At 41.1% G+C, this 72,089-nt stretch overlaps 2 protein-coding genes and 4 pseudogenes across 3 annotated transcripts; all 6 read right to left on the reverse strand.

Moving 5' to 3' along the window:
• Nucleotides 1-3,972: 3,972 nt before the first annotated feature.
• LOC106577714 (uncharacterized) lies at nt 3,973-5,224 on the reverse strand (annotated as a pseudogene).
• A 7,293-nt stretch (nt 5,225-12,517) lies between these two features.
• LOC106577681 (uncharacterized) lies at nt 12,518-14,203 on the reverse strand. The gene is made up of 6 exons (XM_014155999.2): nt 14,152-14,203; nt 13,637-14,002; nt 13,135-13,479; nt 12,916-13,044; nt 12,764-12,813; nt 12,518-12,643 (listed from the first exon to the last, which is right to left on the reverse strand). Exons 1-6 carry the CDS (start codon nt 14,192-14,194, stop codon nt 12,518-12,520), a joined length of 1,059 nt encoding a protein of 352 aa, XP_014011474.2. The 5' UTR covers nt 14,195-14,203.
• A 1,211-nt stretch (nt 14,204-15,414) lies between these two features.
• On the reverse strand, nt 15,415-36,662 carry LOC106577715 (uncharacterized; annotated as a pseudogene).
• A 1,593-nt stretch (nt 36,663-38,255) lies between these two features.
• On the reverse strand, nt 38,256-46,745 carry LOC106577676 (uncharacterized; annotated as a pseudogene).
• Nucleotides 46,746-58,258: 11,513 nt separating this feature from the next.
• On the reverse strand, nt 58,259-60,570 carry LOC106577670 (uncharacterized). 2 transcript variants are annotated; one of them, XM_014155988.2, is made up of 6 exons: nt 60,486-60,570; nt 59,982-60,335; nt 59,529-59,879; nt 59,203-59,337; nt 58,945-59,006; nt 58,259-58,832 (listed from the first exon to the last, which is right to left on the reverse strand). In XM_014155988.2, exons 1-6 carry the CDS (start codon nt 60,529-60,531, stop codon nt 58,692-58,694), a joined length of 1,089 nt encoding a protein of 362 aa, XP_014011463.1. In that variant the 5' UTR covers nt 60,532-60,570; the 3' UTR covers nt 58,259-58,691. The 2 variants fall into 2 exon arrangements, with proteins under 2 accessions (XP_014011463.1, XP_045557355.1); XM_045701399.1 differs by lacking the exon at nt 60,486-60,570 and having other exon boundaries at nt 59,982-60,469.
• A 1,536-nt stretch (nt 60,571-62,106) lies between these two features.
• Nucleotides 62,107-63,288, reverse strand: LOC106577716 (tyrosine-protein phosphatase non-receptor type substrate 1-like; annotated as a pseudogene).
• Between the last annotated feature and the right edge of the window lie 8,801 nt (nt 63,289-72,089).

The following is a 72,089-nucleotide window of genomic DNA, read 5'->3' on the forward strand; positions in this document are numbered from 1 at the left end:
TTTTGGTGACGCCTGTCTTTGAATTGACAAAACATTATACACAGCTATTTTCAATGTACTCTCCTAACATAACCTAACTTTATGCTTTCGCTGTAAAGCCTCTTTGAAATCGGACAATGTGGTTGGATTTAGGAGATGTTTATCTTTCAAATGGTGAAAAATAGTTGATTGTTTGAGAAATTGAAATTATTAGATTCTTGCAGTTTTGAATTTCCCGCCATGGTATCTTGTCAATAAATCCCGTTACCGGGATCAGAGCGGGAAGGGGTCCTCTAGAGGTTAAAGGCACATTCAACTTAGTGTTTATAAACTTATGACCCACTAGAATTGGATACAGTGAATTATACGTGAAATAATCTGTCTGTAAACAATTGTTGGAAAAAATGACTTGTGTCATGTACAAAGTAGATGTCCGAACTAGCTTGTTAACCTCTATGGGCTAGGTGGGACGCTAGCGTGCCACCCGTGGTGCACTCCATCAACAGCAGGTGCATTTCAAGAGCGGCAAATTTGAATCCAAATAAATGTCAAAATTCAAATTTTTCAAACATACAACTATTTTACACCCTTTGAAAGATAAACATCTCCTTAATCTAACCACGTTTTACGATTTCAAAAAGGTTTTACGGCGAAAGCATAAATTTAGAGTATGTTAGGACAGTACATTTACAAGAGTTGTGTGTAATGTTTTGTCAAGTCAAAGACAGGGTCACCAAAACCATAAAACCAGCTAAAATGATGCACTAACCTTTTACAATCTCCATCAGATGACACTCCTAGGACATTATGTTAGACAATGCATGCATTTTTAGTTCTATCAAGTTCATATTTATATCCAAAAACAGCGTTTTACTATGGCATTGATGTTGAGGAAATCGTTTCCCTCCAATAACCGGCAGTCAAGTCAGCGTCACAAATTAAATAATTAAAATTAGAAAACATTGGTAAAATATTATATTGTCATTTAAAGAATTATAGATTTACATCTCTTGAACGCAATCAACTTGCCAGATTTAAAAATAACCTTACTGGGAAATCACACTTTGCAATAATCTGAGCACTGCGCCCAGAAAAATACGGCGTTGCGATACAGACTAGACGTCATGTTGGGGAGATCTAAAATCGAAAATACTATGTAAATAATCCATTACCTTTGATTCTCTTCATCAGATGTCACTTCCAGGTATCACAGGTCCATAACGAATGTAGTTTTGTTCAAAAAAGCTCATCATTTATGTCCAAAAATCTCCGTCTTGTTAGCACATGATCTAAGCCAGCCGGACTTCTCGTCATGAACGAGGGGAAAAAATATATTTACGTTCGTTCAAACATGTCAAACGTTGTATAGCATAAATCATTAGGGCCTTTTTAACCAGAACATGAATAATATTCAAGGTGGACGAATGCATACTCTTTTATAACGTATTGGAACGAGGGTACCCAACATGAACTCGCGCGCCAGGTGTCTAATGGGACATCATCGTTCCATGGCTCTTGTTCGGTCAGATCTCCCTCCAGAAGACTCAAAACACTTTGTAAAGGCTGGTGACATCTAGTGGAAGCAATAGGAAGTGCCAAAATATTCCTCAGCCCCTGTGTTTTTCAATGGGATAGGTTTAAAGGTAATACAACACATCAGGTATCCACTTCCTGTCAGAAAATGTCTCAGGGTTTTGCCTGCCAAATGAGTTCTGTTATACTCACAGACACCATTCAAACAGTTTTAGAAACTTTAGAGTGTTTTCTATCCATATATAATAAGTATATGCATATTCTAGTTACTGGGTAGGATTAGTAACCAGATTAAATCGGGTACATTTTATTTATCCAGACGTGCAAATGCTGCCCCCTAGCCCTAACAGGTTAACAAGACATTTGTGGAGTGGTTGAAAAACAAGTATTAATGACTCCAACCTAAGTGTATGTAAACTTCCGACTTCAACTGTATATCGACTATGAAACAAATAGGACATGGCCTGCTTATGAGTTGCCATGAAAAAAAAGCTAGATTAATTCAACTGAGAATGGCGAGAACAGGTATTCGTAGTTAAATTCTTTTAGTTCGCCTAAGAATAATAATTGCGTGATTTATCATTCTACGTTATGTAATATAGTAGAATGTTATGAACCGACACTGAATCGTAGGAGCTAACTACTAGCTATGTAAAAGTTGAACAGAAGAACGCCCAGTGCTGCTTACCTGAGATGCCATCATCACACAGTCCTTCTTCGTAGGTGTCCGCTATGACTTCCTTTGTGTCGGAAAAAAGTTGTTTTCAGAACAATTACTTTGATTGAAAGTAAAAAAGTTTTACTCTCGACAAAAAGACACAAATTTACCTCCATAGCAAAAACTATTTGCCTGTGAATAACCACACCTTCATACAAACTTCCTTCTGTATGCAGAATTCTTGACGCACAACCGAAGGTGCTGCCATATCCTGCCAGCACCTCCACTAGCGAGCCACTCTGGTGCAGAATAATGACGCGTGGAAGAGGTTGCAAGTCGGGGAGTGGGGTTAATAGCTGAACAGTAGACTATTCAACCTTTACTAAAGAATAGTCTAATAGCTGAGCTAGGTGTGAAACCCCCCCCTCCTACCACAGACCAGATTTGCCCTAACGATCAAGGGGTAGCTTGCTGCTCAATGTAATAAAGTAATGACTTTTCAAATAAATTACCTTACACGTTATGTTGGCTGACAATTTGTTAACTACGCTGTCCTTACGAACCACATAGCATATCATTACAGCAGTATGTACCGGTATGTTAGCTAGCTACCTAACGTTAATAATAGTTGTACATCAAACTTGCCAGTATGTTAACTAAAGGCTATCTAACTACGGAACATTTATTGATTTGATTATTCCCATCATGTTTACCTTAGCTAAATGGTATAGTCATTGTGCGTTCTCAATGGTCATTCGGATGCTTTCGTAAATTCGCTCTGGCTATCTACACCGATTTCAGAACACTCTCGTCTGAGTGTACCAGAGTGAAGAATAATGAATTTAGTGTACCAGAGCACAGAATAATGAATTTACGAGCTCTCAACACCCGTTGAATATGGCCGGTGTCAGTAAACGTTGGCAAAAAAGCGTCATTAAATTGTTTCCAGCAGAATAGTTACAGTCACCAACAATCTGGCTAACACGAAAACTGCCTAACCAGCTCTGCTTGGGCGAGTAAAATGGTCAGAGGGGTCTTATTTGTGTCTGGAAGTAGCTAGCAAGCTAACCAACTTTAGCTTGGGTGCTTGACTTTAGTTGCAAGGCCGTTGCAATTTATGAGCGTCCCGTTGTACAGCGCCATATTTTCTGTTCCATTCAAACGGAAACCCAGAAGGAAACCCAGAACTAGATAACAGGGACTAGAGAGAAAAGAAGTATGGGAAAAAACACGCTGGTAGGCTTGATGAGATAAGACGAACTGGCAACAGACAAACAGAAAACACAGGTATAAATGCAGATGGGAAAATGGGGAAAATGGGTGACACCTGGAGGGGGGTGGACACAAGCACAAGACAGGTGAAACAGATCAGGGTGTGACAAGCATCTTCTATGAATAAGTCACTTACCTCGAACAGCAGACATGCTCTCTTGTGTCACATCCTGAACCTTGTAAGAGTTAATTTTCTATAGTAGATGGGTCAGGGCGTGACAGGGGGTGTTTGGCTGGTTTTCTTGTTTTCTATTTCTATGTTTTGTGTTCTAGGTTTTCTATTTCTATGTTGTTGTTTTTTTGGGTTGATCTCCAATTGGAGGCAGCTGGTTCTCGTTGCCTCTGATTGGAGATCATATTTAAGTAGGGCGTTTTTCCTTTTGGGTTTGTGGGTTGTTAATTTTGAGTAGTGTGTTATCCTCTCTGCGTCACGGTTTGTTGTTTTTTGTATTTCTAGTATTTGGTGTATTGCAACGTTTCACTATAAATAAAAAGATGTGGAACTACAACCATCCTGTGCGTTGGTCCGATCATTCTGACAGCCGTGACATTTTGTTCATATTGTAAATGACGCAAGTCAGGACAATGATCAGGATGAGAGAAAGCCAATGCTACTCCCAGGCAGTAGACCAAGAAAAGAGGGTCTGCTCCATTGTCTGTGAAAATAAATATGGGGATATAAGTATAGTACTGTATGGATAATTTTCTTATGTGATCTAAATAACTAGTACTGTGTACAGTTTTACACAGCAGAGTATCCAATAGATATAAACAAAAATGTAAGATATATCACCTACCCTTGATGTCCAGTATCTCCCCACATGAGGCCACAGCACAGTAATAAGTCTTGACAACAGAGAGGCTGAGGTTCCTCTTGGGGAGGTTGTAGACACAGCTCTGTGTAGGAGTCCCAGCCTCAGGGCTCTTCTCACACTGATCATTCCTGTCTGGGTGTAAATAATTCCTGAATGGGATTCTCCTGAGCCATGTCTGAACCAATAGACACTGTGTTCTCCTGCACAGGTCTCAGTGTGTATTGTACAGTTCAGAGTCATAGAGTCTCCTGGCTGGACTGAATCAGACACAAGCTGCTGGAGCACAGACATGCAGTTGGACCCAGAATCTGAAGAGCGTGAATAAGATCATGGTTTGTACATTCTATTTTCCTGCTAGATTAATTAATTTAGCATTATATGAATGCACTTCAGAACCAACATTTTTAAAAACAACTTAAGTTACCTTTGACAATTACAACAGCTCCTTCCCCAAATGTGGCTTCCCTCGCTAACATACTAACACAGTAGTATGTAGCTGAGTCCCCTGACTCTGTCTTGGAGATGGTTAGCTGTCAAATCCTCTCTCACATTCAAATGTTTAGTCTCGGTAAAGTCCTCGGTAAAGTTGTTGAAATAAATACTATTTTCAGTCCAATAATATGATGATGCCATGAGAAGAGGCTTCTGTCCAATAGTTTGCTTGTACTAAGAGACTCTGAACAATTGAGATCGACAAAAGCAAGTGAGAGATACACTTTGTCCCAGTTGTGTAACTATCACAGGGTCTGGTTGGATTACATCCGTATTAAGTGCACAACCTGTGAAGCAAACAAACTAAATAAATCAGACGAAGGTATAGTACAGAATTTAAAATTATTATTGTTATTCAGACTACATAGTCATTCAAATGGATGAGAAAAGACTGACAAAAAAGTAAAAGTATCCGTATTAAGTCTTACTTACCCAAATTGGCACAAAACAAAAAGATTGTCCAATATATAATCATCATTTCCTTTCTGAACTGTATAGTGTGTGGGTCTGACAACGGGGCAGCTTTTACATGATGACACTAATCGGGTAATCATTATGATGTAGGAGGAAACTCTGAACTAAGTGGTATTATTGGCTGTCTGAACAGGCATAAAGCATGTGATAAAAACTACAATCTAACATGTGTCCTGTGGCATTCCATAGTTAGAGCAGCCCTTCAAATGATGTAAAGTCAGAGTTACTGGTTTGTATTTTTTCATCATTTGGGTCAGTGTCTGAGACTACTGGTACATATGTCCTTTTTTACATACACAGGGGGTTTACATTGTTTTTCTCACTTCATGTCTGTAGAAGGCAGTTCAAGCTTCAGGAGGAAGTGAACTCTGGTGAGGTTGGCACCTTTTTTTACAAAATTAAGATGTGATCCTTTGATACCTGGTGCAAATAAGTGGTAAGAATTGGGCAAGTCATTAAACTAGGAAATAAAAATAAGTTTATTGAAATATCACACAACCATAAAGGCAGGTTGCAGAGTACCATATTACAACTATTATCATAAAAAGGAAGAATTCAAACATTTGCAAAATCATTATATACATTTTGTTGTACACTTTTACAAAAACAAATGTATGCTGTCAGTCAACCTCAGCCACTAGTGCTAAAGTTTTGAGTCTTCTGAAACCATCCCGTTATCAGCTCTCACACTTGCTGTACAATTATGCTCTGCACCTGAGAGTTTTTAGATTTATATTAGGCGAAGCTTGGCCCCTGCAATAGCATCCAACAATAAATGAGAAATGTATATAATAGACAGTTCACGCTGGCTCAGTCACGATCTGTAACAGCGCCTCTCGTAGGAGGGGGGTGTGTAGGAAATCAGGAGCAGGAGAGCAGATAAGTTCCAGTGTAATTCAACGTTTATTCAGGCAGTCCCGAAAGCACAACACAAACACAATGGGAATAAGCGCACTAACGTCGTCGCCACCCACAGGGAAGGAATTTCGCACACGGAGGAGAAACCTCGACTCCTCAAACTAAAGCACAAAATGCACACGGTAAACATATACCGTAAGAAACAAATTAAATCCTGTGGTGCAGGCACACACCCCTTACAAGCACAATACAAAGCAATAATCCCGCACACAGCCTAGCCTGCAGCGGGGTGTAATAAACCGACCGAAATCAACTTAATTAAACACAGGTGTGAAAAACAGACAGAACTAATCGAAAAGGAAAATGGGATCGGTGGCAGCTAGTAGGCCGGCGACGACGATCGCCGAGCACCGCCCGAACAGGGAGAGGAGCCACCTTCGGTGGAAGTTGTGACGGGATCAAAGTGGAGTTCAGAGGAGGGGTGGGGCTTAACTTAGAATGATGCTGATTGAATGACCCTCATATGTCACATCCTGTCTTGATTACTCACACCAGAGTAGATGGTTTCTTCTTCTCTCTGTTCTCTCCTCTGTCTCCTGGGCTTGGTACTCTTCTTGTCACTGAACAGCAGGGCAGTATAGTTCAGAGCATCATAATCACCGTTTAGCTATGGGGATGAAACAAGGACTCAGTAAATTCAGAGTATGGGTCAAGTCTAATGCTTTAGTCTTTTACTTTAATACTCTTTCCCTGTCTCATCCTGCTAACCTTTTGTTCTGACGTGTTGGCATGAGGGTTTCCATACTGGTGTCATGACTGTCCTGATCAGGTCAGGGTACAGAAGACCACCACCCTACAGATTATCTCCCAAAACCCCAACAGAGGAGGAGAGATTTAGGGGTCTGAAGATGTGGGGGTTTTATGACCCCTCACGCCATAATAAACCTTAAGCCACAGAGAAATTCCTTTGTCCTCACAATGGAATTCTGGCCTCAGAACATTAAACATGCAATAAAGGGACTTTGGAACAATGGTTTCCGTCAGCCACAACGGTGGTCATGACGAGAGGTGGAATATGAAAAGGTATGTAACTTTTGAATTGTTATTAAAGGTTAAGAGATGACGTTATTATGAAAACATTGTACCTTTAAGAGTTTTCCCAGTATATGCCTGATGTTTATACATTGTACGTTGTGTGGAAAATATCCAAATCAAAGAGAATGTTTTGGTAAAGATGAGATGTGAAGGTAGTGTCTAAAATAGGATTTTAGTCAAATCTAGGCCTTGCCCCTTAACTTGGTCCGCCCAGAGAATTGCCCTAAAGGCGGTTACCCCCACTTCTGACCCAAGGGTATAAGACAGGAGAGTGAAGAATTAACATAGGAGACTAATTGACCCCAAGCTGCAGCGAAGGTCTAACAAAGTCAACGAACCCCAAAACGAAACACAAGGTTGAAGACAAAGAAATCTTTTTCTACACGAGCTATGGACGAGTAGCTGTGTCTAAGCAGGTGAATTCAAGCCTAACCACACTCTCCATTGAATCGTGGTATATACACCGTTCGAGTCCGAAGCTGTGAGCTCTGAGCTACAGAGCTGTCTGTCCTCAGAAGACCCCTTTCAGATCAAGGGCGAGGGATCAGACCACTTAGCCAAGAAGGACACTGACATCGTGAGGACAACCAGAGAGTTGCGCCGGAGAAGTGCATCATTGAGAAGCCTAAACGACACACACGGAGCTTCCCACCTGAGACCTCCAACACGTAATTACATCATTATATTCTGACCCATAAGAGCGGCAGTTCGGGGCAAGGCTAGGTTTAAATAAGCATGGCTGACAAATGAACCCAAATGTATATTTCTCTCGTGTACTTTCTTGATTTCTCTCTCTTTTAAATCCTAATCAATAACTAGACTGTGTTTTGTGTATGTGTATTTTTATCATCATTTTAGCTTGCTAGTAAATAAATAATCAACTAAGATTGGTGTGGTAAACTCATTGGTGAAGCCCGGGTCCGTGCAGATTCCCGGATTATGCGACGTTCAGAATGAGACTGTAGAGGAAATTGATTAATTTAGCGACTGTTGTAAAATCGATATTCTGATATCCTTTGAGTTAATTTGGGAAATAGAAACTCAATCAAAATACTGTTCCCATGGTGCCCCAGGTTGATGAGTTAATAATTGCTTGATTCATTGCTTAATTCATGTAATCACGCAATTATAAACCGTTAATCATTCGATGAGCAACAGTCGTCACATTAACTAATACAACGTCACGACACTGGCTTTGCTGAGAAGGGGTCCCCGCTAAAAGAAAAATGACACAACATTTAAAACACTTGAAACCTCTTCTTGTCTACATGTCAAACACTTGAAACCTCTTCTTGTTTACTAATTAAATGGCATACTACCATGTCTTGTGTTCTTCTTAATTAAGAAATGACATCAGAGTACCTGTAAATAGGTTGCTGTGTGTTTGAGCGGGTGTTAGTGGCATGAGAAGAGAAAAATACTGTTCATCACTGGAACATAAAAATGCCTGAGTATGGCCTAAATGAATACCCTCCCTTTGTCATGTCTACTCCCGCTCCTCACCTCCATTGTTCGACGTCGCCAGTTTGGTAACCACCAGTCCTGGCATTCAACATTAGGCACACCTGGACTCCATCACTTCACTGATTACCTCCCCTATATCTGTCACTCCCCTAGTTCCCGTCCCCAGGCAGTACTTAACTGACTTGCCTCGTTAAATAAAGGTTAAATAAAATAAAGGTTTTGACTAAGTGTTTCATGTCTATACGTTACTTGTGTTTGTTATATTGTTCTATGTTCCGTTTATTATTAAACTCACCAGCTGCACTTGTTTTCCAACTCCCAGCATATACATTACAGAATACTGCCTCAACAAATGGAAGCAGCAGGTAATCAGAACATCTCCCAGATGGTTGAAGAACAGGGATACCTACTTCATCAACACAACAACCAGATGGTGGAACTGGGAAAGGCTATGGAAGAGGTTCTTTGCAGTCTTCAACGTCTGGAACATTCCCAAGTAGCGTTGCCTTCATCTAGCAGAGGATACTCTGCCAACAGTCGACCCAGTGAGACAGCACACCATTCCACTCAGCAGTCCACCCATGTTAGCGATGACCGTCTGTCCTTCCCGGATAAATGTGATGGAACCCCATCTAAGTGCCGTGGCTTCCTACTCCAGTGCTCCCTCTATTTTGTGCACCAGATGGGAGCTCCCAGCACTGAGAGGTCCAAGGCTGCCACAGTTATTTCTCTGCTGACTGGGCAAGCATTGAAGTGGGCTACGGCCATTTGGGAGAGAGGAGAGGAGGAGATGGATTCTATTCAGAGGTATCTTCGATCAAATCAAAGTTTATTTGTCACGTGCGCCGAATACAACAGGTGTAGACCTTACAGTGAAATGCTTACTTACAGGCTCAAACCAATAGTGTGAAAAAGGTATGTGTGTGTGTGTGTGTGTGTGTGTGTGTGTGTGTGTGTGTGTGTGTGTGTGTGTGTGTGTGTGTGTGTGTGTGTGAGTGTGTGTGTGTGTGTGTGTGTGTGTGTGTGGGTAAGTAAAGAAATAAAATAACAGTGAAAAGACATTTGAAAGTAAGAGCAGCAAGGCTATATATAGACACTGGTTAGTCAGGCTTATTGAGGTAGTATGTACATGTAGGTATGGTTATTAAACTAAGTCCCCCCGGCACGCTCCAGCAGGGAAGCTCCTTCCCCTTCCCGTGCCTCAGCATACCTGGTCTCATCTGTCCATTGACTTTGTTACTTTGGTGGTTGTGGACAGATTTTCAAAATCATGCCGGTTTATTCCTCTCTCTGGTCTCCCCACAGCGCTCCAGGTTGCTGAGGCACTGTTCCAGCAGGTCTTCCGGCACTATAGCCTTACGGAAGATATCATTTGTGACCGTGGCCCCCAATTCACTTCACGGGTATGGAGGGCATAAATGGAGAAACTACGGGTCACGGTCAGCCTCTCTTCCGGGTACCGGCCTCAGTCCAATGGGCAGGTGGAGAGGATGAACCAGGAGCTGGGGAGGTTCCTGAGGAGTCATTGCCAGGACCAACAGGGGGAGTGGGCTAGATTTCTTCCCTGGGCTTAGTCCCTTCCAATGTGTCCTGTGTTTTCAGCCGGCCCTGGCTCTGTGGACTCCGAGCCAGACCGAGATCCCTGTGGTGGACAACTGGTTCCGGTGCGCAGAGGATGTTTGGAGTGATGCTCATGTGAGGCTCCAGCATGCCATCCGTCGCCAGAAGGAGCAGGCGGATCGCCACCGCAGTAAGGTGCTCGTGTTCCATCCTGGTGATCGCGTCTGGGTCACCACCAGGACCCTCCCACTCCACATGCCCTGCAAGATGCGGAACCCACGGTTTGTGGGGCCGTTCAAGGATCTCCGGAAAGTCAACGAGGTGACGTATAGGTTACAGCTTCCCAGTGACTACCGTGTCTCAGCTCATTTCATGTCTTCCTTTTCAGGCCGGTGTTTCCTGGTCCCTTGGCTGATGCTGTCCCCCACGACACCCCTCCGTCAAAAACTGGTGTTTGAGATGCACCTGAAAAAAAACACAACATTTACTGCATTTATTACATTTACCAAATGCCTATAGTAAGCACTTTAAATCTATAAAGAACATGTATAACGTTAGTCAATTGAGCTAGATGTTACTGACATGCTTTCCAGATCAAAGAAAGGTGAGGAGTTTATTCATCCTGGTTGCTCCTTCACTGGACGAGACTGACCTGTGTAAAATGCAGTCTCTCTTCAGAAAAGAATGGAAACTTGCATTTACGTTCATTGGTTCATCTCAGGTACCGTCTGATTTTGATGGTCAAATTTGATTGACTGAACACTCGATAGGCCGCCCAGTAGACCATGAATAGAACAAACACTGTCCTTTCATGTTGTTGTACAGCTTGATTCTGTAATGCACAACTTTATCACGTAGCAAGTTTGAATATGTCGATGTTCAGTTTTATAATTGTTTGTTAATGTCACTACCGTGGATTTATCCTTTGTTAGGCCTAACTATGCTCACACTGTCTACAATACTATGTACTGCAGCTGGCCAACAGAGGGCTTGTCCACCCAAAGAGACACAACAGCAAGAGTCAATGGATCCTTTACTTAATGTTTGTCATGCCATTGTGGTCCATGGGAGTCATACAGTAGTTGGGACCTGGTTGGCCACATGTTATGACTCTGTCATCCTCTAGGGCCTCTATGACTTCCACACAGTCACTTCATAACACAGAGAAACAGAAAACATGACAATAGTCTTTGCTTAACCAACAATATCTCATATACTATTTATTCTTTAACGTATTGACAGATTAAATCCCTCCCATGATATAATTAGGAGGCTCTTTCTTCCTGGCCCAGATGATGATACTCTACATCCCACTTCAAACAATGCTTTGTGTTTAACTAAGGACTTCAGATCTCTAGGTCAAATGACCTAATAAATAGTTAATTGTGTTTTTACACAGATTTCAGTCGACTATATATAGATAACTAGATGCCTCATAAAAATAGTGTTCTGTTGTTGATAAAAAGGGCAACATGAAGAGCAAAAGAGTATGTGATACAACTGAATGACACCGCTGAGACATCCTGCTGAAACCACATAGAGAGAGACAGAGAGAGAAAGATAGAGAGAAAGAGACATGGAGGGTCCTGTGCAGAAGGCCAACTGGCCTTAACAAAGTGTAGATAGCTACAGCCTTGTGTATTTTTCATAGCAGACTGCAGAAAACCTGTAAATATGTTGCTGTGTATGTGAGGGGGTGTGTGGTATGCAATCTGTAGGCCTATGTCTTAATGAGAAAACAAAGAAGACCTCCCATACTATAACTGGCCTGTCCTCCTTTTGTGGAGGTGGCTGTTGTGCCACTTTCACTATGAGTACTTATGTTGAAAGGGGCCTATGTTATTTACTGTAACATGATGCAAGGGACTACCTGACTTCACATAAATGAGAAGACATTGACCTTTACATTGTAAGCACTGTGTTTAGAGAACATTGTTGCACTAAGGGGTGTGAACAGTACGGTGGCCCTGAGAGGAAAAGTAGAGTGCAGTGTGTTGCTGCAGGTCAGTCTTCCTGTGTTAAAGGTGACCACAGAGGTGTGTGAACAAAATACATTGAGTTCAACTTATTCAAATGAATTAGTTTTAACCGTCGGAAATGCTTTCTTTTTCTTGACAAATGCAAATCAAACGTAAAATAAGCTTGACAGAGAAGCAATGCATGAAATTATGTATACATTGTATTACATTTAAAAAAGCTTTAACAACTGCTTTCATCCCATTTTTTCTGCATATCCATTCATAGAAATAGCTAATGAAGCTAGAGCTAGTTAAAGAGCTATCTAGTATGAAGGGGAAAGTATTTCATTCATCCAGTTCTACTGTCTAATTCCAGAGTACATGACCACTGTCTCTTCCTCCATGTTTCCTCTCTGTCTTCTAGACCTGTTCGTCTTGTTGCTCAGATTCAGAGCTACATAATGGAGACTGTCTGCATCTTGGCTCTGTGAAGAACAAAATAGTTTTGTTGCCATTAAAATGTATTACTTCTTGCACAATTTGGTTTTGCAAGCCAAGTCTGAAAGTTTGTATAAGACATGCAATATAAAAGTATTTCTGCTTACACTTGCATCTGACCGGGAAACTGTAGGACCTCTTGTCTGAGAGACCAGTTCTGAGAACAAAGACAGAAAACGCTATAGATACTGCCACGTCTTCCAGTTTATCTACTTATAGAGATGGTGACATCAAAGAATAGCAACTTTCAATCACTTACCACTGCACTGCAGACATGTTATCTTCTTCATCTTGTAAATGATGCAAGCAAGGAGAATGATCAAGATGAACGCAAAGGCCAATGCTACGGCCAGGCAGTATACAAAGAGAAGAGGGTCTATACTCTCGTCTGCTGAAATTTGAGCAATAATAGAAGAAACTCAGAATAGCAAGCATATGTATAGTAGATATAAACAACAATGAAAGCTATTTAACCTACCCTCAATGTTCAGCTTGGTCCCGTTCCCGAACAGTATCTCCCCACATGAGGCCACAGCACAGTAGTAAGTCCCAGCATCAGAGAGGCTGAGGTTCCTCTTGGGGAGGTTGTAGACACAGCTCTGTGTAGGAGACCCAGCCTCAGGGCTCTTCTCACACTGATCACTCCTGTCTCCATGGGTGTAAATGATTCCTGGGTGGGATTCTCCTGAGCCATGTCTGAACCAATATACACTGTGGTCTCCTGCACAGGTCTCAGTGTGTATTGTACAGTTCAGAGTCACAGACTCTCCTGGCTGGACTGACTCAGACACAAGCTGATGTATAACAGGCATATTTCTGGACCCTGAAAATAAACCAATTTCATCTCTCTAGAATATCACTGTAGCAAGTTTTGTAAATCAAAATTTATTAAATCAAGATTTTGTTTGATTAAGAAAATACATCATATCTGTATATTCAGATTTACAAAAAATAAATCATAATAATAACTTTCTCTTTACCTTTTATGATGAGAACGACTCCTTGTCCAAACTCCACATTGATTCCATAAGCACTTCCACAGTAGTATGTGCCTGAATCAGAGAGTTCCACATCTGCGATCATTAGGTGATTTTTTCCTTGTCCACCTTCCACTGAGAAGCGAGGGTTGTCCTTAAACTCATGGTAAAATGTTGCATTCCTGTCATACTTATAAATGGTTGAGATGAGCTGAGGAATATTTCCAAAACTTTGCTTGTACCAGGAGAACATTATTCCCATGTCGCCTGAATTGAAGCAATGCAAAACTACTGTGTCTCCAACGTTGGCTGACATGAGACCAATCTTCTGACGCATGGATGAGGATTCAGTCCCAGCTAGCACATGAACTAGAGAACATGAAAATATATTAGCTGTTACATATCTCAATTACAACTTTGGATTGTCAAAGTGTCTGTAAAACGATAATGGGATACCTTGTGTCTTCAAATCAAGATTGGACATCACATAAGCAGAGAAATATAAAAGATTGACTTACCCATCTCTACAAGAAGTGGAAATATCAGACACAGTGCGGTCATCTTCAAAGTTGTCAGCTCTTCACAACTCGGTCTTGAGTGGAAAGAGTCCACCTATGTAGACAACACTTCAGCAATGGAGTTACAGGTGATTGGTCGAACTACACAACATCATTTTTGTTGACACCTCATTCAGGCACAACTGTGGTCTTTACGTGTATCTTGTACAGTTTCGAATCACAGAATTGTCGTAAAGGTAGTATCTCATAGTTTGGATTTATACAAATGTTTTATGTACGGTTTCCCTTATTCTTTATCACTGCAGCTGATGTTGTCTAAGAGACTCAAATGTGCGACCTTTTTGGAACATGCATGCTATGACACTGTCATCCACGAGGGCTTCTATCACCACACAGTCACTTCACCTCACTAAAACCATCTATGGAGAAAACACAGCAAACACAATACCGTAGTCTTCTTTTAGTGATCTCTCATTCAGAATTTACACTCAGTACAATAGATGGATAGAATGCCCTCCCATGATATAGTTACTGAGTAGGTCCATGGTTCTAGAGGCCTAACATCACACTGATTGAGAATACCCTACTGGTCTCTACATCAAATACATAATACGTAGCTCACAGATTTCAGTTGACTTGGTATAGATAAACTGTCTCATCAAAATAGATGGTTTATTGTTGCAAAAATTGTACATTTCAATAGGAAGTAGTATAACCTACAGTATGAGAGAACTAAGAGTTCTGAGACATCTGGCTGAAAACCACAGAAATAGAGAAACAGAGAGAGAGAGAGAGAGAGAGAGAGAGAGACATAGAGACATAGAGAGACACATAGAGAGACACATAGAGAGAAAGAGAGTGGGAGAGAGAGAGAGTGAAAGGAGCAGAGAGACAACGGTCTTGTGTGCCTGAGGCCAGCAGGCCCTAACAATGCGTAGAGACATCCTTATCTTGTGTTCATCACAGACCACAGAGTAACTGTCAATCAGTTGCTTTGTGTGTGAGGGGGTATAAGTGGCATGAGAAGAGAAAACTATTTTCAACACTACAACTTCAAGATGCCTGAGTATGTCCCAAATAAATAAATTAAACTTCCTTTGTCCTGATTATTGTTGAATGCTTTATTCATCTTATCACAAGCAAGTCAATATGAAATGGTGGTGAAGCAATGCATTTCATTTATTAGTAGCTACAATTACAATAACAAAGCTAATACAGTTAACTAAGAGCTCATGAATTTTAATTGACGTCTGATTTATTGTTCTACTGTCTGATCTCAGAATACACTGTCTCTTCCTCCATGTTGCTTCTCTGTCTTCTAGACCTGTTCTTCTTGTTGCTCAGATTCAGAGCTACATAATGGAGACTGTCTGCATCTTGGGCCTGTGAAGAACAATTATATAATGGAGGAGAATATTACTAACTATACGTTTTATTAACTGGAACAATTTTTAAGGATTTCTACCTACCCGTGTATCCAAAAACGAGACTGGCTGGACCTCTTGTTTGAGAGCCGGGTCCTGAAAAGAAACACAGAAAAGATATTGATAGAACCCCTCACTACTGATACATCTGTAGATGGTGATATCAAAGAAGAGCAACTTCTTAGAATAAGTCACTTACCTCTGCGCTGCAGACATGTTCTCTTGTTCATCTTGTAAAGGATGCAAGTCAGGAGAAGAAACAGGATTAGAGAGAGAGCAACTGCTACTCCCAGGCAGTACACAAAGAGAAGAGAGTCTGCTCCATTGTCAGTGAAAATAAATATGGGAATAGAAGTATAATAACTATATGAATGATTGCACATATTCCCATGTGATCTAAACAACTTGTACTGTGTACAGTTTTACACAGTAGAGTATCCAATAGATATAAACAAAAATGTAAGATGTGCCACCCGTTTCAATGTCCAGCTTGGTCCCGTTTTCAAACAGTATCTCCCCACATGAGACCACAGCACAGTAGTAAATCCCAGGATCAGCGAGGCTGAGGTTCATCTTGGGGAGGTTGTAGACACAACTCTGTGTAGGAGACCCAGCCTCAGGGCTCTTCTTACACTGATCACAATGATTGGTGTAATTGATTCCTGGAAGGGATTCTCCTGAGTCATGTGTGACCCAATAGCCACTGACAAGAGAATGAGTAAGATCATGGAGAACATTCTCTTTTCCTGCTAGATTAATTCATTAAATTATTTAATTTATTAACAATCCGAAATGAAAGAAGCAATTTAAGTTACCTTTGACAGCTAAAATAGTTCCTTCTCCAAATTCAATGTCGTTCAAGAACAAAGCACATCACAATAGTATGTAGCTCATTCTCCTTCCTCTGTCTGGGACATGGTCAGGTTAAAGCTGTCAACTCCTCTCTTCACAATCAGATGTTTAGTTTCCACTGAAATCCTTGATAAAGTTGTTGTATAATAACTATCTTGATTGGTGTGAAGTGGTGATGTCATGAGTAAAGGCATTTGTCCAACAGCCTGCTTGAACCAAGCAACATAGGTCATCAAACTAGATGGACAAAAGCAAGTGAGTCACAATACCTCCCAGATGAGTTACTATCACCAGGTCTGGTTGGACTATGTCCATAGTAAATGCACAAACTGTAAAATAAAAAAATAGAAAATAGATCAGAGATATAGATTCAAAAAACATTTATATAGATGCCTCAAAGTGTCTGTGAATAATACTAAAATACCTTGTATTTTTTAGGAAGCAAATAAACAGAAATATGATTGGTTCAACTGGTAGGCATAGGGTTTCTCAATATGCATACTAGAGTGATCCACACTCTCATGCTCAGAGTGCATTCTCTGACGATGTTCTCTTGAGTATGTTCTTGTGAGGAAGAGAGTGTGGAGGGTGCATAAAACATTACATTTGAGAAGCACTTACATTACATTACACCTAGCAAACATTTTACTTCATAACTATCAGTTAGCTATACGTACATCATAATAATGTAGCTAACCAGATAGTTTAACAGGCAAAAATGACATAAAATGAATATTATGCAAGATAAATGTAATTTATATGTGGGTAGCTATCTATCAGTTCCTCATGGCTATCTGGTAAGCTAACAGTAGTAGCTAGCCAGTTTGCCCTATTGACTTACTATGGGCTTGCGATCTACGGTACGTACATTTACATTTAACATTTAAGTCATTTAGCAGACGCTCTTATCCAGAGCGACTTACAAATTGGTGCATTCACCTTATGATATCCAGTGGAACAACCACTTTACAATATTGCATCTAAATCTTTTAAGGGGGGTGGGGTTAGAAGGATTACTTTATCCTATCCTAGGTATTCCTTAACCTGTTAGGGCTAGGGGGCAGTATTGACACGGCTGGATAAAAAACGTACCCGATTTAATCTGGTTACTACTCCTGCCCAGTAACTAGAATATGCATATAATTATTGGCTTTGGATAGAAAACACTCCAAAGTTTCTAAAACTGTTTGAATGGTGTCTGTGACTATAACAGAACTCAAATGGCAGGTCAAAACCTGAGAAGATTCTGTACAGGAAGTACCCTGTCTGACCATTTCTTGGCCTTCTTTGCCATCTCTATCCATTACAAAGGATCTCTGCTGTTACGTGACACTTCCTACGGCTCCCATGGGCTCTCAGAAGGCGGCAAAAAGCTGAATCGTGGCTTTGCAGGCTCTGGCTGAAAAAAAGTAGCGCGTTTGGGTAGTGGCTGGTTACAGTACTGTGAGACTCAGGCGCGTGCCCGCGTCGACTGAATGCTTTGTTTTCTTTCCTCTGTTTACCTTAACGGAGATTCCCGGTTGGAATATTATCGCTTTTTTACGAGAAAAATGGCATAAAAATGGATTTTAAACAGCGGTTGACATGCTTCGAAGTACGGTAATGGAATATTTAGACATTTTTTGTCACGAATTGCGCCATGCTCGTGACCCTGATTTACCATTTCGGATAGTGTCTGGAACGCACAAACAAAACGCCGCTATTTGGATATAACGATGGATTATTTTGGACCAAACCAACATTTGTTATTGAAGTAGCAGTCCTGGGAGTGCATTCTGACAAGACAACAAAGGTAATCAAACTTTTGTAATAGTAAATCTGACTTTGGTCAGGGCTAAACTTGGTGGGTGTCTAAATGGCTAGCCGTGATGGCTGGGCTATCTACTGAGAATATTGCAAAATGTGCTTTCACCGAAAGCTATTTTAAAATCGGACACCTCGATTGCACAAAGGAGTTCTGTATCTATAATTCTTAAAATAATTGTTATGTTTTTTGTGAACGTTTATCGTGAGTAATTTAGTAAATTGTTAGTAAATTCCCCAGAAGTTTGCGGGGGGTATGCTAGTTCTGAACGTCACATGCTAATGTAAAAAGCTGGTTTTTGATATAAATATGAACTTGATTGAACAAAACATGCATGTATTGTATAACATAATGTCCTAGGTGTGTCATCTGATGAAGATCATCAAAGGTTAGTGCTGCATTTAGCTGTCTTCTGGGTTTTTGTGACATTATATGCTAGTTTGAAAAATGGGTGTCTGATTATTTCTGGCTGGGTACTCTGCTGACATAATCTAATGTTTTGCTTTCGTTGTAAAGCCTTTTTGAAATCGGACAGTGTGGTTAGATTAACGAGAGTCTTGTCTTTAAAATGCTGTAAAATAGTCATATGTTTGAGAAATTGAAGTAATAGCATTTCTAAGGTATTTGAAAATCGCGCCACGGTATTCAACTGGCTGTTGCGTAGGTGGGACGAATTCGTCCCGACTAGCCCAGAGAGGTTAAAGAGGTGGGGTTTCAGGTGTCTCCGGAAGGTGGTGATTGACTCCGCTGTCCTGGCGTCGTGAGGGAGCTTGTTCCACCATTGGGGTGCCAGAGCAGCGAACAGTTTTGACTGGGCTGAGCGGGAACTGTGCTTCCTCAGAGGTAGGGAGGCGAGCAGGCCAGAGGTGGATGAACGCAGTGCCCTTGTTTGGGTGTAGGGCCTGATCAGAGCCTGAAGGTACGTACTCTGCGTATGTTGTAGAGCATGAACCTACAGGATCAGGTCACCGCCTTGATGTTAGTGGAGAACGACAGGGTGTTGTCCAGGGTCACGCCAAGGTTCTTAGCACTCTGGGAGGAGGACACAATGGAGTTGTCAACCGTGATGGCGAGATCATGGAACGGGCAGCCCTTCCCCGGGAGGAAGAGCAGCTCCGTCTTGCCGAGGTTCAGCTTGAGGTGGTGATCCGTCATCCACACTGATATGTCTGCCAGACATGCAGAGATGCGATTCGCCACCTGGTTATCAGAAGGGGGAAAGGAGAAGATTAATTGTGTGTCGTCTGCATAGCAATGATAGGAGAGTTCATGTGAGGATATGACAGAGCCAAGTGACTTGGTGTATAGCAAGAATAGGAGAGGGCCTAGAACAGAGCCCTGGGGGACACCAGTGGTGAGAGCACGTGGTGCGGAGACAGATTCTCGCCACGCCACCTGGTAGGAGCGACCTGTCAGGTAGGACGCAATCCAAGCCTGGGCCGCGCCGAAGATGCCCAACTCGGAGAGGGTGGAGAGGAGGATCTGATGGTTCACAGAATCAAAGGCAGCAGATAGGTCTAGAAGGATGAGAGCAGAGGAGAGAGAGTTAGCTTTAGCAGTGCGGAGAGCCTCCGTGACACAGAGAAGAGCAGTCTCAGTTGAATGACCAGTCTTGAAACCTGACTGATTTGGATCAAGAAGGTCATTCTGAGAGAGATAGCAGGAGAGCTGGCCAAGGACGGCACGTTCAAGAGTTTTGGAGAGAAAGGAAAGAAGGGATACTGGTCTGTAGTTGTTGACATCGGAGGGATCGAGTGTAGGTTTTTTCAGAAGGGGTGCAACTCTCGCTCTCTTGAAGACGGAAGGGACGTAGCAAGCGGTCAAGGATGAGATGATGAGCAAGGTGAGGTAAGGGAGAAGGTCTCCGGAAATGGTCTGGAGAAGAGAGGAGGGGATAGGGTCAAGCGGGCAGGTTGTTGGGCGGCCGGCCGTCACAAGACGTGAGATTTCATCTGGAGAGAGAGGGGAGAAAGAGGTCAAAGCACAGGGTAGGGCAGTGTGAGCAGGACCAGCGGTGTCGTTTGACTTAACCTGTTAGGGCTAGGGGGCAGTATTGACACGGCTGGATAAAAAACATACCCGATTTAATCTGGTTACCACTCCTACCCAGTAACTAGAATATGCATATACTTATTACATATGGATAGAAAACACCCTAAATTTTCTAAAACTGTTTGAATGGTGTCTGTGAGTATAACAGAACTCAAATGGCAGGTCAAAACCTGAGAGATTCCTTTACAGGAAGTGGCCTGTCTGACCATTTCTTGAACTTCTTTTCCATCTCTATCATTTACTAAGGATCTCTGCTCTAACGTGACACTTCCCACGTCGTCCATAGGCGCTCAGAGCCCGGGAAAAAACAGAATGTCGTCATTCCAGCCCCAGGCTGAAACACATTATCGCCTTTCTCAAGTGGCCGATCAAGGGACACTGAGCTTATGCGCGTGACCCCGACCGCCCCCGCCTTTGGGATTTTTTCCTCTGTTTGCCGAAAAGGAGATTCCCTGTCGGAATATTATCGCTTTTCTACGAGAAAAGTGTCGTAAAAATTGATTTTAAACAGCGGTTGACATGCTTCGAAGAACGGTAATGGAATATTTAGAATTTTATTGTCACGAATTGCGCCATGCGCGCGACACTTCTTTACTATTTCGGATAGTGTCTGGAACGCATCGAACAAAAACGCCGCTATTCGGATATAACGATGGATTATTTTGGACCAAACCAACATTTGTTATTGAAGTAGCTGTCCTGGGTGTGCATTCTGACGAAGACAACAAAAGGTAATCAAACTTTTATAATAGTAAATATGATTATGGTGAGTGCTAAACTTGCCGGGTGTCTAAATAGCGAGCCCGTGATGCCTGGGCTATGTACTTAGAATATTGCAAAATGTGCTTTCACCAAAAAGCTATTTTAAAATCGGACATATCGAGTGCATAGAGGAGGTCTGTATCTATAATTCTTAAAATAATTGTTATGCTTTTTGTGAACGTTTATCGTGAGTAATTTAGTAAAATGTTAGCGAATTCCCCGTAAGTTTGCGGGGGGTATGCTAGTTCTGAACGTCACATGCTAATGTAAAAAGCTGGTTTTTGATATAAATATGAACTTGATTGAACAAAACATGCATGTATTGTATAACATAATGTCCTAGGGTTGTCATCTGATGAAGATCATCAAAGGTGAGTGCTGCATTTAGCTGTCTTCTGGGTTTTGGTGACATTATATGCTGGCTTGAAAAATGGGTGTCTGATTATTTCTGGCTTGGTACTCTGCTGACATAATCTAATGTTTTGCTTTCGTTGTAAAGCCTTTTTGAAATCGGACAGTGTGGTTAGATTAACGAGAGTCTTGTCTTTAAATGGCTGTAAAATAGTCATATGTTTGAGAAATTGAAGTAATAGGATTTTTAAGGTTTTGAAAATCGCGCCACAGGCTGACGCAAGCGTCCCACCTAGCCCATAGAGGTTAACAAACGAGGATCGGATGTTGTCGACCTTCTTTTCAAAATGGTTGACGAAGTCATCCGCAGAGAGGGAGGAGGGGGGGGGGAGGAGGATTCAGGAGGGAGGAGAAGGTGGCGAAGAGCTTCCTAGGGTTAGAGGCAGATGCTTGGAATTTAGAGCGGTAGAAAGTGGCTTTAGCAGCAGAGACAGAAGAGGAAAATGTAGAGAGGAGGGAGTGAAAGGATGCCAGGTCCGCAAGGAGGCGAGTTTTCCTCCATTTCCGCTCGGCTGCCCGGAGCCCTGTTCTGTGAGCTCGCAATGAGTCGTCGAGCCACGGAGCAGGAGGGGAGGACCGAGCTGGCCTGGAGGATAGGGGACATAGAGAGTCGAAGGATGCAGAAAGGGAGGAGAGGAGGGTTGAGGAGGCAGAATCAGGAGATAGGTTGGAGAAGGTTTGAGCAGAGGGAAGAGATGATAGGATGGAAGAGGAGAGAGTAGCGGGAGAGAGAGAGCGAAGGTTGGGATGGCGCAATACCATCCGAGTAGGGGCAGAGTGAGAAGTGTTGGATGAGAGCGAGAGGGAAAAAGATACAAGGAAGTGGTCGGAGACTTGGAGGGGAGTTGCAATGAGATTAGTGGAAGAACAGCATCTAGTAAAGATGAGGTCAAGCGTATTGCCTGCCTTGTGAGTAGGGGGGAAGGTGAGAGGGTGAGGTTAAAAGAGGAGAGGAGTGGAAAGAAGGAGGCAGAGAGGAATGAGTCAAAGGTAGACGTGGGGAGGTTAAAGTCACCCAGAACTGTGAGAGGTGAGCCATCCTCAGGAAAGGAACTTATCAAGGCGTCAAGCTCATTGATGAACTCTCCAAGGGAACCTGGAGGACGATAAATGATAAGGATGTTAAGCTTGAAAGGGCTGGTAACTGTGACAGCATGGAATTCAAAGGAGGCGATAGACAGATGGGTCAGGGGAGAAAGAGAGAATGTTCACTTGGGAGAGATGAGGATTCCAGTGCCACCACCCCGCTGGCCAGATGCTCTCGGGTTATGCGAGAACACGTGGGCAGACGAGGAGAGAGCAGTAGGAATAGCAGTGTTATCTGTGGTAATCCATGTTTCCGTCAGCGCCAAGAAGTCGAGGGACGGGAGGGTAGCATAGGCTGAGATGAACTCTGCCTTGTTGGCCGCAGACCGGCAGTTCCAGAGGCTGCCGGAGACCTGGAACTCCACGTGGGTCGTGCGTGCTGGGACCACCAGGTTAGAGTGGCAGCGGCCACGCGGTGTGAAGCGTTTGTATGGCCTGTGCAGAGGGGAGAGAACAGGGATAGACAGACACATAGTTGACAGGCTACAGAAGAGGCTACGCTAATGCAAAGGAGATTGGAATCCACTTTGGACTACACGTATCGAATGTTCAGAAAGTTAAGCTTACGTTGCAAAAATCTTATTGACTAAAATGATTAAAATGATACAGTACTGCTGGCTGGTGAAGTAGGCTAGCTAGCAGTGGCTGCATTGTTGACTTTGTTTGAAAGTGTAGCTGGCTAGGTAACCTCGATAGTTTCAGCACTACACCTTATCATGATACAAAGGCAACTATGTAGCTAGCTAACATAACACTAATCAAGACGTTCTTTTGTAATGTATTTAGTTTCTACAATGCTGCTCGTCGGTAATAGTTGGCTAGGTTTGGAAATGGCGTCGCAGGGGACGAAAATAGCTGGCCAGCTAACCTTGATAATTACTCTAAACTACACAATTATCAAACTATGACAAAGACAACTTATTGACTAAAATGACTAAAATGATACAGTACTGCTGGCTGGTGAAGTAGGCTAGCTAGCAGTTGCTGCGTTGTTGACTTTGTTTGAAAGTGTAGCTGGCTAGGTAACCTCGATAGTTTCAGTGCTACACCTTATCATGATACAAAGGCAACTATATAGCTAGCTAACACTAGCTAACCTGGCTAGCTAACCTCGATAATTACTCTAAACTACACAATTATCTTAGATACAAAGACAGCAAAGACAACGATGTAGCTAGCTAACACTACACTAATCAAATCGTTCCGTTGTAATGTATTAGTTTCTACAGTGCTGCTAGTCGGTAGAAGTTGGCTAGCTAGCTAGCAGTGTTGACTAAGTAGGAGAACGGTGGCGCGGCGCGGCGGACAAAAATAGCTGGCTAGCTAACCTCGATAATTACTCTAAACTACACAATTATCTTAGATACAAAGACAGCAAAGACAACTATGTAGCTAGCTAACACTACACTAATCAAATCGTTCCGTTGTAATGTATTAGTTTCTACAGTGCTGCTAGTCGGTAGAAGTTGGCTAGCTAGCTAGCAGTTGTTGACTAAGTAGGAGAACGGTGGCGCGGCACGGCGGACGAAAATAGCTGGCTAGCTAACCTCGATAATTACTCTAAACTACACAATTATCTTTGATACAAAGACAGCTAAGTAGCTAGCAAAAAAATTGCTCAGATCAAACAAATCAAACCATTGTAATGTAATGAGATGTAATATTACCTGCGGAGGGAAGCGGAACGAAGTGCAGCACAACTAATCATGCCAAAATTAACAATGCATGTATTTATTATCGTATCAAGATAAAATATTGTACTCAGGCACCATATGAGATGTCAATAGGCAACATTTCTTTCCAAAGTCGGAGTGTATTTTGTCTCGCTTTAGCTCAAATAATGGCTGCCATTCATTTCAAGAAATGTAGAATAATTTTTATGTGGTTGCATCATGTTTCTTTGTATACTTTCTGATGAAGCCTGCATCGATGCATGCTTCAGAATATGTACAAGCAGAGTACGCATTCGACAAGTGCCCTCTGTATTGCATTTCGCATACTTTGATTTTGATACTCCAACACTCCCGTGTTCCAATTTGCATGCTCGGAGCACGGTAGTATGCATTTTGAGAAATACCCATAGGTTTTGTTGACGCCTCATTCAGCCGAAACAGTTTGGAATAGTTTGTGCATATATTATGTCAACATTTTGTGATGTTTTAGTTCATTTTGGTCTTCGACAAGGGTTTTCCGGTTGTTCGTGCACACAAAAGAAAATTCTTGAGGCAAACCGAAGTCAGCAGCAAATGTCGCTACCTAAAGCCGGTAGCCGAAGTCTAAGCCCTTTCATCCGTGATTGGTCAACAGGAGGGATTCTTCAATAAAGTGTTTGATGACATTCAACAGAAGTCCTGCACTGAACATCTAAGTTAGATGTAAAATTGTGCGACTAAGATCTCAACGGCAAAAAACTTCAAAATGAATTTCTTGAGTTATCTTGAGGGAGTATATTCTAGCTACAGTGTCTCAAAATGGAGAAACAGTACCATTTATGTTTTTTTCTAGTTTTTCAAGCAAAGGTATTTTAACGGCATTGTAAGATGTTCTGTTAGTCTACATGGCATGCAGTATATCAGTGGAGCTGTGTTTCCAATTGTCAAGGGCTTCAACATCGGAGAATGAAGGAACAGACTGAGGCCACAACACAGTATAAAGTCCCAGCATCAGAGAGGCTGAGGTTCCTGTTGGTGAGATTGTATACACAGCTCTGTTTAGGAGAACCAGCCTCAGGGCTTAAATCTAGACGTTCCGCTAGCGGAACGCCTCACCAATATCCAATGGTATAGCGTGGCGCGAATTACAAATACCTCAAAAATGCAAAAACTTTAATTTTTCAAACATATGACTATTTTACACCATTTTAAAGTCAGTTACATAGCTTTCTTCATTGTTCCATTCTAATTTAGACCTGGAACCCCAGGTGCGTGCAATTAATGATCAGGTAGAACAGGAAACCATCAGGCTCCGGATCTCGTAGGGTAAAGTTGAATTCAACTGAACCAGAACATTCCTGCCTCACGTATATACCTCAAACTACCACCATTTAAGTGTTGTGTGTTGATTTTTTCAAATTGTCTCAAAATGTGAATAACGTTGAAATGTCCTTGCCTTTTTGTTTTCTCACACTTACTTTAGGTGCACTGGATTTATCTCTCCTCCATTACGCCGGTCAAGGTAAGCCAACTGTATTACATTATTTGAAAGAAAACAAATAATATTTTCAGCAGATACAGTTGTTAAAAACTATTTGACTTGAGCCCGTTTTAATCTGATTATAATTGTATAATAATCTTAGCAGTAGTAATTATCGTGTTATGGGTCAGTTGTAATGATCTATGTGCATTATATTTGAGCATAGGTAAAGAACGAAGGCTGATTGCAAGAATGATTTCATAGGGGTTGAACAAGAGCCATGTGTCTGGGGTGGCTGCTCATAGATCCTAATTTCTGTTCTATAACATTGTCTTATATCTACTGTTTTATATCATTATATTATCCTTGTATGAATATGCAGTTTTATATTCTTACAGATTGAAAGTAGTGTTAGGTTTAAGCTCTTTGTGTATGAGAAGTGTAATTATCTAGTGGACTGCAGTAGACTGTAGGAACGTGTACTCCCAATAACTCAAGGCCTCTCATGACTGATAAGAAGACATGTGAAAGGCACTGGGAAGTACGAAGGTTCTGGAATCGACAGGCTGGAACACAGTAACATGAATAGGATGAACAGACTCAGTTCCTGCCAAGCAACAGAGACTGATTCATGCTAGACATAGAAAGGGGACCAAGTCGGGAGGTATAAATATACATGCTTGTTTTACCTGTAGGCGTGCTTTTGCAGCTGCAATACCTAGTTTGGTGAATACATTTAGCTTGAATCCGTCTGGTTTATTGTACCAGAAATTAGAACCTAACACAGTACTCCTGATGTTCCATAGGTCTGTTGTGCATTTAACATATGTTGACATGTAGGGGTAGAGCAATGTCAGTGTATGTGGGGGAAAAATCTACAGAGTGAAACATTTCAATTTCAGTCTCATTCCCTGTGTATCATTTACAGAAACATCCACTAACTGAAGTGTAACACATGAGAGTTCCATGACTGATTGGACACACCGGCCTAACTAATACATATGATATGCTTTATCTTTCACTCTCTTCTTAGTGTTGTTCTCATAGGAAGTAATCCTCTTCTATTGGTTTCATTCTGACAGAGGAACCTGCAGTAGTTTTTGTGCTGTACATGTCTGATTGAGAATGTACTGAAAGTTCTCCCATGACATCATCATACATTGTCCCCTCCCCCTGAGCCCATTGATCTAGAATAGAGGGTGCTGTATCACACATGAGACGCTTAACTGAGAGAGTTCAAATAGGGTTCATCAGTAGTTCTTTGTGGTTTGTAACTGATTTCAGATAACAAAATATATGTTATAGTCAGTTTAATAAATAACTGTTTTGCTGTGGCTGTAAGCTGTCAGGGGCAACATGAACAACAAGTAAAGATAGTGATAACAGTGACACCACATAGACATCCTGCTGAAAACCACATAGAGACACAGAGACACAGAGAGCAGGTAGCAGGGTCCTGTGGGTACAAAGTCAGCGGGCCCATCTGACCAAAGTATAGATACAGCCTCGTCTTGGGCTTACAGAAGACTGCAGAGTACCTGGGAACTTGTTCACTGTATCAAATCAAATGTATTTATATAGCCCTTCTTACATCAGCTGATATCACAAAGTGCTGTACAGAAACCCAGCCTAAAACCCCAAACAGCAAGCAATGCAGGTGTAGAAGCACGGTGGCTAGGAAAAACTCCCTAGAAAGGCCAAAACCTAGGAAGAAACCTAGAGAGGAACCAGGCTATGAGGGGTGGCCAGTCCTCTTCTGGCTGTGCCGGGTGGAGATTATAACAGCACATGGCCTAGATGTTCAAATGTTCATAAATGACCAGCATTGTCAAATAATAATAATCATAGTAGTTGTCGAGGGTGCAACAAGTCAGTAACACAAGAGTAAGTATCAGTTGGCTTTTTCATAGCCGATCTTTGAGAGTAACTCTACCGCTCCTGCTGTCTCTAGAGAGTTGAAAACAGCAGGTCTGGGACAGGTAGCACGTCCGGTGAATAGGTCAGGGTTCCAGCAGGTCTGGGACAACAGGTCTGGGACAGGTAGCACGTCCGGTGAACAGGTCAGGGTTCCATAGCTGCAGGCAGAACAGTTGGAACTGGAGCAGTAGCACGGCCAGGTGAACTGGGGACAGCAAGGAGTCATCAAGCCAGGTAGTCCTGAGGCATGGTCCTAGGGCTCAGGTCCTCCGAGAGAGAGAAAGAAAGAAAGAAAGAAAGAGAAAGAGAAAGAGAATTAGAGAGAGCATATTTAACCTGTTTGGGCTAGGGGGCAGTATTGAGAATTTTGGAAAAAATATGTGCCCATTTTTAACTGCCTCCTACACCAACTCAGAAGCTAGAATATGCATATTATTGTTCAGGTTTGGATAGAAAACACTCTAAAGTTTCTAAAACTGTTTGAATGGTGTCTGTGAGTATAACAGAACTCCTATGGCAGGCAAAAACTTGACAAGGTTTCATGCAGGAAGTGGCCTGTTTGACAAGGAGTCGTGCGTCTTGCATCTGTTTATTGAAGAGTAAGGATCTTAGCTGTAACGTGACAATTCCCAGGGCTCCAATAGGCTCTCAGGACCCGGGAAAATCATGAAGGTTGACGAGGCAGCCTCAGGCTGAAACAGATTATCACCTTATCCAAGTGTCCCATTAGGTGACAATGGAATGAGGCGCGTGCGCGATTAGCCCCCGTGGAGTATTTTAATTCGGCTGTTTAGTTTATTGCAGATTCCCGGTCGGAATATTATCGCTTTTCTACGAGATAAATGGCATAAAAATTGGTTTTAAACAGCGGTTGACATGCTTCGAAGTACGGTAATGGAATATTTAGACATTTTTTGTCACGCCATGCGCCATGTGCACGACCGTGGATTACCATTCGTATAGTGTCTAGAACGCACTAACAAAACGACGCTATTTGGATATAACTATGGATTATTTGGGACCAAACCTACATTTGTTATTGAAGTAGAAGTCCTGGGCGTGCATTCTGACGAAGAACAGGAAAGGTAAGAACATTTTTCTTATAGGAAATGTTATTATGGTGAAGGCTAATCTTGCCGGGTGTCTAAATAGCTAGCCGTGATGGCTGGGCTATGTACTTAGAATATTGCAAAATGTGCTTCATCCGAAAAGCTATTTTAAAATCGGACATATCGAGTGCATAGAGGAGTAATGTATCTATAATTCTTAAAATAATTGTTATGCTTTTTGTGAACGTTTATCGTGAGTAATTTAGCAAACTGTTAGTAAATTCCCCGGAAGTTTGCGGGGGGTATGCTTTTTCTGAACGTCACATGCTAATGTAAAAAGCTGTTTTTTTATATAAATATGAACTTGATTGAACAGACATGCATGTATTGTATAACATAATGTCCTAGGTGTGTCATCTGATGAAGATCATAAAAGGTTAGTGCTGCATTTAGCTGTGGTTTGGGTTTTGGTGACATTATATGCTAGCTTGAAAAATGGGTGTCTGATTATTTCTGGCTGGGCACTCTCCTGACATCATCTAATGTTTTGCTTTCGTTGTAAAGCCTTTTTGAAATCGGACAGTGTGGTTAGATAAACGAGAGTCTTGTCTTTAAATAGCTGTAAAATAGTCATATGTTTGAGAAATTGAAGTAATAGTATTTCAAACGATTCAAAAATCGCGCCACTGGATTAGACTGGCTGTTACGTAGGTGGGACGAATTCGTCCCGCCTAGCCCATAGAGGTTAAATTCACACAGGACACCGGAAAAGACAAGAGAAATACTCCAGATGTGACAGACTGACCCTAGCCCCCCGACACAAACTACTGCAGCATAAATACTGGAGGCTGAGCCAGGAGGGGTCAGGAGACACTGTGGCCCCATCCGATGAAACCCCCCGGACAGGGCCAAACAGGTAGGATATAACCCCACCCACTTTGCCAAAGCACAGCCTCCACACCACTGGAGGGATATCTCCAACCAGCAACATACCATCCTGGGACAAGGCCGAGTATAGCCCACAAAGATCTCCGCCACGGCACAGCCCAAGGGGGGGGGGGGGGGCGCCAACCCAGACAGGAAGACCACATCAGTGACTCAACCCACTCAAGTGACGCACCCCTCCCAGGGACAGCATGGAAGAACACCAGTAAGCCAGTGACTCAGCCCCCGTAATAGGGGTAGAGGCAGAGAATCCCAGTGGAAAGAGGGGAAACCGGCCAGGCAGAGACAGCAAGGGTGGTTCGTTGCTTCAGCCTTTCCGTTCACCTTCACATCCCTGGGCCAGACTACACTTAATCATAGGACCTACTAAAGAGATAAGTCTTCAGTTAAGACTTAAAGGTTGAGACTGAGTCTGCGTCTCTCACATGGGTAGGCAGACTATTCCATAAAATTGAGCTCTATAGGAGAAAGCCCTGCCTCCAGCTGTTTGCTTAGAAATTCTAGGAACAATTAGGAGGCCCGCGTCTTGTGACCGTAGCGTACGTGTAGGTATGTACGGCAGGACCAAATCGGAAAGATAGGTAGGAGCAAGCCCATGTAATGCTTTGTAGGTTAGCAGTAAAACCTTGAAATCAGCCCTTGCCTTAACAGGAAGCCAGTGTAGGGAGGCTAGCACTGGAGTAATATGATCAAATATAGGGGTGGGTGTGGCATGCTATCAACACAACTACATGAAAACAACTCATTACAGAGGAACAATTACTTGAATAAAAAGGTTGTGTGCCTTACTAGTATCTGGAACTCAATACAAAAAACCGACTACTTGTGTTCTGCAAAAAAAGTCAAAATTAATACATTTTAATAATGAAGGAATTTTGACAGGCCCAATGAGCTTAAAATGAACCAGCCCATCTAGCATTTGATGGCCAGTCTGCCCCTGTCGCTTATCACAAAATGAAAAAAAAACGTGTAAATATTCTTACAGAGAGTGTATAAATACACATTTTAATACATTTGATGGTGCTAAACAAGCTTTACATTGTGCATGGTGTTCTTAGGCTTGTGTGCAGCTGCTCGGCCATGGAAACCCTTTTCATGAATCTCCCATCAAACAGTTCTTCTGCTGAAATTGCTTCCAGAGGTTGTTTGGAACTTGGTAGTGAGTGTTGCAACCGAGGACAGATGATTTTTACACGCTCATCACTCTGAGGTCCCGTTCTGTGAGTTTGTGTGGCCTACCACTTTGTGGCTGAGCCGTTGTTGCTCCTAGATGTTTCCACTTGACAATAACAGCACTGACAGTTGACTGGGGCATTTCTAGAAGGGCTAACATTTTATGAACTGACTTGTTGGAAAAGTGGCATCCTATGACAGTGCCATGTTTAAAGTCACTGAGTTCTTCAGTAAGGCCATTCTACTGCCAATGTTTGTCTATGTTGATTGCATGGCTGTGTGCTCGATTTTATACACCTGTCAGCAATGAGTGTGGCTGAAATTGCCGAAACCACTATTTGAAGTGGTGTCCACATACCCTACATATACAAAAGTATTTTAATAAGTTTGAAGGTGAAAAATCTATGTCACCTCCTCTTTTAAGATGCCTGAGTATGGCCTAAATAAATACATTCAACTTCCTTTCTCTTCATTGTTGTTAAATGCTTTGTTCATCTTACCACAAGCCAGTCCATGTCAGTGAGAAGCAATTTAGTTTATTCATTAGTAGCTACAGTTACAGTAATACAGCTAATAAAGCTAGAGTCAATAAAGAGCTAATTCATGTTAATGGCCATCTGTTGTATTGTTTTACTGTCTGATCCCAGAGTACACTGTCTCTTCCTCCATGTTGCTTCTCTGTCTTCCAGACCTGTTATTCTTGGTGCTCTGATCCAAGATTCAAAGCTACATAATGGAGACTGTCTGCATCTTAGGCGTGTAAAGAACAATTATAAAATGGAAGGAGAATACTACTACACATTATTAAATATATTTAAAAAAATGTACACGTTTTTATAGTAATACAAAATACAAGAATTCTGCTGACCTTTGTAACCAACGATGAGACAGGCTGGACCTTCTGTTTGAGATAAAGATACAACACCTCACTACTGATACATCTGTAGGTGGTGATATCAAAGAAGAGCATCTTCTAAGAATAAGTCAGTTACCTTGTAATGGGTGTGTGTTGGTGGCAGGGAAGTCAGGCGCAGGAGAACGAACTTGGTATAAACGGAGTCGTTTAATAAGTGCTCATAATAACTCCAAAAACCAAAATATACAAAAATAATAAAAGTGGGTACAAAACCCGTCACGCACCAACACATAACTAGCACAAACATACAATCAACCAATCACCGACAAGGACATGATTGGAAACAGAGGGTTAAAACCTGTTAGGGCTAGGGGGCAGCATTTGCACGTCTGGATAAAAAAATGTACCCGATTTAATCTGGTTACTAATCCTACCCAGTAACTAGAATATGCATATACTTATTATATATGGATAGAAAACACTCTAAAGTTTCTAAAACTGTTTGAATGGTGTCTGTGAGTATAACAGAACTCATTTGGCAGGCAAAACCCTGAGACATTTTCTGACAGGAAGTGGATACCTGATGTGTTGTATTACCTTTAAACCTATCCCATTGAAAAACACAGGGGTTGAGGAATATTTTGGCACTTCCTATTGCTTCCACTAGATGTCACCAGCCTTTACAAAGTGTTTTGAGTCTTCTGGAGGGAGATCTGACCGAACAAGAGCCATGGAACGATGATGTCCCATTAGACACCTGGCGCGCGAGTTCATGTTGGGTACCCTCGTTCCAATACGTTATAAAAGAGTATGCATTCGTCCACCTTGAATATTATTCATGTTCTGGTTAAAAAGGCCCTAATGATTTATGCTATACAACGTTTGACATGTTTGAACGAACGTAAATATATTTTTTCCCCTCGTTCATGACGAGAAGTCCGGCTGGCTTAGATCATGTGCTAACAAGACGGAGATTTTTGGACATAAATGATGAGCTTTTTTGAACAAAACTACATTCGTTATGGACCTGTGATACCTGGAAGTGACATCTGATGAAGAGAATCAAAGGTAATGGATTATTTACATAGTATTTTCGATTTTAGATCTCCCCAACATGACGTCTAGTCTGTATCGCAACGCGTATTTTTTCTGGGCGCAGTGCTCAGATTATTGCAAAGTGTGATTTCCCAGTAAGGTTATTTTTAAATCTGGCAAGTTGATTGCGTTCAAGAGATGTAAATCTATAATTCTTTAAATGACAATATAATATTTTACCAATGTTTTCTAATTTTAATTATTTAATTTGTGACGCTGACTTGACTGCCGGTTATTGGAGGGAAACGATTTCCTCAACATCAATGCCATAGTAAAACGCTGTTTTTGGATATAAATATGAACTTGATAGAACTAAAAATGCATGCATTGTCTAACATAATGTCCTAGGAGTGTCATCTGATGGAGATTGTAAAAGGTTAGTGCATCATTTTAGCTGGTTTTATGGTTTTGGTGACCCTGTCTTTGACTTGACAAAACATTACACACAACTCTTGTAAATGTACTGTCCTAACATACTCTAAATTTATGCTTTCGCCGTAAAACCTTTTTGAAATCGTAAAACGTGGTTAGATTAAGGAGATGTTTATCTTTCAAAGGGTGTAAAATAGTTGTATGTTTGAAAAATTTTGAAGAATTTTGAAGAATTTTGACATTTATTTGGATTCAAATTTGCCGCTCTTGAAATGCACCTGCTGTTGATGGAGTGCACCACGGGTGGCACGCTAGCGTCCCACCTAGCCCATAGAGGTTAAACATTGATTCAGGAGTATGAAATATTAGAATCATTGGTTTACAAATAGCATTTTAAGTTGTTAAACTGGAATGATAACCAGGACTAGACACAATGTAAGGTTCTGGGTGTAGCTGGTGCATAGGAGTCAGGCGCAGGACAGCAGAGATGAGTAACAAAAGGAACTTTACTCAAAAATTAAAAATACATAACGTAACACCAAGCCCACAAATATCGGACCGAACTTACAATAAACAAACACGCACAAAAACCATGGGGAAAACAGAGGATTAAATAATGAACATGTAATTGGGGAATTGAAACCAGGTGTGTAAAACAAAGACAAAACAAATGGAAAATGAAAAGTGGATCGCGATGGCTAGAAGGCCGGTGACGTCGACCGCCGAACGCCGCCCAAACAAGGAGAGGGACCGACTTCAGCGGAAGTCGTGACACAACCTGAACATCTTTCAACTTCTTCTCTCTGGTCTGGTGTAACAGTACAACTGAGATGAGGGTCAAGAGACAATGTGAAGTGACAGCATCAGCAGAAATGTGAATCTACATGCACCACAGGAGGCACAACTTTTAGATTGTATCCAGTGGTTGTTTGAAGAGGAAGTGAGGTCGAAATAATGTCCCACCTTAGATACAGAATGTATTCATAGATGAATCTACGATGTGTCTCTCTAAAAATGCATACGCTATCAAGAAGGTGTGCTATTTATCTTCAAATGGTATAAAGTCAGAGTTACTGGTTTGTATTTCATAATTTGGGTCAGTTTCTGAGACTAGCAGCATGTACAGTGCCTACAGAAAGTCAACACCAACATTGGATTTCTTCATATTTTATTGTGACAAAGTGGGATTCAAATGGATTTAATTGTCATTTTTTGTCAACGATGTACACAAAACACTCATGTCAAATTGGAAGAAAATCAAAGACAAGTTAGGTGGTAAGAATTAAACATAGGTAATAAAAACATGTTTATTGAACTATCACACGCATATAGGCAGGTGACAGAGTTCCATGTTACAACTAATGTCATCAAAGGGAAGAGTTTAGACATTTGTAAATCATTATATACATTTTGTTGTACACTTCTACAAAAACAAATGTATCCAGTCAGTCAACCTCAGCAACTATTGGTCAAGATTTGAGACTTCTGAAACCATCCTAGTATCAGCTTTCACACTTGCTGAACAATTATGCTCTGCATTTGAGTGATTCTATGTCGTTATTAGGAGAATATGCCAATGCAGTGACAGTCTCTTCAGCTAGGCCCGACTATTTCATTTTACAGCAAATAAGGAATGTACAAAACAGCCAAGTCACACAGACACAGTCAAGCTCAAAGTGGAGGTCAGTGGGCTCAACTTAAAATTATGCTGATTGGAGGACTGTCACATCCTGTCTTGATGACTCACATCAGAGTAGATGGTTTCTTACTCTCTCTGTTCTCTCCTCTGTCTTCAGGGCTTGGAACACTTCTTGACAGTGAACTTCAGGGCAGTATAGTTCAGGGCATCATTGTCACCATGGACCTATGGGGATGAAACACAGACTCACTCAGTTCAGACTCTGGGTCAAATCTAATGCTGTACTCTTTTGCTTATCCAGACGCACTCTTGATACAGTAGAACTGATCCTGCTAACCTGTTGGTCTGAAGTGTTGGCATGAGGATTCCCATAGTGGCCTTGTTGAAAAGGGGTCCCTGCTAAAAGACAAATGTCAAAACGTTCATTATATTGGAAACCTTTTCTTGTTAACTAATACAAAGGCTTACTCCTGTGAATGTCATATTATCCACTTCAAAATGAAGTAGGTTTGTGAAATTAAAACAATGTCCAGAGAGGGAAGTGATAAGAGGAGGGCTAGCCTTCACTCTTCTTTATGATCTATAGCTATTATTACTATTGCTATTAGTATGAAGACTTTTACTGTACCTGCACAGTGTTCACATCGTGACCTCTTCATTCTCTCACAGAGGATAATGTTGACAATCACACTCAGAATCACAGCAGTTGTCAGGCAAGATATAATGATGAGGAAAAGAAGATTACTCTGATCACCCAACAGGTCTGAAACTTAAAAAACAAGGCTTGATTACTTTCTATTATTCTTTATTGATTTATTGCTCTATAAAATATTTATAATTTTAAATCTACTATGAATTAAATGTGATAGGAAATATCAAAATGTAAATCTACCATTTGAGAGAAAAGTAGTGCTGTATTTTTGTTATGCACTACCTACCTTCAACATCCAGCTTGGTCCCGTTCCCAAATAGTATCTCCCCACATGAGGCCAAAGCACAGTAGTAAGTCCCAGCATCAGAGAGGCTGAGGTTCCTCTTGGGGAGGTTGTAGACACAGCTCCGTGTAGGTGGACAAGCCTCGGTATTCTTCTCACACTGATCACTCCTGTCTCTAAGGGTGTAAATGATTCTTGGATGGGATTCTCCTGAGCCATGTCTGAACCAATAGACATAGGGTTCACCTGCACAGGTCTCAGTGTGAATTGTACAGTTCAGAGTTACAGAGTCCCCTGGCTGGACTGACTCAGAAACAGGCTGCTGGAGAACAGACATGCTGTTGGACCCCGAATCTGAGGAGAGTGAATAAGATCATGGTTTGTACATTCTATTTTCCTGCTAGATTCATGAAATTAGCGTTATATGAACACTAGGTTAGGAAGCGACTGAAGTTACCTTTGACAATTAAAAAAGTTCCTTCTCCAAATTTGACTTCGCTCATGTCCATAGCACCACAGTAGTATGTAGCTGAGTCCCATGACTCTGTCTTGGAGATGGTCAGGTTAAAGCTGTCAACTCCTCTCTTCACACTCAAATGTTTCGTCTCAGTAAAGTCCTTGGTAAAATTGTTGGGGAAAAAAATATTTTGAGAGAGATAATATGATGATGCCATGAGAAGAGGCTTCTGTCCAACAGATTGCTTGAACCAAGAGACAATGAACATCGAATTAGATCGACAAAAGCAAGTTAGAGATACACTTTGTCCCTTGTGTGCAACCATCACAGAGTCTGGTTGGATTACATCCTTGTTAAGTGCACAACCTGTGAAGCAAACAAACTAAATAAATCAGACAAAGGTATAGTACAGATTTATACATTATTATCATTATTCAGACTACATAGTAATTCAAATGGATTAAAAAAGACTATGACATAATTAAAAGGATCCACATTAATATTTCTTACTTACCAAAATTGGCGTAAATCAAAAAGATTGGCCAATATATAATCACCATTGTAATGTCCATTCCGCACTGTATAGTGTGTGGGTCTGACAACGGGGCACCTTTTATATGATGACACTCATTGGGTAATCATTATGAAGTAGGAGGAAACTCTGAACTAAGTGGTATTATTGGCTGTCTGAACAGGCATAAAACATGTAATAAAAACTACAAGCTAACATGTGTCCTGTGGCATTCCATAGTTAGAGCAGCCCTTCAAATGATGTAAAGTCAGAGTTACTGGTTTGTATTTTTTCATGATTTGGGTCGGTGGCTGAGACTACTGGTACATATGTCCTCTTTGACATACACAGGGGGTTTATATTGTATTTCTCATTTCATGTCTGTAGAAGGCAGTTCAAGCTTTCAGGAGGAAGTGAACTCTGGTGAGGTTGGCACCTTTTTGACAAAATAAAGATGTGATCCTTTGATACCTGGTGCAAATAATTGGTAAGAATTGGGCAAGTCATTAAACTTCATAATAAAAACATGTTTATTGAAGAATCCCACAAGTATAAGGGCAGGTTACAGAGTTCCATGATACAACCAATATCATGAAAATGATGACTTCAGACATTTGCAAAATCATGATATACATTTTGTTAAACGCTTCTACAAAAACAAATGTATCCAGTCAGTCTACCTCTTTTGCTGAGGATTTGAGACTCATGAAACCATCCTAGTATCAGCTATCACACTTGCTGGACAATTATGCCCTGCATCAGAGTTATTTTACAGTTATAGAGTAGGCAAAGCTAAGCCTCTGCAATGGAATCTTATAGCAAATGAGAAATGTATATAACAGCCAGTTCAAACTGGAACAGTCAAGATCAAAGTGTAGTTCAGAGGAGGGGTGGGGCTTAACTTAGAATGATGCTGATTGGATGACCTTTACATGTCACATCCTGTCTTGATGACTCACACCAGAGTAGATGGTTTCTTCCTCTCTCTGTTCTCTCCTCTGTCTCCTGGGCTTGGTACGCTTCTTGTCGGTGAACTTCAGGGCAGTGCAGTTCAAGGCATCATCGTCAACGTGGAGCTATGGGGATGAAACACAGACTCCCTCAATTCAAACGCTATGTCAAAGCTAATGCTGTAATATTTAGCTTTAATACTTTTATCCAGTCTCACTTTTGATACAGCAATTCTGCTAACCTGTAGGTTTGAGGTGTTGGCATGAGGATTCCCATACTGGCTTTGCTGAGAAGGGGTCCCCACTAAAAGACAAATGACAAAACCTGTAAAACACTTGAAACCTGTTACTGTTTACTTATTAAAAGGCTTACTACCATGTCTTATGTTCTTCTTAATTAAGAAATTACATCAGAGTACCTGTAAATAGGTTGCTGTGTGTGTGATGGGGTCCTAGTGGCTTGACAAGAGAAAAAGCTGTTCATCACTGCAACATAAGGATGCCTGAATATGGCCTAAATAAATACATTCAACTTCCTTTGTCTTGATTGTTGTTAAATGCTTTATTCATCTTATCACAAGTAAGTCATTGTCAAATGAGAGTGGCAAAGAAGCAATGCACCTAATTCATTACAGTTACAGCTAATAAAGTTAACAATTAAGGCTGTGTCATTCATCCATTTCTACTGTCTGATCCCAGAGTACACCATCTCTTCCTCCGTGTTGCTTCTGTGTCTTCTAGACCTGTTCTTCTTGTTGCTCAGATTCAGAGCTACATAATGGAGACTGTCTGCATCTTGGGCCTGTGAAGAACAATAATAAAATGGAGGAGAATATTACTATATGTTTTTATTGTAACCCCTTTCACTCTTCTTTATATGGTAATTCAACATAAGGAATTCTATTTACCGCTGCATCTGAATAAGAGACTGCTGGACCTCTTGTCTGAGAGACGGGTCCTGAAAAGAAAGAGAGAAAAGATAAAGGTACAACTCCTTCTTCAAATACAGACACATCTGGTGATGTGAAAGAAGAGCAACTTCTATGGACTTTACCTGCTACATACATCATTCATTTATTTGTTATGGACTTCACTTACCTCTACACTGCAGACACTTTCTCTTGTTCATCTTGTAGATGATGCTACCAAGGACAATGATCAGGATGAACGAGAGACCCAATGCTGCACTCAGGCAGTACACCAAGAGAAGAGGGTCTGCGCCATTGTCTGGGAAAATAAATATGATGATTGAAGTATAGTAACTATATGGATGATTGCACGTTTTCTTATGTGATCTAAATAACTAGTACTGGATACAGTTTGATTACGCAATAGTTATGAACAAAACTGGACGATGTATCACGTACCCTTAGTCTCCAGCCTAGTCGAGTTCCAGAACAGTATCTCCCCACATGAGGCCACTGCACAGAAGTAAGTCCCAGCATCAGAGAGGCTGAGGTTCCTCATGGGGAGGTTGTAGACACAGCTCTGCGTAGGAGACCCAGCCTCAGGGCTCTTCTCACACTGATCATTACTGTCTCCATGAGTTTAAATGATTCCTGGATGGGATTCTCCTGAGCCATTTCTGAACCAATACACACTGTGTTCTTCTGCACAGGTCTCAGTGTGTATTGTACAGTTCAGAGTCACAGACTCTCCTGGCTGGACTGACTCAGACACAGGCTGCTGTACAACTGTCTTGCTGTTGGATCCTTAACCTGAAAAGAAGCATCATGTCAATAACACTTTTGATTATCTAGAAATTCAAATTCAACTCTGGACCTTAAAGTCAGTTCCACAGCTTTTTTCATTGTTCCCCTCTAATCAGTGACTGATTTAGACCTGGGACACCAGGTGCGTGCAATTAATGATCAGGTAGAACAGAAAACCATCAGGCTCCGGATCTCGTAGGGTAAGAGTTGAATACCCCCGAACTAGAACATTCCTACCTCACGTGTTGTACCATGATATCATCTCATTATGAAAATTCATTCTAAAAGAGGCAGTACATTTTGTTACTGCAATTATTCAGTCCTATAGCTATGCTTCTACTACCTTTATCTATAAATACACATTTTAGACTTTCTGAAAATAAGAACTATCTCTGTACCTTTTACAATGAGAATTGCTCCATCTTCAAAGTGCACCATGTTGTTATAAGCATTTACACAGTAGTATGTTGCTGAATCAGACAGTTGCATGTCTGAGATCCTTTGGTGGTCTATTCCTTTGCCACTTTGCACTGAGAAGCGAGGGTTATCCTTAAACTCATGGTAAAACGTTTTATCACTGTTATACTTATAAAAGGTTGCTAAGATTCGAGGAAATTCTCACAATGTTTGCTGGTACCCCAATAATTGAATTCCCATGTTTCCGTCATGGAAGTAATGCAAAGTTACCGTATCTCCAACGTTGGCTGACACGAGGTGTATCGGTGAGGATTGTGCCGCAGTTAGAAGATCTAGAATATTCAGAAACATATTATTTAGACAAATATATTAGCAGTTACAGTGCATTCGGAAAGTCTTCAGAACATTTGACTTTTTCCACATTTTGTTACGTTACAGCCTTATTTTAAAATTGATTAAATAAATGTTTATCCTCCTCAATCTACACACAATACCCCATAATGACGAAGCGAAAATAGGTTATTAGAATGTTTTGTTTTTCAGTCGCAGGGACTGGGAGACCACACTGCGTGCACAATTATTAGGCACATTGTATTCCTCGTGATTAATTTTATTGTTGAACAAAAACAATGCTCTCAGTCAATCCAAAATGTTATTGAATCTCAAACCTGAATGTTTAACAAAGGAAAAGTGAGTTTTGTCTTTCTCAGGGAAATATATAAGTGTGCACAATTATTGGGAAACTATTAGTATGCAGAATTATTAGGCAACTAAATTACAAAAATAATTTCTCTCAACTCACTTGTTTATTCTCAATTTTTAGAGTAAGTGTAACAGATAAGTAACACAAAATGATAATTATATAACATTTTTGGCCTTTCAAAAATATTCAGTGACCAATATAGCCACCCTTATTTTCAATAACTGCCATGAGCCTTCCATCCATGGAGTCTGTCAGTTTCTTGATCTGTTCATGATCAATTTTTGCTGAAGCAGCAACCACAGCCTCCCAAATGCTGTTCAAAAAGGTGTATTGTCTTCCATCACTGTAAATCTCACATTTGAGAAGGGCCCACAAGATCTCAATAGGATTTAAGTAAGGTGAGGAAGGGGGCCAGGTCATTATTCAGGCATCTTTGAGGCCCTTGCTGGCTAGCCAAGCAGTGGAGTACTTGGATGCATGTGATGGAGCATTGTCCTGCATAAAGATCATGGCCTTCTAGAATGCTGAGGACTTCTTCCTGTACCACTGTTTGATGAAAGAATCTTCCAGAAACTGGCAGTAGGTTTGGGAGTTGAGTTTCAGTCCATCTTCAACCCGAAAAGGTCCAACTACCTCATCCTCAATGATAGCAGCCCATACCAGTACCCCTCCTTCACCTTGCTGGCACCTGACTCAAAGTGGTGCCCTGTGTCCATTACTGATCCAGCCACGGGCCCATACATTTGGTCCATCAAGAGTCACTTTCATTTCATCTGTCCATAAAACCTTTGAAAAATCTGTCTTCAGGTATTTCTTTGCCCAATCTTGACGCTTCAACTTGTGAATCATATTCAGTGGTGGTCTTGTTTCAGTCTTCTTGACCTTGGCTATGTCTCTGAGCACTTGACACCTTGTACTTCTGAACACTCCAGGTAGGTTGCAGTTCTGGAATACGGTGGCACTGGAGGATAATGGGTTCATGGTAGTTTGACGTTTAATTCTTCTCAAGTCTTTTGTAGTTAATTTGCGCCTTTTCTTCCCCATGCGTTCTTTGCGCCCCAGTTGGCTTTTCGCAAACAAAACGTTTAGCTATTTAAAGAGTGTCGCATCCGTCTGAAAGGCATTTTACATTTTTGGCTTTTCAGTGTCAGTAAATTTCTTTTTTGGCGCATTTTACCTGAGGTAATGAGGCTGGCTAATAACTATGCACACCTTGATATAAGGTGTTATTCACTTTCGCAAACACCCTCCCTCATTACACGAATACATATCACCTGAAAATGAGTAAATCCAATAAGCATTGAAGTTTATATGGTTTGGAGTTCGAAAATGTGAATAGAAACAATGATAAGATCAGAATACTCACTAGCCTAATAATTGTGCACGCAGTACAGTCAGGATCGAGGGAAAGAAGAACGGAGCAAAGTACAGAGAGATCCTTGATGAAAACCTGCACCAGAGCGCTCAGGACCTCAGACTGGGACAAGGTTCACCTTCCAACAAGACAACGACCCTAAGCACACAGCCAAGACAATGTTGTCTCTCTGTTGAACTCGATGGTTCTATTGTGAAGTTATCCAGGGGTGTAAGACTCCTCCAGAGGTCACAATGTCATTTGTAGTAGAGCTTTTCTGTCTTGGAGTGCTCGTTAGACTAGATACCTCAGGTGTACCACACGGTGGTGAGAGGGGTCTGTTCCCTACATTACATACACAGCTGCAGAATGTGAATATTTGGTCTAGTCTTTACCTTCTTCACTCGTTGAGAGTTTCAGAGGGTTTTACCATTTTCAGCCGTGTAGCTACCGCTCTACGCTGTCTGATCTTGTAGTTTTAACCATTTCAACGTCTGGACCACGGCCTCACGTTCTCTGGTCAATTGTAAATTATTGGTGAGGCCTTTAAGCACTCTGGCCTTGGAGGACTTCCGTCATGTTGACACGAACTGTGAGCTCACTTGGGCGTGTCTCCTGAGAGACGGGGTTTGGCTATCTGTCAGCCATGTGCCGTGCTGATCTCACACCATTGATCCTCAACCAAGGAGGATGGGAACTTGTTCTCTGTATGGGGGAGGGGGATGTGAGTGTCGTGCGATCAACACAACTAAATGAAGACAACTCATTACAGAGGAGCGATGACGTGAATAAAAAGGTTGTGTGCCTTATGCAACTACTCACTGGAACTCAATACAAAAAATGACACGTAAATACATGAGCCATTGTCTTCGTCATATAGAGATCATTCTGCTACCCATTTAATTTGGAATGATTGTGTGGCTCCTCCTGGTAACTAAGCTAGACATATGTCTATTTTACACCATTTTAAAGACAAGACTCTCGTTAACCTGTTGGGATAGGGGGCAGTATTGGCACACCCGGATAAAAAACGTACCCGATTTAAACTGGTTACTACTCTTGCCCAGAAACGAGAATATGCATATAATTAGTAGATTTGGATAGAAAACACTCTAAAGTTTCTAAAACTGTTTGAATGGTGTCTGTGATTATAACAGAACTCATATGGCAGGCCAAAACCTGAGAAGATTCCATACAGGAAGTGCCCTGTCTGACAATTTGTTCTCCTTCTGTAGCATCTCTATCGAAAATACAGCATCTGTGCTGTAACGTGACATTTTCTAAGGCTTCCATTGGCTCTCAGAAGGCGCCAGAAAGTGTAATGGGGTGTCTGCTGTCTCTGTGCGAAGAACAGCAGGAGAATTTGTTAGTGGTCAGCCTGGGAACAGTGAGACTGAGAGGCGCATTCACGAGAATTCTCCATGTTTTTCTTTCATCCTTTGAATGAATACAACTTCGCCCCGTTGGAATATTATCGCTATTTTACGAGAAAAGTAGCATAAAAATGGATTTTAAACAGCGTTTGACATGCTTCGAAGTACAGTAATGGAATATTTAAAAATAAATTGTCATAAAATGCGCTCGCGCGTCACCCTTCGGATAGTGACCTGAACGCATGAACAAAATGTAGCTATTTGATTATAACTATGGATTATTTGGAACCAAAATAGCATTTGTTGTTGAAGTAGAAGTCCTGGGAGTGCATTCTGACGAAGAACAGCAAAGGTAGTCCAATCTTTCTAATAGTAATTCTGAGTTTAGGTTGTCCCAAACTTGGTGGGTGTCAAATTAACTAGCCTGTGATGGCTGGGCTATGTACTCAGAATATTGCAAAATGTGCTTTCGCCGAAAAGCTATTTTAAAATCTGACACCGCGATTGCATAAAGGAGTTCTGTATCTATAATTCTTAAAATAATTGTTATGTTTTTTGTGAACGTTTATCATGAGTAATTTAGTAAATTCACCGGAAGTTTGCGGTGGGTATGCTAGTTCTGAACATCACATGCTAATGTAAAAAGCTGGTTTTTGATATAAATATGAACTTGATTGAACAAAACATGCATGTATTGTATAACATAATGTCCTAGGAGTGTCATCTGATGAAGATCATCAAAGGTTAGTGCTGCATTTAGCTGTGGTTTTGGTTTTTGTGACATATATGCTTGCTTTGAAAATGGCTGTGTGATTCTTTTTGGCAGGGTACACTCCTGACATAATCTAAAGTTTTGCTTTCGCTGTAAAGCCTTTTTGAAATCAGACAATGTGGTTAGATAAAGGATAGTCTTGTTTTTAAAATGGTGCAAAATAGTCATATGTTTGAGAAATTGACGTTTTTGCATTTTTGAGGTATTTGTAATTCGCGCCTTGTAGTTTCTGGGCAGGAGTAGTAACCAGATTAAATCGGGTACGTTTTTTATCCGGCCGTGAAAATACTGCCCCCTTTCCCGAACAGGTTAAAAAAGAGAGTTTGAGACAACTGCAAGTGTTAGTCAATTGAATGTACTCTATGCATGCTATTATGCACATCATGTAATCAGGATGCAATGTCCCTGCAAACCTACCAGTGAATATTGAAGAATATGAGTGAAAATCAAACAATACATTTAAATTACAGTGAGTTAATGTTTTATTTGATCTAAAATGCACAACTGTATCACATCAGGAATGTAAAAAGGAGTATGGCAAAATACAAGCAAGTGAACCAATGTTCACTGTGTTCTCAGTGTGTATTGTACAGTTCAGAGTAACAGAGTCTCCAGGCAGAACTGAGCACAGTCATGTTTTTGGAACCTGAAACTGACAAAAAGGTCAATTAACCAATAGAATTTCTAGAATATCACGATAGTAAGTGTTCTAGCTGATCATTTGTTCAAATAAAATCTGATTTAGAGAATTTCTTATATTTACACAGTAATATAAAAAAATCTGATTTAAAAAACAAACTTTCTCTCCACCTTTTTTCAATGAGAATGTCTCCAAACTCCATCTTATTGCTAGAAGAGCTCCCAGAGTAGTGTTAACCCTTGCAAGGCTGCCGGCCAAGATGGCATCCCTAGTTGCTTCCAAAGAGCATGCGCAGACCAGCTGGCTGGTGTGTTTACGGACATATTCAATCAATCCCTATCCCAGTCTGCTGTTCCCACATACTTCAAGAGGGCCACCATTGTTCCAGTTCCCAAGACAACTAAGGTAACTGAGCTAAACGACTATCGCCCCGTAGCACTCACTTCCGTCATCATGAAATGCTTTGAGAGACTAGTCAAGGATCATATCGCCTCCACCCTACCTGACACCCTAGACCCACTCAAATTTGCTTACCGCCCCAAGAGGTCCACAGACGATGCAATCGCAATCACACTGCACACTGCCCTAACCCATCTGGACAAGAGGAATACCTATGTAAGAATGCTGTTCATTGACTACAGCTCAGCATTTAACACCATAGTGCCCTCCAGACTCGTCATGAAGCTCGAGATCCTGGGTCTCGACCACATCCTGTGCAACTGGGTCCTGGACTTTCTGACGGGCCGCCCACAGGTGGTGAGGGTCGGAAACAACATCTCCACCCCGCTGATCCTCAACACTGGGGCCCCACAAGGGTGCGTTCTCAACCCTCTCCTGTACTCCCTGTTCACCCATGACTGCGTGGCCATGCACGCCTCCAACTCAATCATCAAGTTTGCAGACGACACTACAGTGGTAGGCTTCATTACCAACAATGACGAGATGGCCTACAGGGAGGAGGTGAGGGCCCTTGGAGTGTGGTGTCAGGAAAATAACCTCACACTCAACGTCAACAAAACAAAGGAGATGATTGTGGACTTCAGGAAACAGCAGAGGGAGCACCTCCCTATCCACATCGACGGGACAGTAGTGGAGAAGGTGGAAAGTTTTAAGTTCCTTTGCGTACACACCACGGACAAACTGAAATGGTCCACCCACACAGGCAGCGTGGTGAAGAAGGCACAACAGCGCCTCTTCAACCTCAGAAGGCTGAAGAAATTTCACAAACTTTTACAGATGCACAATCGAGAGCATCCTGTCGGGCTGTATCACCGCCTGGTATGGCAACTTCTCCGCCCACAACCGTAAGGCTCTCCAGAGGGTAGTGAGGTCTGCCACTGCCTGTTCACCCCGCTATCATCCAGAAGGCGAGGTCAATACAGGTGCATCAAAGCGGGGACCGAGAGACTGAAAAACAGCTTCTATCTCAAGGCCATCAGACTGATAATAACATTGAGTGGCTGCTGCCAACATGCTGACTCAAATCTCTAGCCACTTTAAGAATTAAACATTCGATGTAATAAATGTATAACTATTCACTTTAAACAATGCCTCTTTATATAGTGCTTACATACCCTACATTACTCATCTCATATGTATATACTGTATTCTACACCATCTACTGCATCTTGCCTATGCCGTTCGGCCATCGCTCATCCATATATTTATATGTACATATTCTTATTCATTCCTTTACACTTGTGTGTATAAGGTAGTTGTGAAATTGTTAGATTTACTTGTTAGATATTACTGCATGATGGAAACTAGAAGCGAGGGTTATCCTTAAACTCATGGTAGAATGTTGGGTTCCTTTCAAACTTATTCACAGTTGAGAAGAGCTGAAGTGTATCTCCCAATGTTTTCTTGTACCAAGAGAACAATACTGCCATGTCACTTTCATGAAAGCAGTGCAAAATCACTGTGTCTCCAACGTTGTCTAACATGAGACCATTCTCTTGATGTATGGATGAAGACTCAGTTCCAGCTAGCACATCAACTAGAGAACATGAAAACATATTAACTATGCTATAGGTTACCCCAAATACAACTTTAGATTGTCAAACTGTATAGAACAATAATGGGATACCTTGTGTCTCCAAATCAAGAGTGGACATCAACAGAGAAATGTAAAAGATTGACTTACCAATCTCTACGAGAAGTGGAAATATATGAAACAGTGTGATCATCTTTAAAGTTGTCATCCACTTCACAATTTGTCTTGAGTGGAAAAACTCTACTGCTATGTACAACACTTCCAAAATGGAGTTACAGGTGATTTGTCGAACTGGACACACATGTTTGTTGACCCCTCATTCAGGCACACCCATGTCTTTCTCATGTGTATAGTACAGCTCTGTCTCACAGATTATCCTGGCTGGACTGACTCATAATAGTTGTTTTATAGGTAGATTCTGATCATTATAGATTTATTACAAATTAAGGACTTATTATTGAAGTTTGGCATCCCTTATTCTTTATCAATGCAGCTACTGTAATATAAGAGATTCATAGTTGCGAACTTTTTGGAACATGCATGCTTTGACACTGTCATTCCCTACGGCTTCAATCACCACATAGTCACTTCACTTCACCTCACTAAAATCATCTATGGAAAAAACACAGCAAACACAATATGGTAGTCTTCTTTTAGTGATCTCTCATTCAGGATTTACACTCAGTAGAACAGATGGATAGAATGCCCTCCCATGATAATGTTATTGAGTAGGTCCATGGTTCTCTTGGCCTAACATCACACCTAAAATCAGGTTTTGTATTTGACTAAGAACTATTGATCACTATGTCAAATTACATAATAAATATCTCATTATGTATTTTCACAGATTTCAGTTGACTATGAAAAGATGCCTCATCAAAGTTTAGTTTACTTTCAAGAGTTAGTTTACTGTTGCTTACTAAAACGGTTAACTTGAAGAGCAAGTGGAATATAGACCAAGTTCAGTATGAGACGTAACAGCTTTGAGACATCCAGCTGAAAACCACACAAAGAGAGAAACAGAGAGCGAGAGTGGGAGAGAGAGCGAGAGAGAAAATGGTCCTCTGTGCAATAGGCCAGCAGGCCCTAACAAAGTGTAGATACAGACCACAGAGTACCTGTAAATAGGTTGTTATGATGAGTGTGAGTGTCACGTCCTGACCAGCAGAGGGAGTAATTGTATTAGTTTTGGTCAGGGCGTGGCAGAGGGTTTGTGTTGTGTAAGTATTTCTATGTTCTGTCTAGTTTAGTTTTTCTATGTTTAGGATTAGGTGTTGGACTCTCAATTGGAGGCAGGTGTTTCTAGTTGCCTCTGATTGAGAGTCCTATATAGAGGTGTGTGTTTGGTTTGGTTATTTTGTGGGTAGTTGATTTTGAACTGCTGTATGTATGTACTTAGCCTGTAAAACTGTCGGTCTGTCGTTATCTTTTTTGTTTATTGTTTTTCCGTGTTCACGTTTATTTAATAAATTATCATGATGAACATGCAACCCGCTGCGTATTGGTCCACCTTTTCTGACAGTGATTTTAACATATCGTCAGATGAAGGAGAAGACTGTGACAGGCTTCCAGTGCGTCAACCCAGTCCGACTCGGCCTGTTCCCGCTCCCCGCACTAGCCCTGAGGTGCGTGTTCCCAGGCTGGTACCACCTCTACCAGCCCCACGCACCAGGCCTCCAGTGCGTCGGCCCAGCCTCAAGAGCCCGGCACCAGTGTGCAGTCCAGAGTATCCGGCACCAGTGTGCAGTCCAGAGTATCCGGCACCAGTGTGCAGTCCAGAGTATCCGGCACCAGTGTGCAGTCCAGAGTATCCGGCACCCGTGTGCAGTCCAGAGTATCCGGCATCAGTGTCTAGTCCGGAATCGAGGGAGACTGCCTGCGACCCGGAACCGAGGGAGTCTGCCTGCGACCCGGAACCGAGGGAGTCTGCCTGCGACCCGGAACCGAGGGAGTCTGCCTGCGACCCGGAACCGAGGGAGTCTGCCTGCGACCCGGAAGCGAAGGGGTCTGCCTGCGACCCGGAATCGACGGAGTCTGCCTATGACCCGGAACTGGGTGAGTCTGTCTGCGACCCGGAAGCGAAGGGGTCTGCCTGCGACCCGGAAGCGAAGGGGTCTGCCTGCGACCTGGAATCAACGGAGTCTGCCTATGACCCGGAACCGGGTGAGTCTGTCTGCGACCCGGAACCGAAGGAGTCTACCTACGACTCGGAACTGAAATTGACTAACTGTGTGGTAAATGAGTCTGCCTACAGCATGGAAAGGAGGGAACCTGCCCACGAGCCACAACTTGAGTCTGTCTACGACCCGGACCCCAATGAGTCTGCCTACAACCTGGAGGGCAGGAGGCCAGAACCAGAGCCACCTCCAGGATAGGTGGGTTGGGGAGGGGGGGGTGTAGCACAGTGCCGTCGTTGACGGCAGCCACCCTCCCTTCCCTCCCTGTAGTTTAGGGGGATTTTTCTGTTTGTTTTTGGGATTTTCTGTGTTTTTCTTTTGAGGTGCATTCAGGGTCTGCACCTTTAGGGGGGGTACTGTCACGTCCTGACCTGCAGAGGGAGTAATTGTATTAGTTTTGGTCAGGGCGTGGCAGAGGGTTTGTGTTGTGTATGTATTTCTATGTTCTGTCTAGTTTAGTTTTTCTATGTTTAGGATTGGGTGTTGGACTCTCAATTGGAGGCAGGTGTTTCTAGTTGCCTCTGATTGAGAGTCCTATATAGAGGTGTGTGTTTGGTTTGGTTATTTTGTGGGTAGTTGATTTTGAACTGCTGTATGTATGTACTTAGCCTGTAAAACTGTCGGTCTGTCGTTCTCTTTTTTGTTTATTGTTTTTCCGTGTTCACGTTTATTTAATAAATTATCATGATGAACACGCAACCCGCTGCGTATTGGTCCACCTTTTCTGACAGTGATTTTAACATATCGTCAGATGAAGGAGAAGACTGTGAAGGTGAGGGGGTGTTAGTTGCATGAGAAGAGAAGAAAACTGTTCAACCCTACAACTTAAAGTGGAACTGACATAGTTTAAACTACTTCGCAGAAATCAAACAAACAGATAATCATAATATCAGATCAAAATATCAATATCGCACTTCATGCTTCAAAACCATCTTTATAACAGGTTTTAAAAATAGGTTCTACTTTACTCAAAATTACATTACGTAGAGTAAAGCATTGTTATCAGAATTAAAATGATGTATTCAATGCATGATTAATAAAATTCACCAATAAATCGCTAAGTTGTCTGATAAATATTGCCAGGTTGTAAATCACAGCTAGTAATGTTACATTGTTTGCTGCCTCCAGCCATTTAGGGGATGAACTGTTTCAGTTTCATGCAGTTGGAGTGCAGCATAACTTGAATGTACTGCAAAGACTGAGTCCAAAATAAAAAATGTTTTTACAGCACTAATTTTGCAGTGTAACTGCATTTAGAGTACAGTATATATATTCCAATATGTTGGAGAAAAACAAACGAAAAGGGCAATGATTGGCAATCTCAACACAATAAATCTAGCTATGCAGTAACGTTATGTGGCTAAGGCTTTAGCTTATTTTTATGTAGGCCTACTTATTTAGGAAGCTAGCTGTATGTCTTGAAAGCTAGCCAAGCAATGTAGCTAGCTAAAACATAAAATGGCACAGAGCCTTGAACTGTAGCTAGCTAGCTGCTGGAAGAATGTTATGTTATCACCTGGACAAGTGCCCGAGTGGCAGACCCCCCCGCCACCCCGACAATTTCTTTCTGCTTCGGTGGCTACAGCTATTGGGATTATCTTTCAAGAAATACAACTAACTAAACTAGTTACCCATTTACTCAAACTTGAACGACTGTTAGCATATCTCTTAGTTGGCAATCAAAATGTATTTGTCATCGATCAAATGAGCAAGCAGAAAAGCTGTAAATCCCATTCACTTGTTAAAACATGGGTTATTATGTGTTACGTTGGTATGAAGAGATTCGGTAGACAGGCACAGGAATGCGTAATAGGGTTTTTTATTAAGCCCAAATTACATCGTGCTGTGTAAAGGAACGGGGACGAAGACCAAACAAACACATAACAAAACACAGGGTAGAAACCCAAAACAAAAGAGCAAGGAGTACCTATGTCACGCTGGTATAAATGATTCGGGAGACAGGCGCAGGAATGCGGAATAGTTTTTTTTAATGTACCCAAATTACGACGTGCCATGTAAAGGCACGGGACGAAGACCAAACAAACACTATACAAAAACACAGGGTTGAAACCCAAACAAAAGAGCGAGGATTACCTCGAATAAATAACACATGCGCACAATGATTAACACATGGGACGAGACGTGTAATCATCTGCGCAATCCAGAATAGCACGAAGGCCAAAACACAGCGCAGGGACTCACACGCATCAACGGACATTGTAACAATAATCGACAGGACAATAGTAAACCAAGGACACACTTATACAAGTACTAATTACTGGGAATAGGGGCCAGGTGTGCGAGATGAAAGTTCCGGAGGGATCCGTGACATTATGGGACTATGGGCAGGCTGCAGGAGGCTGTGTAGTCTACTATTCCCCATCGTATTCACAGTGCAGTTTTGGCTGTCAACTACACGCTTATTAAAGTGACTAGTGTTCCATTCGTTAACGTGGCCAGTGATTTCTTGTATATGCCAGTAGGCAATAGACTCTAATGTGCTAGTGATGGCTGTTTAACAGTGTCATGACTGGCCTGTTCGGGTCAGGTTACAGTGGATCACAGTCCTACAGAGATATCTCTCACTCCCATGGAGGGGGAGAGGCATAGAGGGATTGGTGGGGGGGGGGTTTATGACACCTCACGCCCATTGTAAATCTTAAGGCAGCAGACGAATCCTTTGTCCTCTCAGTGTGGAGGATTGGAATGTATGGTGGGCCTATGGAGAATCTACCTCAGAACGGTAACATGCAATAAATGTACTTATATTTCATCAGCCAAAATGGTGGTAACAATGATAGATGGAAAATGAAAATGAATGTCGTTTTTGTTATGTTATTAAAAGTTAATGACAACTTTTTAATGAAAACATTGTAACTAGTAGAGTTTTCATAGTATGTACACAATGTTTTCATACTGTGCGTTGTGTAGAAAATATCCAGATCAAAGAGAATGTTTTTGGAACAATGAACTTTGATTTTAGTTGTATAACGAGACCATCCATAGTACATTTTAACCTGTTATGGCTAGGGGGCAGTATTTTCACAGCCGGATAAAAAACGTACCCGATTTAATCTGATTATTACTCCTGCCCAGAAACTAGAATATGCATATAATTATTAGCTTTGGATAGAAAACACTCCAAAGTTTCTAAAACTGTTTGAATGGTGTCTGTGAGTATAACAGAACTCATTTGGCAGGCCAAAACCTGAGAAGATTACATGCAGGAAGCGCCCTGTCTGACTATTTCTTGCCCTTCTTGATTATCTCTATCCATTACAGACGATCTCTGCTGTTACGTGACACTTCCTACGGCTCCCATGGGCTCTCAGAAGGCGGCAAAAAGCTGAATCGTGGCTTTGCAGGCTCTGGTTGAAAAAAAGTAGCGCGTTTGGGTAGTGGCTGGTTACAGTACTGTGAGACTCAGGCTCGTGCCTGCGTCGACCCCATGCCTTGTTTTCTTTCGTCTGTTTACCTAAATGCAGATTCCCGGTCGGAATATTATCGCTTTTTTACGAGAAAAATGGCATAAAAATTGATTTTAAACAGCGGTTGACATGCTTCGAAGTACGGTAATGGAATATTTAGGAATCTTTTGTCACGAATTGCGCCATGCTCGTGACCCTTATTTACACTTCGGATAGTGTCTTGAACGCACGAACAAAACACTGCTATTTGGATATAACGATGGATTATTTTGGACCAAACCAACATTTGTTATTGAAGTAGCAGTCCTGGGAGTGCATTCTGACGAAGACAACAAAGGTAATCAAACTTTTGTAATAGTAAATTGGAGTTTGGTCAGGGCTAAACTTGGTCGGTGTCTAAATGGCTAGCCGTGATGGCTGGGCTATCTACTGAGAATATTGCAAAATGTGCTTTCACCGAAAAGCTATTTTAAAATCGGACATATCGAGTGCATAGAGGAGTTCTGTATCTATAATTCTTAAAATAATTGTTATGCTTTTTGTGAACGTTTATCGTGAGTAATTTAGTAAATTCACTGTAAATGTTCTGTCATAAAAATAAAAATTATAGAAGATATCCTTTTGTTAAAATGCTAGTTCTGAACGTCACATGCTAATGTAAAAAAGCTGGTTTTTGATATAAATATGAACTTGATTGAACAAAACATGCATGCATTGTATAACATATTGTCCTAGGGTTGTCATCTGATGAAGATCATCAAAGGTTAGTGCTGCATTTAGCTGTGGTTTTGTTTTTTGTGACATTATATGCTAGCTTGAAAAATGGGTGTCTGATTATTTCTGGCTGGGTACTCTGCTGACATAATCTAATGTTTTGCTTTCGCTGTAAAGCCTTTTTGAAATCGGACAGTGTGGTTAGATTAACGAGAGTCTTGTCTTTAAAATGCTGTAAAATAGTCATATGTTTGAAAAATGGAAGTTTTCGGATTTTAGAGGAGTTTGTATTTCGCGCCACGCCCATCATTGGATATTGGAGCAGGTGTTCTGCTAGCGGAACATCTAGATGTAAGAGGTTAATACCTTGCCTCGTAACTAGATACGCCCCAGAGAACTTGTCATGAAGACGGAAAAGTCCTTTGTACCCTGGGGTATAAAACATGTGAGTTAAAATCACCAGCTATAATAAATGCAGCCGCAGGATATGTGGTTTCCAGTTTGTATGAAGTCCAGTGATGTTCTTTGAGGGCCATCGAGGTAACGGTTTGAGGTGGGATGTAAACGGCCATGGCAATGACGGAGGAGAATTCTCTTGGGAGATAATATGGTCTGCATTTAATTGTGAGGTATTTCAGGTCGGGTGAACAAAAGGACTTGAGTTCCTGTACGTTTCTAGAACTACACAATGAGTCATTAATCATGCAACACAACCGCCGCCCTTCTGCTTTCCGTGAAACAAAATATGTTACAGACCCCAATGTCTCTCTGGAAAGAAATCCTTGCTCTAAGCTCATCATCTTTGTTATCCAAAGACTGAACATTAGCGAGTAATATACTCTGAAGTGGTGGGTGGTGTGCGCGCCTCCTAAGTCAAACCAGAAGGCCGCCTTGAGTGCCTCTCCTCCGTCGGAGGAAATATAAAAAAAATAAGATGTATCACTTACCTTTGATGTCCAGCTTGGTCCCGTTTCCAACCTGACAAGAAAGTCTACATGTCAGTAAGTCTGTTTCCTATTGTGATCTGATTATGTAAATAGTTATCTTATCTTCAAGACATGGTATCCAAAAAAGTGCAAATAGTTGCAGAAGGTACTGATTTCAGAATTTTTTGTTCATCATGTTCAATCATCTATAAATGACTTTGTTGAGCTTCAGAATTAATTTGAGATACTTTCATATGATTTGGACTTGATGTGCGAAACAGGATAATATCGGTCCCATGACTTGAATGTGATTTGTGCCACGAATGCTAAAACATTAGCATTTGGAAACAGTGCCGAGTAAGTTAAACCAAAGCATGGATTTCTGTTATACCTTCTCCATAGGCTGCTTGTAGGGTAAGTGTAACAGTGTAGGTTCCGTCCCTCTCTTCGCCCCAACCCGGGCTCGAACCAGGTACCCTTGCACACATCAACAACTGACACCCCACGAAGCATCGTTACCCATCGCGTCACAAAAGCCGCGGCCCTTGCAACGCAAGGGGAAACCCAACTTCAAGTCTCAGAGCGAGTGACGTCACTGATTGAAACGCTATTAGCGCGCACCACCGCTAACTAACGAGCCATTTCACATCGGTTACACTCACCCCCCCTTTGACCTCCTCCTTTTCCGCAGCAACCAATGATCCGGGTCAACAGCATCAATGTAACAGTGTAGGTTCCGTCCCTCTCTTCGCCCCAACCTGGGCTCGAACCAGGGACCCTTGCACGCATCAACAACTGACACCCACCGAAGCATCGTTACCCATCGCGCCACAAAAGCAGCGGCCCTTGCAACGCAAGGTGAAACCCTACTTCAAGTCTCAGAGCGAGTGACGTCACTGATTGAAATGCTATTAGCGCGCACCACCGCTAACTAACGAGCCATTTCACATCGGTTACATAAGGAAACCAATATGTAATTTCAGGGGCGCAACTTTCACAGAGGAAAGAGTCTCCTGGCTGAACTGACTCAGACACAGAATGTTGTACAAAAGTTTTGCTTCATCCTGAAATGAAAATTTAGTTCAGAACTTTAGATGATGGATTAGCACATTTGAACAATTAACTGTTAATAAAACAATAGCAATTAAAACAATAACAATTAACAATATTACTGTTGATAAAACAATAGCCCACTTTCCAGAATGAGAAATATCCCGTTTTTGAATTTCATCACATTAAATGCTAGCTTGAAAAATGGGTGTCTGATTATTTCTGGCTGGGTACTCTGCTGACATAATCTAATGTTTTGCTTTCGTTGTAAAGCCTTTTTGAAATCGGACAGTGTGGTTAGATGAACCTGTTGGGGCTAGGGGGCAGTATTTTCACGGCTGGATAAAAAAAACGTACCCGATTTAATCTGGTTACTAATCCTACCCAGTAACTAGAATATGCATATACTTATTATATATGGATAGAAAACACCCTAAAGTTTCTAAAACTGTTTGAATGGTGTCTGTGAGTATAACAGAACTCATTTGGCAGGCAAAACCCTGAGACATTTTCTGACAGGAAGTGGATACCTGATGTGTTGAATTACCTTTAAGCCTATGCCATTGAAACACACAGGGGCTGATTAATGTTTTGGCACTTCCTATTGCTTCCACTAGATGTCACCAGCCTTCACAAAGTGTTTTGACTCTTCTACTGTGAGATCTGACCGAACAAGAGCCTTGGAACGGTGATGGCCGATTAGACTCTGGCGCGCGAGTTCATGTTGGGTACCCTCGTTCCAATTCGTTTTAAAAGAGAATGCATTCGTCCACCTTGAATATTATTCATGTTCTGGTTAAAAAAGGCACTAATGATTTATGCTATACAACGTTTGACATGTTTGAACGAACGTAAATATATTTTTTCCCCTCGTTCATGAAGTGAAGTCCGGCGGGCTTAGATCATGTGCTAACAACACGGAGCTTTTTGGACATAAATGATGAGCTTTTTTGAACAAAACTACATTCGTTATGGACCTGGGATTCCTGGAAGTGACATCTGATGAAGAGAATCAAAGGTAATGGATTATTTACATAGTATTTTCGATTTTAGATCTCTCCAACATGGCCGTTTGTCTGTATCGCAAAGCGTATTTTTCTGGGCGCAGTGCTCAGATTATTGCAAAGTGTGATTTCCCAGTAAGGTTATTTTTAAATCTGGCAAGTCGATTGCGTTCAAGAGATGTAAATCTATAATTCTTTAAATGACAATATAATATTTTACCAATGTTTTCTAATTTTAATTATTTAATTTGTGGTGCTGACTTGACTGCCAGTTATTGAAGGGAAACGATTTCCTGAACATCAACACCATAGTAAAACGCTGTTTTTGGATATAAATATGAACTTGATAGAACTAAAAATGCATGCATTGTCTAACATAATGTCCTAGGAGTGTCATCTGATGGAGATTGTCAAAGGTTTGTGCATCATTTTCGCTGGTTTTATGGTTTTGGTGACGCCTGTCTTTGAATTGACAAAACATTACACACAGCTATTGTCAATGTACTCTCCTAACATAATCTAACTTTATGCTTTCGCCGTAAAACCTTTTTGAAATCGGACAACGTGGTTAGATTAAGGAGATGTTTATCTTTCAAAGGGTGTAAGATAGTTGTATGTTTGAAAAATTTGAATTTTGACATTTATTTGGTTTCAAATTTGCCGCTCTTGAAATGCACCTGCTGTTGATAGGGTGCACCACGGGTGGCACGCTAGCGTCCCACATAGCCCCAAGAGGTTAACGAGAGTCTTATCTTTAAAATGGTGTAAAATAGTCATATTTTTGAAAAATTGAAGTAATAGCATTTCTAAGGTATTTGAATAACGCGCCACAGGATTCAACTGGCTGTTGAGTAGGTGGGACAATTACTAAATTACTCACGATAAACGTTCACAAAAAGCATAACAATTATTTTAAGAATTATAGATACAGAACTCCTCTATGCACTCGATATGTCCGATTTTAAAATAGCTTTTCGGTGAAAGCACATTTTGCAATATTCTCAGTAGATAGCCCGGCATCACAGGGCTAGCTATTTACACAGCCAGCAAGTTTAGCACTCATCAAAGTCAGATTTACTGTAAGAAAATTTTTATTACCTTTGTTGTCTTTGTCAGAATGCACTCCCAGGACTTCTACTTCAATAACAAATGTTGGTTTGGTCCAAAATAATCCATCGTTATATCCAAACAGCGGCGTTTTGTTTGTGCGTTCAAGACACTATCCTAAAGGGTAAATAAGGGTGGCGAGCATGGCGCAATTCGTGACAAAAAAAATTATAAATATTCCATTACCGTACTTCGAAGCATGTCAACCGCTGTTTAAAATCAATTTTTATGCCATTTTTCTCATAAAAAAGCGATAATATTCCGACCGGGAATCTGCGTTTAGGTAAACAGACAAAGGAAAAGAAAGCATTCGGTCGACGCGGGCACGCGCCTAAGCCCATAGTACTCTGAGTGGCCACTTGCCAAAAGCGATAAAGTGTTTCAGCCAGAGCCTGCCTCGATATCGTTCAGCTTTTTCCCGGGCTCTGAGAGCCTATGGAAGCCGTAGGAAGTGTCACGTTATTGCACAGATCCTGAGTCTTCAATAAAAAGAGCCAAGATGAAACACTACTTCTCAGACAGGCCACTTCCTGCATGAAATCTTCTCAGGTTTTGGCCTGCCATATGAGTTCTGTTATACTCACAGACACCATTCAAACAGTTTTAGAAACTTTAGGGTGTTTTCTATCCAAAGCCAATAATTATATGCATATTCTAGTTACTGGGCAGGAGTAGTAACCAGATTAAATCGGGTACGTTTTTTATCCGGCTGTGTCAATACTGCCCCCTAGCCATAACAGGTTAAACTGCAATGATAACCAGGACAAGACACAACCTGAACATCCTTCAACGTCTCTCTCTCTGGTCTGGTGTAACAGAACAACTGAGATGAGGGTCGAGAGACAAAGTGAAGAGACAGCATCAGCAGAAATGTCTTTCTACATGCACCACAGGAGTCACAAATTTTAGGTTGGCTCCATGGGTTGTTTGAAGAGGAAGTGAGGTCAAAATAATGCCCCACGTTATATACAGATACAATATGTATTCATAGATGAATCTGTGATGCTATTCTCTCTAAATTGCTTACGCTATCACAAAGGAGTGCTATTTATCTTCAAATGGTATGAAGTCAGAGTTACTGGTTTGTATTTTTTCATCATTTGAGTTGGTTTCTGAGACTAGTAGCACATACAGTGCCTATAGAAAGTTTACACCAACACTGGATTTCTTCACATTTTATTGTGACACAAAGTGGGATTCAAATGGATTTAATTGTCATTTTTTTGTCAACGATCTACACAAAACACTCATGTCAAAATGGAAGAAAATCAAACTTAAGATAAGTGGTAAGAATTGGGCAAGTCATTAAACATATGAAATAAAATGGTGTTTATTGAACTATCACACACATATAGGCAGGTTACAGAGTTCCATGTTACAACTATTATCATCAAAGGGAAGAGTTCAGACATTTGCAAAGTCATTATATACATTTTGTTGTACACTTCCACAAAAACAAATGCATCCAGTCAGTCAACCTCAGCCACTATTGGTGAGTATTTCAGACTTCTGAAACCATCCTAGTATCAGCTTTCACACTTGATGAACAATTATGCTCTGCATCTGAGTGATTCTATGTTGTTATTAGGAGAATATGCCAATGCAGTGACTGTCTCTACAGCTACAACCGACTATTACATTGTATAGCAAATGAGGAATGTACAAAACAGCCAAGTGACACAGACACAGTCAAGCTCAAAGTTGAGGTCAGTAGGGCTCAACTTAAAGTGATGCTGATTGGAGGACTGTCACATCCTGACTTGATGACTCATACCAGAGTAGATGGTTTCTTCCTCTCTCTGTTCTCTCCTCTGTCTCCTGGGCTTGGTACTCTTCTTGACAGTGAACTTCAGGGCAGCGTAGTTCAGGGCATCATCATCACTGTTGAGCTGTGGGGATGAAACATAGATTCACTCAATTCAGACTCTAGGTCAAATCTAATGCTGTACTCTTTTCCTTATCCAGACCCATTCTTGATACGGTACAATTAATCCAGCTAACCTGTTGTTCTGAAGTGCTGGCAAGAGGATTCCCATAGTGGCTTTGCTGAAAAGGGGTCCCTGCTAAAAGGCAAATGTCAAAACATTCAATATATTCAAAAGCTTTTGTTGTTTACTAATAAAAAGACATACTACTGTGAATGTAATATTTTCAGATTCAAAATGAAGTAGGCCAGAGAGGGAAGTGGTAAAAGGTGGGCGAGCCTTTTATCTGTAACTATCATTAATTTTAAGATAATTATGAAGACTTTTACTGTACCTGCACAGTGTTCACATCGTGACCTCTTCATTCTCACACAGAGGATAATGCTGACACTCACACTCAGAATCACAGTAGTTGTCAGGCAAGATATAATGATGGGGAAAATAAGATTACTCTGATCACCCAAAAGGTCTGAAAGTTAAAAAACAAGGCTTCATTATTTTCTTTTATTATTTTTTCCTCAATGCATTTGGCATAAAAGTTAGCTATTAAAGTTAAATCACTGGAAATCTACTATCAACTAAAGGTGAAATATTTACATATTGATATTTCAAACCATTATGGAGAAAAGTAGTGCTGTATTTTGGTTATGGACTACTTACCTTCAACATCCAGCTTGATCCCGTTACCAAACAGTATCTCCCCACATGAGGCCACAGCACAGTAATAAGTCCCAGCATCAGAGAGGCTGAGGTTCCTCTTGGGGAGGTTGTAGACACAGCTCTGTGTAGGAGACCCAGCCTCAGGGCTCTTCTTACACTGATCATTCCTGTCTCCATGGGTGTAAATGATTCCTGGATGGGATTTTCCTGAGCCATGTCTGTACCAATATACACTGTGTTCTCCTGCACAGGTCTCAGTGTGTATTGTACAGTTCAGAGTCACAGAGTCTCCTGGCTGGACTGACTCAGACACAGGCTGTTGGAGCACAGACATGCTGTTGGACCCTGAATCTGAAGAGAGTGAGTAAGATCATGGTGTGTACATTCTATTTTCCTGCTAGATTCATTCATTTAGCATTATATGAACACACATTAGGTAGTGACTTAAGTTACTTTTGACAATTAAAAAAGTTCCTTCCCCAAATGTGACTTCGCCCTCTTCCATAGCACCACAGTAGTATGTAGCGGAGTCCCCTGACTCTGTCTTGGAGATGGTCAGGTTACAGCTGTCAATTCCTCTCTTCACACTTAAACGTTTAGTCTCATTAAAGTCCTTGGTAAAATGAAAACTATTTTTAGAGGGATAATATGATGATGCCATGAGAAGAGGCTTCTGTCCAACAGTTTGCTTGAACCAAGAGACTTTGATCAAATGAGATTGAAAAAAGCAATTTAGTGATACACTTTGTCCCAGTTGTGTAACTATCAAAGGGTCTGGTTGGATTACATTGTTGTTAAGTGCACAACCTGTGAAGCAAACAAACTAAATAAATCAAAGACAAGTTATAGCACAGAATTATACATTATTGTCATTATTCAGACTACATAGTCAATAAAATTGATTCAGAAAGACTGACATAAAAAAGCAAAAGAACCGTATTAATAAGTCTTACTTACCCAAATTGCCGTAAAACAAAAAGATTGTCCAATATATAATCATCATTTTAATGTCCTTTCTGCACTGTATAGTGTGTGGGGTCTGACAACAGGGCACCTTTTACATGATGACACTCATTAGGTAATCATTATGAAGAAGGCGGAAACTCTGAACAGAGTGATATTATTGGCTGTCTGAACAGGCACAAAACATGTGATAAAAACTACAATCTAACATGTGACCTGTGGCATACCATAGTTAGAGCAGCCCTTCAAATGATGTAAAGTCAGAGTTACTGGTTTGTAGTTTTTCATCATTTGGGTCGGTGGCTGAGACTACTGGTTCATATGTCCTCTTTGACATACACAAGGGGTTTACATTGTATTTCTCACTTCATGTCTGTAGAAGGCAGTTCAAGCTTTCAGGAGGAAGTGAACTCTGGTGAGGTTCGCACCTTTTTGACAAAATAAAGATTTGATCCTTTGATACCAGGTGCAAATAATTGGTAAGAATTGGGCAAGTCAGTAAACTTCAAAATAAAAACATGTTTATTGAAGTATCACACAAGTATAAGGGCAGGTTATAGAATTCCATAATACAACCATTATCATGAAAATGAATACTTCAGACATTTGCAAAATCATGATATACATTTTGTTGTAGACTTCTACAAAATCAAGTCAACCACTATTGCTGAGGATTTCAGACTTATGAAACCATCCTAGTATCAGCTTTCACACTTGCAGGACAATTATGGTCAGCAAAGTGGTTATTTTACATTTATATTAGGCAAAGCTAGGCTCATGCAAAGGCATCCTACAGCAAATGAGAAATGTATATAACAGCCAGTTCAAACTGGAACAGTCAAGATCAAAGTGGAGTTCAGAGGAAGGGTGGGACTTAACTTAGAATGATGCTGATTGGATGACCCTTGCATGTCACATCCTGTCTTGATGACTTACACCAGAGTAGATGGTTTCTTCCTCTCTCTGTTCTCTTTGTTCTCTCCTCTGTGTCCTGGGCTTGGTACCCTTCTTGTCAGTGATCTTCAGAGCAGTATAGTTCAGGTCATAATTGTCACCGTGGCGCTATGGGGATGAAACACAGACTCACTCAAGTCAGACTCAAATCTAATGCTGTAATATTTAGCTTTAATACTCTTAACCAGTCTCACTCTTGATGCAACAATTCTGCTAACTTGTTTGTCTGATGTGTTGGCATGAGGATTCCTATACTGGCTTTGCTGAGAACCATTCAAATCTAAAACACAAATGACAAAACATTTAAAACACTTGAAACTTCTTCTTGTTTACTAATTTAAAGGCATACTACTATGTCTTATGTTCTTCTTAATTAAGAAATGACATCAGAGTACGTGTAAATAGGTTGCTGTGTGTGTGAGGGGTGCTAGTGGCATGAGAAGAGAAACAACTGTTCATCACTGCAGCATACATTTTTATGGAGTAAGGCCCAAATAAATACCTTCAACTTCCTTTGTCTTGATTATTGTTAAATGCTTTGTTTATCTTATCACAAAGTAGTCATTGTCAAATGAGTTTGGCAGAGAAACAATGCAACTTATTCATTACAGTTACAGTGAATAAAGTTAACAGTTATTAAGGCTGTGTCATTCATCCATTTCTACTGTCTGATCCCAGAGTACACCATCTCTTCCTCCATGTTGCTTCTGTGTCTTCTAGACCTGTTCTTCTTGTTGCTCAGATTCAGAGCTACATAATGGAGACTGTCTGCATCTTGGGCCCATGAGGAACAATTATAAAATGAAGGAGAAAAATATAATTTTATTGTAATCCCTTTCACACTTCTTTATATGGTAATACAACATAAGGAATTCTATTTACCGCTGCATCTAAAGAAGAGACTGCTGGACCTCTTGTCTGAGACATAGTAGATTAAACAATGGATATAAACAGAAATGTAAGATATTTCACCTACCCTTGATGTCCAGCTTGGTCCCGTTTCCAAACATTATCTCCCCACATGAGGCCACAGCACAGTAGTAAGTCCCAGCATCAGAGAGGCTGAGGTTTCTCTTGGGGAGGTTGTAGACACAACTCTGTGTAGGAGGACAAGCCTCTGGACTCTTCTTACACCAATCACTCCTGTCTCCATGGGTGTAAATTATTCCTGGATGGGATTCTCCTGAGCCATGTCTGAACCAATAGACACTGTGTTCTCCTGCACAGGTCTCAGTATGTATTGTACAGTTCAGAGTCACAGAGTCTCCTGGCTGGACTGACTCAGACACAGACTGCTGAACAACGGTTGTGTTTCCGGACGCTGAACAAAAATGTTTTTACGTCAGCAAATGTGTTTCCTATTTTGTGTCCTCAACATTTATTGAAAATGTAAGCGACAGTAATGTCTTATTGTGCGAATACCTCACATTCAATTAAGACATTGAATATCCAAAATGTAAAGTGCAAAAATGCTGGAGATTAGTTTCGGAACATTCATTTCTAGTTATCTTCTCTCTAAATTCAGATTGTGTACCTTTAAAATCAAGAATGGATCCTTCTCCAAATTCTACCTGGTTGGAAATAGAACTCCCTCATTAATATGTTGCTGAATCTGAGAGCTGCATGTCTGAGATCATTAGGTGTTTTATTCCTTTGCCACTTTGCACTGAGAAGTGAAGATTGCCTTTAAATTCATTGTGGAATGAAGCATTATTGTCACACTTGTAAGCTGAGGACCATCACCCAAGGTTTTCTTGAACCACAAGAAGTGCAGTGCCAAGTTGCCTTCACGGGAGCAGTGCAAAGTCATTGTGTCTCCTATGTTGGCTGAAACAAGGCACATGGTTGAGGATTGTACCGCAGCTAGAATACACACAAAGACAAATATGAATTGCATCAATAAAGTTCCTGTGTATCTTCAAATTTAGGGTGTACCCCCTATAAGCACAGTAGTATAAAAGCTGGACCTACCCATCTCCCTGAGAAGTGGAAATATCAGGCAGAGTGTGATGATCCATCTAGACACCGTTGCCCTAGCGCACACCAAAAACTATACATACCTCGGCCTAAACATCAGCGCCAGAGGTAACTTCCACATAGCTGTGAACGATCTGAGACACAAGGCAAGAAGAGCTTTCTATGCCATCAAAAGGAATATAACATTTGACATAACATTTGGGATCTGGCTAAAAATACTTGAATTGAATATAGAACCCATTTCCCTTTATGGTTGTGAGGTCTGGGGTCTGCTCACCAACCAAGGATACACAAAATGGGACAAACACCAAATTGAGACTCTGCATGCAGAATTCTTCTAAAATATCCTCTGTGTACAACGTAAACCACCAAATAATGCATGCAGAGCTGAATTACCCGCTAACTATCAAAATCCAGAAAAGAGCCATTAAATTCTACAACCACCAAAAAGCAATCAATTCCCAGACATTCCATAACAAAGCCATCACCTAGAGAGAAGAGCCCTCTAAGGAAGCTGTTCCTGGGGCTCTGTTCACAAACACAAACAGACCCCACAGAGCCCCAGGACAACAACACAATTAGACCCAACCAAATCATGAGAAAACAAAAAGATAATTACTTGACACATGGGAAAGAATTTACAAAAAAACAGAGCAAACTAGAACGCTATTTGGGCCCAAACAGAGCGTACACAATGGCAGAATACCTGAACACCGTGACTGACCCAAAATTAAGAAAATCTTTGACTATGTAGACTCAGTGAGCATAGCCTTGCTATTGAGAAAGGAAGGCAGACCTGGCCCTCAAGAGAAGACAGACTATGTGCGCACTGCCTGCAAAATGAGGTGGAAACTGAGCTGCACTTCTTAACCTTCTGCCAAATGTATGACCATATTAGAGAAACATTTTTCCCTCAGATTATTTCCCCACAAAGATTTTGAAAAAAAATCTAATTTTGATAAAATCCTATATATTTAGGGCAAAATACCACAGTGTGCAATTACAGCAGCAATATTTGTGACCTGTTGCCACAAAAAAATGGACTTTTTCATTGTTTAATTCACTTTTGTTAATTATCTATTTCACTTGCTTTGGCACTTGCTTTGCCAATAAAGCCTTTGAAATTGAATTGAATTTGAATTTAAAATTGAATTGACATTGAATTGATCATCTATTAAGTTGCCACCTTCTTTACTAACTGTGTCTTGAGTGGAAGAAGTCTGCCCATGTAGACAACAATTCAACAGTGGGCTGTTTGGTGACTGGTTGAACTGGACAGGTCATTTTTGTTGATGCCTTATCCAGCCCACCATGGTCTTCACAGGTAAACTGAGAATCACTTACTGTGTATTATCAATGCTAAAAGTGGACCAATGCTAGTCATTTGCAAAAACTGGCTGGATGAAAGCTGTTTAATACTCTGTTAAAACTCTTATCTGGATAAATAGGCTGTGTAAGAACAATTCAAATATCATCCAGCAACCATTTTTCTTTTTTGCCAATCATCATTTTCTGTACAGCACTTTGTGACATCGGCTGATGTAAAAAGGGCTTTATGAATACATTTGATTGACTGATTGATTGATTTACCATCACAGGTTGTTGTTGTTTTTTAAATAGTAGTTTGTACATTTTGTATTTTTTAAGCATACATTATATGTACCTGTATGCTCTTGGTATCAACATCAATTGTGTGCCTTAGATATCTTTGGTTCCACCACATGCAGCAGTTACAGTTCTCCTGATGACCTATAGGAGGACTGTTATTCATAGAATGTGACTTGATACTGTATGTACAGGATGAATAGGGGTGGAGCATCATGAGTGTATAAGGGGGAAACACTTACAGGATGAAGCAAGTCTATTTTATGTCAGTCTTACGTTCACTATTTCACAGAAACATGAAGTATAACACGTTAGAGTTCAGTAGGGTCTAGACGTGTACCTGGGTGGGTAGGGCTCTTGGCTGTAGACTGGATACACCTTCTACTCTACACTCTGTAAACTAATGATTACAGTTCAAAAATGAATAAAACCTATGATCTTGTAAGTGATAAGATACTGTGTTAGTCTACATGGCATGCAGTATGTCAGTAGAGCTGTGTTTCTAATTGTGATGGGCGTGAACAATGGACAAAGAGAGTAACTGACTGACACCACATAGACATCCTGCTGAAAACCACAGAGTGTGTAGCAGGCCAGCAGGCCTGTCCAAAGTGTAGAGATTGCCTCGTCTTTAGCTCTCAGCAGACCAAAGTGTTCATGTACCTGTGAACAGCTCACTGAGTGCATGATGCGTGGGTGGATTCAGCATGGTAACACTAGGTTGTCTCTGCAGAAGCCCTCTGGACAAACATTCATACAGACATACAGTATGTACAGAACACTTTTACAATGGGCTTATTGGTGATTGGTTGGACTGGACATGTGCGTCATTTTTGTAAATGCCTTATTCAGCCCAGCATGGTCTGCATAACTGAAAATCACTCATATAATCAATGTTTAAAGTGGACCAATGCTTACTTTATATAATATTTTGTGCAGGTTGGGTGAATCACAGTTATTGGTATCTTGATGAACATGTTGTAGATTGAAAGCACTTTCTGGACAAAGATGTCTAATCCTGAGGTTTCACTGTGGAAAGAGATATATAAATGTCCATCAGTAAAATGAGTTTAAAGTAATACTGTTGTCTGGTAAGCATGCAGAACATTTTCAAGCATACATCACAGAATGTACCTGTATGCTCTAGTATCGAACTTATGCTGTGATAGTGTTGTGATAGACTTGGCCCCACCCCATGCAACAGTCACAGTTCTCCTGATGACCTATAGGAGGACTGTTATACATAGAACATAACTTTATATGTACCATGGGGAACAGTGGTGGAGTATCATGAGTGAAAATGGGGGAATCACTGACAGGATGAACCAAGTCTATTGTATGTCAGTCTCATTCACTATCATTCACAGAATCATGCTCTATCTGAAGTGTAACATCTGACAGTTTAGTAGGAGTCAGGGGTGTACCTGGGTGGGTAGGGCTCTTAGCTGTAGCCTAGTATACATTTATACAACTTCTACTTTAAATCAACTATCGTAGTTCAAGAATGAACATGAACATGCTTTTTAGTCATAATCTGTGTCTGGGAAACTGGCCCATGTGATAGATAGAGGCTATATAGCATGCAGTATGTCAGTGGACTGTGTTTCTAATTGTCATGGTGGTGATCAACAATGTAAACATGAGAGAAAACACACTGACACCACATAGACATCCTGCTGAAACTACATAGTGAGTGAAAGGCCAACCAGGCCTGTCCAAAGCAAAGAGACAGATTTGTTTGAGCTCACAGCAGACCAAAGTGTGCAGGTACCTGTGAACAGCTCACTGAGTGCATGATGTGTGGGTGTGTTTAGCATGGTAACAGTAGGTTGTGTCTGCAGCAGCCCTCTGCACAAACAAACATACTGGCATACTTTATGTACAGAAACTAAGAGATAGGAGAAGTCTATTTTAGTCTGTATCAGTTGTTTAAATATATATTTATTAATGCAAAAGGAAGGCACCTTCGGTACACAGGGATTTCAGGAGAGCAGTTCCATCAATTTACACATACAGCGTAAGCAAGGATGCTGATGATCAATTGAATTAGAAGTCACAGGCAAATATTTTTCAAATGCAATACGAGCAACTAAGCAATCTCAATGAATCATAATTTGCAATGCACAGCGATTATACAGTATCTCCTACTTTACTCCAAAACCCATCTATAGTCTATTGACACTGGACTTAGCTTTATCTATTTCCTGGTGGTGTAAACAACGATTAAGATGTTCAGACAGCAGAGGATAATTCCAGTTCTTATGATGGAGAGAAGGGCCAGGATTCTCAACTGTGGATCAACGTCACAATATGAAATAATACAATTGCTCGTTCCATGACATAGACTGATCAGGTGAAAGCTATGATCCCTTATTGATGTCACTTGTTAAATCCACTTCAGTCAGGGTCAATGAAGGGAAGGGGACAGGTTAAAGGAGGATTCTTAAGCCTTGAAACAATTGAGACATGGATTGTGTGATTCAGAGGGTGAATAAGAAAGACAAAAGACTTAAGTGCCTTTGAATGGGGTATGGTTGTAGGTGCCAGGCACACCGGTTTGTGTCAACAACTGCAATGCTGCTGGGTTTTTCATGCTCAACAGTTTCCTGTGTGTATCAATAATGGTCCACCACACAAAGGACATCCAGCCAATATTAGGTAGGTGTTCCTAATGTGGTTTATTCAGTGTATATTGTATCACTCCAATATATTGCTATGGGCAGTAGTCGATACCACAAATAAATAATTACATGATCAAAAGTTTGTGGATACCTGCTCGTCGAACATCTCATTCCTAAATCTTGGGCATTAATATGGAGTTGGTCCACTCTTTGCTGCTATAACAGCCTCCACTCTTCTGGGAAGGCTTTCCACTAGATGCTGGAAAATTTCAGCGGGGATTTGATTCCATTCAGCCACAAGAGCATTAGTGAGGTCATCCACTGATGTTGGACGATTAGGCCTGGCTCACAGTCGGCGTTCCAATTAATCCCAAAAGTGTTCGAGGGGTTGAGTTCAGGTGTCTTTGCAGGCCAGTCAAGTTCTTCCACACCGATCTCGACAAACCATTTCTGTATGGACCTCGCTTTGTGCACAGGGGCATTGTCATGCTAAAACAGGAAAGGGCCTTCCCCAAACTGTTTCCACAAAGTTGGAAGCACGGAATCGTATATAATTTAATTGTATGCTGTAGCATTAACATTTCCCTTCACTGGAACTAAGGGGCTTAGCCTGAACCATGAAAAACAACCCCAGTCCATTATTCTTCCTCCACCAAACTTTACAGTTGGCTCTATGCATTCGGGCAGGTAGCGTTCTCCTGGCATCCGCCAAACCCAGATTCGTCCGTCGGACTGCCAGATAGAGAACAGTAATTACTAGAACATGTTTCCATTGCTCCAGGTTCCAATGGCGGCGAGCTTTACACCACCCAAGCCGATGCTTGGCATTGCGCATGGTGATCTTAGGCTTGTGTGTGGCTGCTCGGCCATGGAAACCCATTTCATGAATCTCCCAACGAAGAGTTCTTGTGCTGACTTTGCTTCTAGAGGCAGTTTGGAGCTCTGTAGTGAGTGTTGCAACCGAGGACAGACAATTTTAATGCGCTATACGCTTCAACACTCAGCGGTCGTGTTTTCTGAGCTTGTGGGGCCTACCACTTCCTGGCTGAGCCGTTGTTGCTCCTAGACATTTCCACTATACAATAACAGCACTTACAATTGACCGGGGCAGCTCTAGGAGGGCAGAAATTAGAAATTTTACGAACTGACTTGTTGGAAAGTTGGCATACTATGATGGTGGCACATTGAAAGTCACTGAGCTCTTCAGTAAGGCCATTCTACTGCCAATGTTTGTCTATGGAGAAAGAATGGCTGTGTGCTGGAATTTTATACACCTGTCAGGTGTTGCTGAAATAGCCAAATCCACTAATTTGAAGGGTTGTCCACATACTTTTATATATATAGTGTATTTTTTATATTTTACCTTTATTTAACTAGGCAAGTCAGTTAAAAACAAATACTGATTTACAATGACAGCCTTCCCCGGCCAAATCCGGAAACGCTGGACCAATTGCACGCTGCCCTACGGGACTCCCAATCACGGCCGGTTGTGATGCAGCCTGGATTCGAACCAGGGACTGCAGTGAAGCCTCTTGCACTGAGATGCAGTGCCTTAGACCGCTGCACCTCTCGGGAGCCCTTGTATGTACAAGTGTGAACATGTGGTGTTAACACCTACACAATGAAACAAGTACATTTCATGTCAGTCTTACATTGATTGTATATCATTCACTGAAACATTCACTAAGTGTAACACTTGAGAGTGCCATACCTGATTGGACACCCCAGCCAACCAGCTAGTGACACACTTCATCTAGTCTGATTTACTATGTGGTTAATATGGTTCTAAAAGGAAGCAATCTATCAGGAGGATCCTCCTCTATTGGTCTCATTCTGACAGAGGAACATGCAGTAGTTTTTGTGCTTCATAAGACATGTCTGTTTGAGAATTTACTGAAAGTTCTCCCATGACATCATCACAAAATGGCCCCTCCCCATGGACCATAACTTAGAATAGATGGTGCTGTATCACACATGAGATGCTTAACTCAGAGAGTTCAAATAGGGTTCATTAGCAGTTCTTTGTGGTTTGTAACAGATTTCAGATAACTACAAATATATTACAGTCAATTTGATAATTAACTGTTTTGCTGTGACTCTAAGCTGTCAGGAGCAACATGAACAACAAGTAAAGATAGTGAGAACAACAGTGACACCACATAGACATCCTGCTGAAAACCACATAGAGATACAGAGACACAGAGAGCAGGTAGGAGGGTCCTGTGTGCACAAAGCCAGCAGGTCTACCTGACCAAAATGTAGATACGGCCTCGTCGTGGGCTTACAGAAGACTGCTGAGTACCTGTGAACTTGTCAACGTGTGGGGGTGGGTGTGAGTGACATGCTATCAACACTACTAAAAGAGGACAACACATTACAGAGGAGAGAGAACTTGAATAAATAGGTTGTCTCCCATTCTTATTCAACTACTCCCTGAAAATCAATTTTAATAAATGACACGTAAAAACACGCGTCATTGCCTTCATTATATAGAGATCACCCTGCTACCAGTTTTATTTTGAGTGATTGTGTGGCTCCTCCAGGTAACTAAGGTACACTTTATAATAACTTAATTGATGTTAGTAGTAATGATCCAGTGATGGTGACTACCTAGACTGTTTGATACAAGTGACTATGATTCTGAAATGGATTTATAACATGATACAGATGTGTAATACGTATGTAATAAATGTAGATATTACCTTGTTATAGATTCTTAACAGCCACAGTGTCTTTGTTGGGCCTTTGCTGACAGATATGAGTACACACATCAACTGTCACAGGAAAGTGAACAATTTGAACATTTTCACAACTTCTAAAAGTTGATGCGACTCTACTGGTGAAGCATTCACAGGGACTTCCATATACACTGCTGCTCCCTATTGAAAGATACATGAATTGTAGTCCTGCAAGGTGGAATTATAAGTTCACATTTGTCAATAGTTTCTGAAAACTTCTAAATCACAATGTGTACATTGTCATATTTGAAATCAGTCTCTCAACAATATACTGTAAAAATTATATTCAGATAAGATTTTCTCATGAAGAGAGTGACATGGTTGTTTATGATTACGATGTACTGAGGTGTGTGTAGAGAGCGTGTGATGAGGACTGACAGTCATTGCTGGGGGTTAGAGATGAGTTTACATGAGTGGAAAATCTATTTAGGGTATTCAGAACACCACAGATATATTTTCAGGACACAGGTAAATAAGAGTTTGAGACAAACTAAAACACTTGTCAATAGATGCATACTAACAGTGCATTAAACAACCAAAAATAGCTTTGTTACATTGAGCATAAGCCTAATATAGTTGTTAGACACTGAATTTATGGGTGAAAATTAGAGACAAATATGAATGCAAACCAAGCAATACCTCTATATGAAAGCAGTTTAATGTTTTATTGGATCTAAAGTGCACAACAATATGAATGTTAAAAGGATCTTGACAGAATACAAGTAATTGTAACACAAAATGAAAAAGCCATAGTAATACATACAGTGTAGAAAACACAAAATCATTGCAAGTTATTAAAGAGCAAAAGTTGACGTTTCAGTCCATGTTTTGGCACCTCACCCCAGACTACACAGTGTCTCTCTCCATGGCGCTCCTCTGTCTCCGGGTCTTTGGCTTCTTGTGGATGACATTCAGAGCAGCGTAATGGACCGACGTGAGTGTGTCATCATCTTCTTGATCCTAAGAGGAATAGCAAAACAAATTCCAAAGACATCAGGAAATGACCTGAATTTGATAGAAGGATCTGTTTACAGTTCATCAAACTCATGCAAACAAAAAGTAACTTTATGGTCTGCATACCTGGTTATAAAAACAAGGGACTGCCAGACCACTTGACTGAGTGTGCGTTCCTTTTAGACAAACACATGGTGGAATCATCATTATCAACATCATCATCATCATCATACAATTAGTTATCCCAGTTTCATGATTGAACTTAATGTATACTCCACCAAAACAATAAGCATGTATTGTGGACAATGATAATGCTTACGCCTGCACAGCAGAGAAGTTTGTTTTCTTGGGCAACTTATACAAAACACAAGCAAGGACAACGATGAGGATGACACAAATGTCATGACGTGCGACTTTACGACAGGCCATAAATACCTTGTAGAAACTGCCATGCAGTATTTTGACGCCCCATGCGAGGAATCTAAAATAGAATGAGGTCTTCATGACTGAATTAAGTATATACAGGTATATTAATTGTGCAAACAGATTGCTGTACAAACAGACGGCGTTAGATTGAAATAGAACCGTGTGGTGTGTGTGTTGCTCATAGAAGTTGTTCCGGTGTCGTGTATCAGATGACGTCAGATTGTCTTATGAGTTGTAAAGTAGTGATTACATTTCTAGTACTTGGAAAACGATCTAGCTACTTATAGAAATTTGACAAATAGCTGCGTTGGGCCAAACGTTCT

Source organism: Salmo salar, chromosome ssa18 (assembly GCF_905237065.1).
Source record: "Salmo salar chromosome ssa18, Ssal_v3.1, whole genome shotgun sequence".
Classification (NCBI taxonomy): Eukaryota; Metazoa; Chordata; class Actinopteri; order Salmoniformes; family Salmonidae; genus Salmo; species Salmo salar.

Coding starts and splice junctions, on each gene's coding strand:
- LOC106577681 (XM_014155999.2), bottom strand. CDS start 14,194: ATGACCGCACTGTGTCTGATATTTCCACTTCTTGTAGAGATGG. Junction 12,814..12,915: donor AACATGTCTGCAGTGCAGTG/GTAAGTGATTGA, acceptor CTTTGTTCTCAG/AACTGGTCTCTCAGACAAGA. Junction 12,644..12,763: donor TTTCCCGGTCAGATGCAAGT/GTAAGCAGAAAT, acceptor TGTTCTTCACAG/AGCCAAGATGCAGACAGTCT.
- LOC106577670 (XM_014155988.2), bottom strand. CDS start 60,531: ATGATGATTATATATTGGACAATCTTTTTGTTTTACGGCAATTTGG. Junction 59,338..59,528: donor GATCAAGCTGGATGTTGAAG/GTAAGTAGTCCA, acceptor TTTAACTTTCAG/ACCTTTTGGGTGATCAGAGT. Junction 59,007..59,202: donor ACGATGTGAACACTGTGCAG/GTACAGTAAAAG, acceptor TTTGCCTTTTAG/CAGGGACCCCTTTTCAGCAA.